We start from the raw sequence: 69,197 nt of genomic DNA, 5'->3' as shown, positions 1-69,197 counted from the left end.
CAGTTGAAGTCAGAATTATTAGCGCTCTAATAATATATCTAATTAACGTCCCCCAAATAAGCGCTTTCTAACTTTTTTGTTGTTAAAGACAGATATTTTTCAAGTGGACGTACTCCACTATGCAAAACCTGCATGGTGTTTGACACTGATGTGTGTCCGCAGTGCGTGTTGACAACCAGCCTATAAAAGAAAAAATCTAAACCCTCCTTTTTTTACAATCGTCATAAATTTAGAACCCTATACCGTGACCTTACAAGTTGTTGAAATTGTTTTAAATATATTATAAAAACGTTTTGACCACAGACACAACAATAATGATGTAGAGAAATGAAATTGTTGCAATTACTTTAACTTTTTTTTTTCCAGCTTATAAACTATACAACATTGACAACCAACCAGAATTCAGTCTGACATTAAGAGCTCACTCGTTTAAAACAGCAGATGCCATTGTGAAAAAGCTAAGTAATTGACTAAACGGTCTCTTCAAAAATGTTTTAAGGATAGTGAATATCTGGAAAACACTGTTCATTCCTTCAGAATGGACATTGAGAAATGTTAAGCGGCTATGCAAACTAGGCAAGCAAACAATGTTTAAATAATTATGTTAAACAATGTTATTATTTTAAAAAATAACAATAATTCCTTACATTTATATAGCGCTTTTCTAAACACTCAAAGCGCTTTACACATTGTGGAAAATCTCCTCGTACACCACCAGAGTGTAGCATCCACCTAGATGACGTGACAGCAGCCATATTGCGTCAGACTGCACACAACACACCAGCTGATTCTTAGAGGCCAGTGGGCAGAATGCCAGGGTTAGACCCCTACTCTTTTACGAAGGACATTCTGGGACTTTTAACACCCACAGAGAGTCAGGAGCACGGTTTAACATCTCATCAGAAACATTTAATTCAATAAATCAATCTGTTTTTGTTTGCACATGCAGTGTGTGGCTTTTTAAATCACAGACACACAAAAGTAATAATTCGTAAGTTTTTGTAAACATTTGTACAGTTAGCTAAAGCAATTAAATATAACATAAGAACTTTATGCATTGAGACTAATCTTTAACTGCATTGAGTTTCTCATGCAGATTGTATGCTATTTTAGAGTTTATAAACACTAATGGTTTAACAAATATTTTATAACATCAAAATTAATTATATTTGGTGTCCTTTGTGAATACATTTTTATTATGCAATGGACTAGGAGTTTAGCATGTTAGAAAAATATCATGACAATTGTTTTGGAGGTTGTAACTGCACCTGTGTATGCAGCCTTTTGAATAGAACAAACATATTAGCAGCATATATCCACAAAAGTGTAAAAAATAAAAACTGCTGTTTGAAGAGAATAAAGTATCTATAGAATAATGCAAAACTCTAATTTGTAGTATTTTTAATATTTTAAGTAGCAAAATTTTAATATGTTTAAAACAAAATAAAGTAATTTAGACATTCATTATTTTACAGACAAAGACCTACATATACTGTATATGGACTTTCCTACTGACAATGGACAACATTTTTACATCAAAATTAGAAATGTAAGTTCCTTTGTACAAACCTAGTCAAAAATACACCTTCAAAAAAGTTAAAATTTAAAAAGTTAAAATTTTGTTTTTTGCTCGTTTGGCAAAAATCTGTAAAAATGTCTGTACAACTACATTTAACATGTTTACTTAACCTAAATCTAAATGTTCATTACAAAGTAAAAAGGATTAGTTTTGTGAGCAAAACTTTGCAAACTCACCAGGATAGCCTCCAACTTCTTACTTTAAGTTGAGTTAATATCCGACCTCTTTACTTGAAAAAATAAAAGTTGCAGTATTTCCAACCATAACAACAATGACAAAAATAATAATAACACCAATAATAACATTAATGTCATTATTATTATTAACAAAAACAACAACAAAAAATGCTACTACCATAATGCGAACATAATTTGAAATTATTATTCATTTGTAATTTTAAGGACGCTTTATTGAACTACAACTCCCATCATGCACCTCATCATGCACCTTATACACACTGGTGTGTTTCTGGTTCCTCCTGATTAGACACACAACTGGAAGCTCATGATGAACTGATTTCTGGGACTATAAAGACACCTCATTCACACAGACTCTGCAAAGTCTTGTTTTTTCCTGTGAAGCATTACAACGTGGTTTTGCCTGTTTGTCCTGCCATGTTTTGATCCTTGTCTTGCTTACCGTTGTTATTGTTTAGCCTCTTGTCCTGTTTCTAATTCTGTATCATCAATGTTTTGTTAACATTTGTCTCTGTTTTATTATTTTTTATTTAATTTAAACTATGTTTGTTTGTTTCCTAAAGAGTTTTTTTGTTAACTTCAGACATTTTTAAAAAAGTTACAGTTAAACTTTTCAAAAGTTACATGAGACAAAGTACATGAGAAAAAACTAAAGGAAATAAGAATTATGTTTAATTTGTGTTCACCCTACCTCAAGCATTCCAGTTCTGCAGACAAAAAAATATTATGATGGCACAACTTAAAAGGTTTTGTTACAGAGTAGTTCACCTCTCGAGAAAACAAATGATGTTATGTTAACCCAACTAAATGTTTTTGTTTTACTGACAAATAATTTTAGGTCAGTGAAGCTGATGTTTGAACAAGAGTGAACAAGAAAAAATGAACAGAAATAAGGATTGGGTTTTTGTTGTTGTACTGGCTTAACATTTTTACAGTGTACTTGACCAAAGTATGTGTATTTTGCTATCTCTGACTAATAAATAAATAAATAAATAAATGAATAAATAAAATCTGAAATCTGATAATTGCTTAACTTTATACATTCTATGCGTATGAGTATCCTTAATTTTTAAAGAATCTCATCAAGCCCAGAAGCATTTTTCAACTTAATGTCTTTGAAAAATGTAAAGAAGCATCATATCAGGCCCATCTATTTCATTTTACTGAAAAATCTTTGGTATAACTATCTGTGGCGACACTCTTACACATAAAAAGCAACATTATGCCAGCCACCCCAAAACAGCCAAAAACTGTACTGCTATAGCAATTCTCTGACAACAACCTAACAACCATGTGATAGGGGGTGTACTCAGTGTAATTTAAAATGCTTCGGCTGTTGAACCACATCATGTATTTTTGAGACTTTTCAGAAAATATTCAGTTGTTCTAATTTCAAATATGCATTTTTTTTTCTTAAGGCTAGTGTCTATTTGAAAATGTATTTCAGTGATTTCTGAGAAGAGACTTTCCCCACATCAGCAGGCCATCTGCTCTACACATTTGTTGGATACTATTTAGTAGTCTGATTCATGTCTCTGTAGTGGTTAAATGTAAAATAAAATTAGTTTTAAATTTTCAAAATTATTAATTTTCAATAATAGATTTGATTTCAATGTTGTTTTACAGCTAAATGCGCCCCTATCGTGCATCATAAAATGTCATATTTTGGTTTTGGGGGTTTTCAACAATAGGCTGCTGATTTGCATGCATGGTCAAAAAAACACTTTCATTGTCTAATAATAAGCATTTATTTTTACCTAATTATCTCAAGGACTCCCATATGATTTATACAGTGATTAATTTTTTTCCCAAACCCCTCCTTTATGTGACGCTGTGGTGAATCATCTGTGGTGATTAGTCCGATGACCCAGACTGTTGTGATTGATTGACTGCGTTCAGCGCGAGATGGAGAAAAAAACCCCACCACAAGTTATAAAGTAGCACAGAGTATATGTGTGAGGCCAATGCAGGAATTCATTAAAGCAATGCAGTTAAACACCAGCAAAATACTCTATTCTTAACCACAACCCCAAGTAATAACAATGACACATTCAGTATTAACCCAAACAGTGGCAAAAGTTAAACTACTATGAAAACTGAACGAGCCACACATATGCAGAAACAGCTGATGGTGGTCATAGCAACAACAAATGACAGAGGATCGCGCCACCTCAGAAACACATTTAAATCAGGAAAGAGATGGTTTTGGAGGCAATATGTAAATAGTCCCAAAAAGATTTAACCTGAGAGATACATTACAAGCCGCGTGGAGCGATTACAAGTTACAACACAAAATTAAATACATATTTTACAAACTACAGAAAACGAGGAGGCAACCATTTTAATCACACTTACAGGTTTTGATCTGGCGAAACTGGTCCATATAAACTGTGTACAGACAAAATATTCACTTAAGGTCTGACAAAGTCCCATATATTAGTAGTCTTTGCTGACTCTTCCTTTAATAACAAACAGTCGACAAATCCTGCATAGTAGGGTAGGTTATTGTATATATCATCAAAAAATGACAGAAATAAACACAGCACATGGTATACGGTGGTATTACAGAGAAAAGGAACTCTAATTGTTTATTCTCTAAAGCCAAATCTCCATCTCTCAGTGATTGTCATCTTTGTGTCATGATTAATCCCATGATCCCCCGCACTCTGCTACTGTTTAAAGGGAAGGGTTCACGTTTTAAAAGATCCGGCCCTTCATATTTGGCGATGTCAATACGAGCAGGCAAAAGATTCACTTAGAGTTTTCATTCACTTAGAGCTGTGTTACACACTACATGGAAGGTCATTTTCGACAGATGTCCCGCGCCGCGGCGCGAGTGAATTTATGAATAGGAGTGAGGCGACGCAACTGACGCAGGTAGGTCACATGACCATGACAAAATGGCAGATGCAGTACGTCCAAATTCCATTCATACTGCTCACATTCAGACTGTGTAGAACATACTTTTCTAACAGTTCAGTAGTACATTTAAATTCAAATGCAGTACCTACTGGGTAGTTGGCGGTTTCGGAAGCAGCCTTGCTTCCTACCAACCTCTTCCTCAATGCAGTGAAGCCACAGTTATATAGTATCGTACTGACACCTAGTGGCCAAATGCCATTATACAATGTATGGCTCAAACAAATACAGACATTAACAGATATAACTTACGTTTTATATTAATGTGTAGTTATACTATACAGTAGTGTTTACTTTGGCTTTTATAGAGTTCATTTTGGTGTGATCTAAGATGCAGCGTAGAAAAACAGGTAGATTGCTGTTGGATTTTTTATTGTTCATCTGTGAACAAAATCTTCTGTTTTGTCATCACTATGATATTACAATACATGATGCAAGGAAATACTTAAAATATGTGTCTTCTATACAGTACTTTACTAATTCTGAATTAAAATGACCTATTTATACTATTTATAAATGGACTTACACATTAACATACTTACACGTTGTAAAATACTGTTAGAGAGCGGGGGAACTCTTTGTCATAAAAAAAAAACAATAATTCCCCAAGAGAACGGTTGCCTATATGAACTACCTAATACGTAGGCCTGCCACAAGTATTAAATGACTATCTTGATCTAACCAAATCAAAGCATGAAATACATTGTTTTTCAGACAATTAATTATCAAGCTAATTTAATATTCCTTACAGCCGTAGAGCACTAAAAACATTCACTAGATTTTCATTTTTACATAACTTTCTTAATTTTTACATAAGTAGGAACAAGCCTATTTATCACAATTTTGATATACAGTGTATCATTTACAGTAGTATGCCAAGTCCTATGTGTTACACTTGATATTGCAAATGGGTATTTCTTGTCATATTAATTTGCATTGTAGTTTCTTATGAGCCAATAGTTTATTAATAAAGCAAACCAGAAAATCTCATCAGTAAAATGCACACCATCTTAATAAAGAACTGAAATATACATGTATAACAATACATAGAAGACAGAATGTGAATTTTAGATTTATGAAATACCTAGAAACTGACCAGATTTTGCATCAAAAGATATTGGAAATAAATTAATGCTAACCAATAAATTAACAAGCTTGGGTTCGTTTTTAAATCAGTTTACACCTATGGAACATAAAGACCCATCTCGAAAATGTATCTCATATAACTAGCACATGACAAGAGATTTATAGTTCAGCAAGCTTAAAAAAGATTCAACGTAACTTGTTTCATGTGTCATGTACCAAACATGTTTTATTTTCATTTAAATTACACTTTTAAATCTTAATACAATCTCAGTATACACATTTTTCTAATTGAGAGAAAGTTATACTTGAAAAGACCAAATTAAATGATACAAAATGACTCTTTATGCATAATATACTAGAAGCTAGCAATGCCATTTGTTTTTTTTTAGGAACAATTTAAAAACAATTTAGAAAAATATCCTAATGGTTTACTTTTTTCCACTTTTGTCATTTCCATTTTGGCCAGGGCCAAATGTTTTATCTGACTGATTGTTTAACTGCCTCAAATGACCATATTTGGTGGTAGCCATATTTAACTTATGCATTGCTGGCAAAGCAAATGCAGTATATAAAACAGGAGCAGAAGTGGAGACATTTGCGCTTGGAAGACCAGCCAAGGTTGCGTTTGTGGTGAGATGGTCATTCATTGCTTTGAAAGGAGTATGCATGCAATAATTAGATTGGTGGACATAAGTATGCCATGCCTTTGTAGAATAAATATGTAAAATATTTCAAGGTTTGGGAAAGTTAATTTTATTTTAGAGTTTTACATAATTTAAATGGAAAACTATATGAAATATGTTTCAGGTTTATCATCACTATATGTGTTCACAATGTTTTTTTTTTTATAATTTCTTTAATATTTAAGTTTAATATCTTTGCATTGCAGGATTGGTGCAATTCAACAATACTTTGGAGACAGGGAAGGTGATGGATAGTTTTGTATTATTGAGGCATCTAGCTCACACATTCAAATAGAGTAAAAATATCAACAATCATTATATTTAAATGCAACATTATTTAGACCTAAACACACATTTAAAATAAAATGCTTAAGCATAAATTATTTTTACATTCTCTTTGCTATATCACTTTCATGCTATGTAATGCTATTAGCAACATTCATGCTTTCATGGACAACTGTGTAAAATCTACGTCTTTTTTTCTAAACTTTCTATTACAGAAGTACGGTAAGCCGCCACCATGAGTACTGACGCGGAGATGGCCGTTTATGGCAAGGCTGCCATTTACCTCCGTAAGCCTGAGAAGGAGAGAATTGAGGCTCAAAACAAACCATTTGATGCCAAAACCGCTTGTTATGTGGTTGATGACAAAGAGCTGTACGTCAAGGGAACAATCAAGAGCAGAGACGGTGGAAAAGTCACTGTTATTACACTTGACACTAAGGAGGTGATTTTTTTTATATTTTATAAAGATTAAATTAAATTAATTACACAGTCATGATGAATCTATTATTGACTGGATGAATTTTATAGGAGAGAGTTGCTAAGGAGGATGACGTCCACCCAATGAATCCTCCCAAGTTTGACAAGATTGAGGACATGGCCATGATGACCCATCTCAATGAACCCTCTGTGCTGTATAACCTCAAAGAGCGTTATGCAGCATGGATGATCTACGTAAGCTCTAAAACAACCTGCAGCAGCACTTAAAAACATTTACTCTGTGTGCTTGCTATCTAACCACTTCTCTCCTCATTTCAGACCTACTCTGGGCTGTTCTGCGCCACTGTGAACCCCTACAAGTGGCTCCCAGTGTATGACGCAGAAGTGGTTGCTGCCTACAGAGGCAAGAAGCGTATGGAGGCTCCACCCCACATCTTCTCTGTCTCTGACAATGCCTATCAGTTCATGTTGACTGGTGAGATCTCATTTACAAGATCTGACTTACACACAAGTTCACATTCATCATTTTAACAAAACAATTGCTAAAACATTATTACCTTTGCATTTACAGACAGAGAGAACCAGTCTGTCCTGATTACGTATGTATCTAATCTAATAGAGATGCTGAGCACAGGTTTAGTTTCCACTTGTGCAACTTCTACATGTCTTATCATTTTCTGTCTTCTTGTCTCTCATAAACCAGTGGAGAATCTGGTGCTGGAAAGACTGTGAACACCAAACGTGTCATTCAGTACTTTGCCACTGTTGCAGTTCAGGGCCCTGAAAAGAAGAAAGAGCAAGCTGCTGGCAAAATGCAGGTATGAGATAAAAAAAAAAAAAAAAAAAAATATATATATATATATATATATATATATATATATATATATATATATAGAAAATATTCTGAAAGCAGTGTTTAGAAATGAATTAGAAAATTTATGAAACCTTGGCGTACAACACAGGGCTCTCTAGAGGATCAGATCATTGCTGCCAACCCTCTGCTTGAGGCTTATGGTAATGCCAAGACTGTGAGAAATGACAACTCCTCTCGTTTTGTAAGTCACATCTTAGTCAGTTGTTTTTTTATAAATTGATTTAATTTTAATTTTAATTGTTGTTATTTTTCATTTGTTATTATGTTTAAAACAGGGTAAATTCATCAGAATCCATTTCGGCACGTCTGGAAAACTGGCCAGTGCTGACATTGAGACATGTAGGTGGACGTGATTTAATTTTGTTTTTGTCTGTCACTCTTCAGATGATTGTGACTCAAGTTGATTCTCTCAACAGATCTGCTGGAGAAATCTAGAGTGACATTCCAGCTTCCAGATGAGAGAGGCTACCACATCTTCTACCAGATGATGACCAACCACAAGCCTGAGCTGATTGGTAGATGCACATATTTTATTCAGTGCATGTAATTGTAAATGTAATATTGTAAAACTGCATAATAAATGTTCTGCTCTTATTTTACAGAAATGACGCTCATCACCACCAACCCCTATGACTTCCCCATGTGCAGTCAGGGTCAGATCACAGTGGCAAGCATTGATGATAAAGAGGAGCTGGTTGCTACTGATGTGAGTCAATGTTTGATTATTGATATATTCTATATAGATATGACAGATCGTAGGTCTCATTCTTCTCTGTAATCTTCAGACTGCTATCGACATTCTGGGCTTCAATGCTGAAGAGAAAATGGGCATCTACAAGTTTACTGGAGCTGTGCTTCATCATGGTAACATGAAGTTCAAGCAGAAGCAGCGTGAGGAGCAGGCAGAGCCTGATGGCACAGAGGGTGAGACTCAGTTGCACTAATGTGTGTCATCACATATGATGCTTTTGACCGATCATTGTTTCTATTTACAATTAACAATGGTTAAATTTTCAAGTCAAGAAAATAAATGAATGTATGGTAATTTTTAAATCACAGAGGCTGACAAAATCGCATACCTTCTGGGTTTGAACTCTGCTGATATGCTTAAGGCTTTGTGTTACCCCAGAGTCAAGGTCGGAAATGAGTTTGTGACCAAAGGACAGACTGTGCCACAGGTATGCAGTAACATTTTCTGCATGTCCATGTGTTTCACCAGAAACCCCATATTGAATCTGACTGGTTATTGTTAAAAGCAAATAATTCTGTTACAATTGTACCTGTGTCTTACTTGCAGGTGTACAACTCTGTTAGCGCCTTGTCCAAATCTATCTATGAGAGGATGTTCTTGTGGATGGTCATTCGTATCAACCAGATGTTGGACACAAAACAACAAAGAAATTTCTTCATTGGTGTGCTGGATATTGCTGGCTTTGAGATCTTTGATGTAAGAAGGATTCTTTCAATTCTTTGTACTTTAAACTGAGACATATTCAGTAGTCAGTAAATAATCCTGTTTCTTCTCTAGTTCAACAGCATGGAGCAGCTGTGCATCAACTTCACTAATGAGAAACTGCAACAGTTTTTCAACCACCACATGTTTGTGCTGGAACAAGAGGAGTACAAGAAGGAGGGCATTGTTTGGGAGTTCATTGACTTCGGCATGGACTTGGCCGCTTGCATTGAGCTCATTGAGAAGGTTTTTACTGGTTTATGTATTTGTTTCCATTGTCTATTCTCAGATTCATTCAATTCTTATTAACAAACAACCTTCTTTTATAAACAGCCCTTAGGTATCTTCTCCATCCTTGAAGAGGAGTGCATGTTCCCCAAGGCTACAGACACTTCCTTCAAGAACAAGCTGTATGATCAGCATCTTGGCAAGTGCAATGCTTTCCAGAAACCAAAGCCTGCCAAAGGCAAGGCTGAGGCCCACTTCTCCCTGGTCCACTATGCTGGAACTGTGGACTACAACATTTCTGGCTGGCTGGACAAGAACAAGGATCCACTGAACGAGTCTGTTGTGCAGCTTTACCAGAAGTCTTCTGTCAAACTGCTGGCTACTCTCTACCCACCTGTTGTTGAGGGTAATTAAGCAACATCAGTTTAACTTTGAGTCAAATTTACAATTCTTGTTAATTACAATACATGCTTTTATGTCCCGTTATATGAATAGAGACTGGCGGCGGAAAGAAGGGAGGAAAGAAGAAGGGTGGTTCCATGCAGACTGTGTCTTCCCAGTTCAGGGTAATTTTTATTTTTTTATTTTTGTTGGGACCAAATGTAAATACTGAAGCAACTGAAAACAGTGGCATGGATTTGCTTGACTCTGTGAAAATGTGAATAAAAATCTAAAGCTTTTCATGACTAAACAGGAGAATTTAGGCAAGCTCATGACCAACTTGAGGAGCACTCACCCTCACTTTGTGCGTTGTCTGATTCCCAATGAGTCCAAGACTCCAGGTAAAGAAATACATATCTTACAGATGTACTGACATAAACACAATGTTTAATGTTTTTTCCAAAATAATGTTAATAACTACCAAGCTCATGCTGTATAATTTTACAAATAGGTCTTATGGAGAACTTCCTGGTTATCCACCAGCTGAGGTGTAACGGTGTACTGGAGGGTATCAGAATCTGCAGAAAGGGTTTCCCCAGCAGAATCCTCTATGGTGACTTCAAGCAGAGGTAAATGGGACTTTATGAAAATGTAATTTACTGTAAGAGTCAATTTAAAAAGTTATAAACCACTGTCCAATTTTCCACAGATACAAGGTGCTGAATGCCAGTGTTATCCCAGAGGGACAGTTCATTGACAACAAGAAGGCCAGCGAGAAACTCCTGGGATCTATTGATGTTAATCATGATGAGTACAGATTTGGACACACAAAGGTTCATATTTGAATTTACAATAACATTTTCAGGGATTCAGTGATCAGTGTAACATAGCTTAGAAATACATTTTTGTTTCTCTTCTCTATTTACATGTATTCAGGTGTTCTTCAAAGCTGGTCTTCTGGGTACTCTTGAGGAGATGCGTGATGAGAAACTGGCTAGTCTGGTCACAATGACTCAGGCTCTCTGCCGTGCTTACCTGATGAGGAGAGAGTTTGTGAAGATGATGGAGAGGAGGTGAGGAATTGCAAAAAATATCTTATGAGTAGTGTGTAAACAGTAATAAAGTTATGATTATGATATTATCCCATTATTCACAGGGAGTCCATTTACACCATCCAATACAACATTCGCTCATTCATGAATGTCAAACACTGGCCATGGATGAAGGTTTATTACAAGATTAAGCCTCTGCTGAAGAGTGCTGAGACTGAGAAAGAGCTGGCAACCATGAAAGAGGACTTTGTCAAATGCAAAGAGGCTTTGGCCAAGGCTGAAGCCAAAAAGAAGGAGCTGGAAGAGAAGATGGTGGCACTGCTGCAAGAGAAAAATGATCTGCAGCTGGCAGTGGCTTCTGTGAGTATTCTTAATTTAATAAACTCAATCTCATCTTTATTCAAATTGGTTTGCAATAACAGAACAATGTGCTTTCTTAACAGGAATCAGAGAATCTCTCAGATGCTGAGGAGAGGTGTGAGGGTCTGATCAAGAGCAAAATCCAGCTTGAGGCTAAACTCAAAGAGACAACTGAGAGACTGGAGGATGAGGAAGAAATCAATGCTGAACTGACAGCCAAGAAGAGGAAACTGGAGGACGAGTGCTCTGAGCTGAAGAAAGACATTGATGACCTGGAGCTCACCTTGGCTAAAGTGGAAAAGGAGAAACATGCCACAGAGAATAAGGTTTTTTTTTTTTTTTAGACATAATCTGTCATCTTTTGATTATGCAAATAATAAATAAAACATTACTAAATATATTTGATACAAATAATCACACAGGTCAAGAACTTGACAGAGGAAATGGCAGCTCAAGATGAGAGCATTGGTAAGCTTACAAAGGAGAAGAAAGCCCTCCAAGAGGCACATCAGCAGACTCTGGATGATCTCCAGGCTGAGGAGGACAAAGTCAACACCCTGACCAAATCCAAGACAAAGCTTGAGCAGCAAGTTGATGATGTAAGTTGTTGTCATGGGGTTATTATTTTAGTATTTGTTCATACCACAAGAATAATGGTATGGAGTAAATATTAAAATAACAATGTATTAGACATATTGCTATTGATTTTTAATAGAATCATAAAAATTTAATAACAATTTGAGCACCTAATTTATGTCATGTCAACTTTACAAATAACTTAGCTGGAAGGTTCCCTTGAGCAAGAGAAGAAGCTCCGTATGGACCTGGAGAGAGCCAAGAGAAAGCTTGAAGGAGATTTGAAATTGGCACAAGAGTCCATCATGGACCTGGAGAATGACAAGCAGCAGTCTGAGGAGAAGCTGAAGAAGTAGGGATTCTTTGTAATTTCTATATAAGAGTGATTGTTAATTTGGTTTCAAATCATACATAATATTTTCCCATTTTACACACAGGAAAGACTTTGAAACAAGCCAGCTCCTCAGCAAGATTGAAGATGAACAATCTTTGGGTGCTCAGCTCCAGAAGAAGATTAAGGAGCTTCAGGTTTTTATTCATTTACATTTATTAAAAAATGTTAAAGGCAAAGCTAAAACAAAATCTAACATGGCTTTATTATTGTCTGAATCCATAGGCTCGCATTGAGGAACTGGAGGAAGAGATTGAGGCTGAGCGTGCTGCTCGTGCCAAGGTTGAGAAGCAGAGAGCCGATCTCTCCAGGGAACTTGAGGAGATCAGTGAGAGGCTTGAGGAGGCTGGAGGAGCCACTGCTGCTCAAATCGAGATGAATAAGAAGCGTGAAGCTGAATTCCAGAAGCTGCGTCGTGATCTTGAAGAGTCCACCCTTCAGCATGAAGCTACTGCTGCTGCCCTGCGCAAGAAGCAGGCAGACAGTGTGGCTGAGCTGGGAGAGCAAATCGACAACCTCCAGCGTGTCAAGCAAAAGCTTGAGAAAGAGAAGAGTGAATACAAAATGGAGATCGATGATCTCTCCAGCAACATGGAGGCTGTTGCCAAAGCAAAGGTTAAGATTTCATTGAGAAAAAAAATATCAAGGTAATATATCAAAAGTGGTTCATGATTCTTAAAACTTGATGACTTTGTTTTTTTGCAGGCTAACCTAGAGAAGATGTGCCGCACACTTGAGGACCAACTTAGTGAAATTAAGTCCAAGAATGATGAGAACATTCGCCAGATAAATGATCTCAGTGCCCAAAGAGCAAGACTTCAAACTGAAAATGGTAACTTTTTAAAAAACCTAAAACAAAACTATTACATTTTTACACTTTATTTCCGCCCCTAAACCCAGAAAAAGATTTTCAAATACATCATCAATGTCAAATACTGTCATGGCCCATTGACCTCTTTCTCAATACAAATATATTTTGTATTCATAGATGATATAGTTCAAATCTCCATTCTAATTGTGAAACAAATGTTTTTCCTATTATATTATTTAAATATTTTAAATGCACTTACATTGTTATTCTAAATTGAAACAGGTGAGTTTGGCCGTCAGCTGGAGGAAAAAGAGGCTCTGGTTTCTCAGCTCACAAGAGGAAAACAGGCTTTCACTCAGCAAATTGAGGAGCTTAAGAGGCAGATTGAAGAGGAGGTTAAGGTAATACAATATAAAATATAAGTGTATGTATATATATATATATATATATATATATATATATATATATATATATATATATATATATATATATATATATATATCCCACATTTACTATAGAGCCAGGTTAATAGTATGTGACTTTGCCTCCTAGGCTAAGAATGCACTGGCCCATGCTGTACAATCAGCCCGTCATGACTGCGACCTGCTCCGTGAGCAGTTTGAGGAAGAGCAGGAGGCAAAGGCTGAGCTGCAGCGGGGTATGTCAAAGGCCAACAGCGAGGTTGCCCAGTGGAGAACCAAATATGAAACTGATGCCATCCAGCGCACAGAAGAACTTGAAGAATCCAAGTATGAACTTCAAAAGAAACGAGATTTTTTTTAAATTTGGGTGACTGCATGCATTTTTATTGATGACCGTGAAATGTTTAACAGGAAGAAACTGGCTCAGCGTCTGCAAGAGGCAGAGGAACAAATTGAGGCAGTGAACTCCAAATGTGCATCTCTGGAGAAGACCAAACAGAGACTCCAGGGTGAAGTGGAGGACCTCATGATTGATGTGGAGAGAGCCAATGCTTTGGCTGCCAACCTTGACAAAAAGCAGAGGAACTTTGACAAGGTAAAATATGTAGTCATGTTGTGATGTGATGTTCTTTTTCAGAAAGTAGTATGAGCTTTCTTCTGGAGAATACAAGTTGAACAAACCTGATCATAATATATTTCCCACTAAAGGTCCTGGCAGAATGGAAGCAGAAATATGAGGAAGGTCAGGCAGAGCTGGAAGGTGCCCAGAAAGAAGCTCGTTCACTCAGCACTGAGCTGTTCAAGATGAAGAACTCCTATGAGGAGACTCTGGATCAGCTGGAGACCCTCAAGAGAGAGAACAAGAATCTGCAGCGTAAGAATCAAACAGTTAAAATAAAAAATCTGATGAATGAATGTTCTTTATGATAAAAATTTTATTTTTCATTCTACAGAGGAGATTTCAGATCTGACAGAGCAGTTAGGTGAGACTGGTAAGAGCATCCATGAGCTGGAGAAGTCCAAGAAGGCAGTGGAGACTGAGAAGGCAGAGATTCAGACTGCCCTGGAGGAGGCTGAAGTGAGTATATGGAGATGGAAATTTATATGGGGTTATCTCTAAAACATTTTATACTATAAATTATTTATCTTTGTCATAGGGCACTCTGGAGCATGAGGAGTCCAAGATTCTTCGTGTCCAGCTTGAGCTAAACCAGGTCAAGAGTGAGATTGACAGGAAGCTTGCAGAGAAGGATGAGGAGATAGAGCAGATCAAGAGGAACAGTCAGAGAGTCACTGAATCTATGCAGAGCACTCTGGACTCTGAAGTCAGAAGCAGGAATGATGCTCTGAGAATCAAGAAGAAGATGGAGGGAGATCTTAATGAGATGGAGATTCAGCTGAGCCATGCCAATCGCCAGGCTGCTGAGGCCCAGAAACAGCTCAGAAATGTTCAGGCACAACTCAAGGTATGACTTCTCTTAAGCTTTAGGTGCATTTTGTTTAAATTTGTTTAGTTAACATGAACATTGTACATTGGTAAAACATTTCTGTAAACGCACCAGAATTAGCCGGAAGTAATTTTTCAAGTGTATTCCCTGAGCAGAATGTTAAAAGTCATCCTAAAGCAAATGTAATTTAAATACATGTTAAAACAACTTTACAATTATAAATCACAACCCATAAAAATGAATAAAAATACAAAATGCCCCAGAGACTTACTCCCAAGCTATATGATAATGGATTTTAATCTTAACGTACTGTAACTAACGTAATTTTTAATTTAACCCTAAATACTTCATATGTTCCTATATCTCTTACAGTTGTTGTTAAAAATATTTAATTCTTGTGCAGCTTTCATTAAAAATGAGAACTAAATAAGCTTACTTTACCTAAGTGGTATAATACAGTCTCTTTTAGAATGATAAACAGTTGATCTAATATTCACTAACTGATCAAGAGAGGGATATGTTAAACCATTAATATTTTTATACATCAAGCAGGCATTTGCATACCTAATCACAATTTCCCCAACTTAGCAGATTATACCTTATCAATATTGAACAGTGATGGATTTATGCAGGTTTCTAATTAAGAACTTTAATTGTACATTTGTATAAAAACTCTGTATAAAAGACTTTGTATAAAAGTATACTCTAAAATGATTTTAGAGTCGCTAAACTCGTCTAAGACCAAGTTGTTAAACAGTACGTTTTATGGGAAATAACCATAGAATACTTTCCCAGAGATTGGTTGCGGCTGGAAGGGCATCCGCTATGTAAAAACGTGCTGATAAGTTGGTGGTTCATTGCGATGTGGCGACCCCGAATTAATAAAGGGACTAAGCCAAAAAGAAAATGAATGAATGAGTGAACCATAGAATACATTGACAAGTCTTATTTTGCTCTGATGACATATACTTTCTTATAAACCTAAAATTAAAGAGAATTAACTTCACCTGTATACAAATCTTTTTAACCTAAGCTTTAAAAGGTAATTTTGAAATAATCAGTATTCCAAGATATTTAAATTGAGACACTACCTGCAGCCTCATCCCTGACTCATAAGCATCTGTTTATTCATTAATACGATTTGACTTAAAAAAAAAAAACCTTGCAAACCGTTTTTGACACATTTAGTTGCAAGCAATTCTCATTTAGCTATGCTGACACATTTACCATAGAATTTGTAAGCTCATTTGTAACATTTGTGGAACTATTGCCGTGAACATAAACTACAGTATTATCTGCATACATCTGCATAATAATGTCAGGACAAGCAAAATTAATATAATGTATATAGATTGAAGAACTCCAGAAGAAGTACCTAAATCAGTTGATTTGTGATTTTGGACTCTGATACACTAAAGCCAATCTGACAGATATAATTCTATAAAACTAACTCTATGTTAAGAGAAAATAAAATTAGATAACTTAGACATCAGAATTTTATGATTAATAGTTTCAAAGACTTTCTTCAAATTAAGGAACACTGCTCCAACTACTCCACCTTTATCTAAAAGAGATTTATTACATTTCATAAAACAACTACTCTGTTGTGTTCAGGATGCCCAGCTGCACCTTGATGATGCCGTGAGAGGACAGGAAGACATGAAGGAGCAGGTGGCCATGGTGGAGCGCAGAAACACTCTGATGCAGTCTGAGATTGAGGAGCTGAGAGCTGCTCTGGAGCAGACAGAGAGAGGACGCAAAGTGGCTGAACAAGAGTTGGTGGATGCCAGTGAGCGTGTTGGGCTGCTGCACTCTCAGGTAAAAGAATAATAGCTTTGTTTTTTGTTTTCTTTTGTACAATGTCATTAAGATAGCTGAAAGCATCTTCCAATACATTTATATTGTTGCTTTCCATGTTGTAGAACACAAGTCTTCTGAACACCAAGAAGAAGCTTGAGGCTGACCTTGTTCAGATCCAGAGTGAAGTTGAAGACACTGTACAGGAAGCCAGAAATGCAGAGGAGAAGGCCAAGAAGGCCATCACTGACGTGAGCAACAGAACATGCTAAATGCTTAGTGTATTTAAAAAAATAATGAGATGCTAATGGAGATTTGTGTTCATGTAAAAGGCTGCAATGATGGCAGAGGAGCTGAAGAAGGAGCAGGACACCAGTGCTCACCTTGAGAGGATGAAGAAGAATCTGGAGATCACAGTCAAGGACCTGCAGCACCGTCTGGATGAGGCTGAGAATCTGGCCATGAAGGGAGGAAAGAAACAACTCCAGAAACTGGAGTCCAGAGTAAGCAGGATTTTATTCTCATGTTAATCATTATCATGTAAATAGAGTGTTGTGTTGGAATACTACTGAAAAATCAGATTCCTATTTAAGTCAGATTTGTTCAATAATGTGTTTTATTTAGGTTCGTGAGCTTGAGACTGAAATTGAGGCAGAGCAAAGGCGTGGAGCTGATGCTGTTAAAGGCGTCCGCAAATATGAGAGGAGAGTCAAGGAGCTCACCTACCAGGTAAAGACATCAGAGCAAAAAATTTGATCAAATGAATATAAAATAAAGTTTGGCAAAAGTTTAAATTACATTAATCTATGTTTCTTTATGCAGACTGAGGAGGACAAGAAGAATGTCAACAGGCTGCAGGATCTGGTTGATAAGCTTCAGCTGAAGGTCAAGGCTTACAAGAGACAGTCTGAAGAAGCTGTGAGTTCCTCATTTGAGAACTTTACATAAACACCTGTAAACTTCCAAGATGTTCTTTTACTAATACAGTTGTATGTGACTTTGCAGGAAGAACAAGCCAACTCTCACCTGTCCAAGTTGAGGAAGGTGCAGCATGAGCTGGAGGAGGCTGAGGAGCGTGCTGATATAGCTGAGTCCCAGGTCAACAAGCTCAGAGCCAAGAGCCGTGACGCTGGAAAGGTGATTATAAAAAATTAGGATGTACAACTTAGTGTTTTAAGTTTTTACAGTATGGTGACATTTATACCACATCATCGTCTTACAATATTTATTTTTATTTTTAAGGGCAAGGAGTCTGCTGAGTAAACGACGTTCAACAACTGTGACAATGTAAAAATCAAATAAACATTTCTGACTATTATACCTTGTTCTTGCTTTTTATTTTATCATATTTGTATGTACATGTGTATATTAACAACAATTAATAATATTACAATTGTGTAAATGTAAATAATTTATGTATATATATTTTTTATTCACAACAGCAACATTGCAACCAAGAGCTACCAACCTCACTTTTATGTAGCAGATTATTTGTTAGTGATGATTTGAGTGCCACTAACACTTAAATGCATCATAGTATTTGCCATCTGTATTAGAAGTTTATATTAGTTTACAGCCAATTAATTTACAAACCAAGGTTTGTTTTATCTTATTTACAGTAGCTTGCTAATGTCTGTGACTGCACTGTACACTAAAAAAATAACTGGTACTGTAAATATTTAATTACAGTATTTATTAGTCGCTTTGAGAATGACTGTTAAAACACTCTATTGTACATCTGGCCAGGAGCAGCCTGTTTCTACACTTATTTTGCTATGCATTATACTTATTCATTATACTTATACTTATTCAAAGGGTTAGTGATTATTATTATTATTAGTTTCATGACAAAACAAAATACTGAGACTGATGCAGAGGACAGCAAATATGAATATTAAAGTCCCCAACAATTAAAGTACAGTCAAATTTGCAAGTATTACTCCCTAAAATTTATGTGAACTCAGCAATTAGTTTTGTATTTGGTTGTGCTGGGCAATAGACCACTGTCACCACTAGAGTCACTCTAAAAAACGTTGAGTTCATATATATATATATATATATATATATATATATATATATATATATATATATATATATATACATATTACATACATATATATATATATATATATATATATATATATATATATATATACATATATATATAAAATTATATATATATATATATATATATATATATATATATATATATATATATATATATATTTTTTTTTTTTTAACCCTATGTGGCGGAAGCTTTCATAGTTGGGTAAATTTAGAAAGTAGTGAATGGGAAAATAGGCCTACAATAAGTCTTTTTTTATTTTTTTTTTTACAATTCTGTTAGCTAAAATAATAATAATAAAAAACTCCACTATGGTAACAAATTTCCTGTCCTGTCTATTTTAAATCACCTGGCACAAGCAGTACACAGCAAAGATATAATAAAATATGTGATATAATGCATACATAACTACATATAAAAGTACATATATTTAAAAAAAAAAAATCTAAATATTAAACACTTTCAAGGATTTATGATGCTGATAACTGTTAAACAGTCATGTGAAAAGGGTCCATCCTCCACCCCTGCCAGAAATTAAATTTACAAAAGCTAAAATTAGGAGTCAGTTCAGAGAAAGTACTACTATCACTACTATAAATTGCCAATTTGTAGGGTTTTTTAAAATAAACGACACGGTTCCCAATGATCTTGAGTATTACAGCTACGCATCTTAACTAAAACATTAAAACATGACAGTGTCACAATTAGACATTATTCTTATATCATTCTAAATAAAAATGATTTTTATATCTCCATTATATGGAAAGTTACGAACACAAATATATTTTGCATACTTTATTCTCATTAATCAATATTATTTACCTGCCATCTGCGACTTTTAGTAGTTGTAAGTTAGGTATAGCACGTGTGTCTCCAAGTGAGGAACTTCTTATAACGTTACTGTCCTCGCCTGGACATTGTCAGTAAGTTGGATTTATTTTTTAAATACTGAATAAACGAGTATAAAAATATTGGACACGAGTATTACAGAGATGGCAGTATTTCATGGTTCTGATGTGTGGCATTAAAAAACGGAAGTAAATTATTAAATAGCAAAATGATATGTTTTCCACTGGAACTCGCCAGCCACCTCATCTAAAGAGCGCAAACTTAAGTTAGTTCTAGCGTTGATGTCCGTGAGAGAAGTAACGCTGTCTTATTTACGTTTTTGAAGAGGGAAGACCATTTGCTGTCGGGGGCCTTAACCTGGGTGGCTAGTTGTCTGCGGATATAGATTAAACCCAGAAGCCTGGAATACAGAAACTGTGGTAGTCTGATAGCCAGACAGGAAGGGCCAACTTTACCCCGCCCTCCAAAAAATCTTAAAAATATCAAGTAAGTCAATAATTTTCCCGAATACCTCACCGTTTTAAATGAACATCAATTCTTCATTTAGGTAGGTTTGTGGGCCGCGTGCATATCGCGTCTCTGAAAGCGCGTGGAAAGCGAGAGGCGGTTCCTTCGGCATTTTCGTTGCTTTTTTGTTGTTGCTAGGCGACCATCAATTAGCTGCTTTCTCAGAGGATGACAAATAAAAAAAACATTGCTGCAGTTCTGATATAAGCCAAGGAGCTTAGACCTTTTAGCTAAGATGAAAATTGTGGTGTTTGGGTGTTCAATGTTTGAGGTAGTTAGTTTACCGAAATGTGCATATTTTATACTAAGAACCTGATCAGTCAGCTTTTGTCATGCGACTCGCGGTCACGCTGTGTGCTTGCGGCATTCTGAAGATGATTAAACTGTAGGCACCGTGACACTAATAACCATGTTTTTTGTGTGTGTACCGTGGCTTTACTATACTGTAATGTTCATAGTACTAACGTTATAGTAACTGTATGTAGCTGAGCTAATAAGTATAAAATATACCAATGCAAATTATTAGTGAACTTCATCAAAACTTTACTTTTAATTACTTTTGTTTTATATTTTCTTTTCTTAATCATAATGTTTTGTATATAGTTTTGATAGAGATGTTTTTTATGCGGAACCATGTTGGCAAATGTTTATGGAGAGCACATATTAGTGGCGCACACAGCAACTCATGCGGTGTGTGGGCAGGCAGCGCCATCTTCAGTGTTGAATTCGCCGCTGGCTGAGATGGTTGCATGTTCTCTCGCTCTGCTAACGCGAGCCTGGTAAGGATTTTCAAGCGAGTTCACTGAGTTATTTTATGTGACAGTGAATGTATAAACGTGATAAAACTATGATGTATCGAAGATGAATGTAAATAATCACATTTTGAGTGCTTAAAGTGACTTTCCTTTCTAATTGGCAGAGTGGAAAAAGAGAGAGACATTTCAGCATATTATTGTGCTCTCTGTGTTTTTACAGGTATGTTTATTATGTTTTCTTAAGTGATGTTTGAAATCTAATTATACAAGTTGTGTAAAATGAGGTCTGTTTGCAAAGCAATATAATTTTGCGTATATTCATGTATTTTATAGTGTTAAATGTTTATTTGTGTATCTTTTCTGATATTTGACACTATTTTTCATTCTATTGCTCACTAATGTAGTGACCAGTGAAACATTATATTCCTTTTACAACTTATCTGATTATACTATAATGTTTATTCTTTACTACTAATTTTTGTGGTCTATTTATTTGTATTTATTTTCTTTTACCTATTGTTTTTGTCAATTTGTTGGCTATTATTAATGCAACGAGTGTTGAATTCGCCGCTGGCTGAGATGGTTGCATGTTCTCTCGCTCTGCTAACGCGAGCCTGAGTGGAAAAAGAGAGAGACATTTCAGCATATTATTGTGCTCTCTGTGTTTTTACAGAATAAACCAAACTTGAGACCTCCAACGCCGCTGTTGTCTTATTGGGAAAAAACACACACAACCAGAGTAAAACTGCTACATTAAAATGGTGCCGTGACCTACTGGATCAACAGAGTCAGCTGCAGCCGACCACCGGAGTTGTTCTACATGTTCGTGGCGTTCGTGTGCTGTAAGTGGAGGCTGAAGATTCCGTTTCACCACTGTTCCAGTAGCTGCTTCGTAAAAGAGACTGAAAAGACAAAGACTATTCTGCGGTTTGATACTGATGAACTTTTGGTTTCTCCTCATCTAATTTATTTCACATTTTCTGAGGTTAGTTATCCTTTGTGCTTATTTTGCTGTAAAATCATACCATGGCTGGGGTAAGAAAAGACTCTGAGTTTATGACACCATACCTTGGGAGGGGTAGAGGGCTGTTTGGTGTGGAAATCCCTACCGCTGGTAAACCTAGAGCGTTAATTTATAGTCCTCAATCACACAATACTCCAACAAACGAACCTGTTGGTCCGACTGCCTCTACTCCTAATAATGCCGATGATAATGTTGCACAGCAGTTACGTGACCTTATTGGTGAATTAGGCAGTCAAATAGGTGATTCCATTGTCAACCGCCTGTTAGTTAGCCAAACTCCAGTTGCCACTTCTAACCCAGTCACTGTTAATCGTGTTGTCCCTGAATCCACTAGTGCAGGCCATAGTCTCGCTAATGTCAGTCTAATTGTTAAACCAGACATCAGAGAACCTCCTATGTTTAGAGGTGATGATTCAGACAAATGCACGATTCAGGAATGGATAGAGCTGATGGAATTGTATCTCCACAAAGCAGATTGCTCTAACAAAGATCAGGTAGATGAGATACTGAGCCATCTGCTAGGCAGGGCTAAAAATATTGTTAAAGTTAAACTGAAGTGCAACCCTGATGAAGCCATCTCCCCTGAAACCATCTATGATGTGTTAAGACGTTATTTTAGTGAACATCCTGGATCCTGTCAACCCCTAGCTGACTTTTATGCGACACAACCCAAAGCAAATGAGTGCCCTGTTGACTACTGGGTTAGGTTAAATACAGCTGCTGAGTTAGCAGACAGTCACTTGCAGAAACAAGGCGCGAGGATAAAAAACATGAGTTCTGAGATTTCTATGATGTTCATTAGGAATTGCCCAGACCCAGGCCTTTCTAGTGTCTTTAGGTGTAAACCTATAAGTAAATGGACTATCACTGAAATCCAGGAAGCCATAGATGAGCACCACAGAGATGTTCAGTCTAAGACATTGCCTGTCACTCATGTAGTTAAGTCTGTTCATGTTGCTACAGCCAAAGTATTGTCCAGTCCACACACTGTTCCTGGTGGTGAGAGCTTAAATGCAGCTGCTCCAGCTTTTGTCCCTGATAGTCCACTCAAGGCTGCAGAATCGCCATCTTCAGAAGCTGGCATTTTGGAGCGTGTTTTAAACATGCTAGAAAGGGTGCTGGAGCGTACTAGCCAACCTGCTCCTGCCTCACAACCAAGAGTAACGCAGTGGCGCAATACATCTCCATGTAGAGTCTGTGGTGACAGAAATCATTCAACCCGTTCACACTGTATGAGAGAAAAGAGATGCTTATCATGCCTAGAAACTGGACATCAACAAAAGCAGTGTCACAAAGTTGTCAGCCCAGCTGGACCTCCTGCTTCGGATTCATATGTTCAGGGAAACTGATGCACTCACATTTTGGAGGGGACTATGTGAGTGTACAGCATCACACCCTCGCTATGGATGATAATTTCTCTGTTTATGATGAGTGTCGCAAATCTGCCTCCAGTGATATTGTTTTTTTTCAGAACATCACCAAGCTAGAGAAGTCAGATAGTCTGTTCTATACACCAGTGTTATTGAATGATAAAGTTTCAGTTCAAGCTTTGCTAGATAGCGGATCCATGGCTTGCACGATTAATGGAGAAACTGAACGAAAGTTGTTGAGTGAAGGTATGCCTGCACAAGTTGATCAGTCATACATGGACATCCTTCTCGTTGGCTGTGGTGGTGTTAAAGTCAAACCAAGTGGAGTGTACCAGCTAAAGATGGATGTGTATGGCAAACAGCTAAGTGTGCCCACGTTAGTTGTGCCTGATCAAAAAGACCAGTTGATTCTGGGTACTAATGTTATTAAGTTCTTACTCACCCAGCTCAAACAAGACTCTAATTATTGGAATGTTGTGAACCACCCTGTGCTGTCTGGAGAACCTGAAATTGAGCAGTTCCTGAACATGCTGTCGGGCATTAACAGATGGGAGGGTAACAAAATCCCTGACATTGTGGGCACTGCTAAATTGACCCAAGCTGTCACTCTTTTGCCCAAACAGGAACATCTTGTGTGGGGTAAGCTACCACAGACTGCTCCAGTTTCCTTAGGTAGTGCTATTATGATTGAACCTACAAAGACACTGACCCACAAAAAAAGTGTCATGGTGGGAAGAGTTATAGCGTCCATGTCTGGAGATAGATGGGTCCCAGTTAAGATCATAAATCTTCTTGATAAGCCTATTACGCTGAAAAGGAACTCCAAAATTGCCGATGTGTTCCCTGTTGTGGCAGTGGAGGACCTTTGTGTGCCTAATGATCATGATGATGAAATGGTGAGTGTGCACTGCCAGAAGACTGTTGGTGATATTGTTGATGAGGAAGATCGCCCAGTCTCCAAATTTCATGAGAGCATGCAAAAACTTAACCTTGGAGACCTGGATATTGACTCGTGCGAAGTATCGACTTATTGGAAGAATGAGTTAGTGCAGCTCATTAAAAGACATGAGGAAGTGTTTTCGAAGCATAAATTGGATTGTGGGAAAGCCAAGGAGTTTGTCCACCGAATTCATTTGTCAGATGATCGTCCTTTCAGACTTCCATACCGCCGTGTCCCTCCTGCTCAGTATCTAAAGCTGAGAACTGTGCTCTCTGAGATGGAAGAACAGGAGATAATACGCAAGTCGTATAGTGAGTGGGCTTCACCACTTGTGCTAGTATGGAAGAAGACTGGAGATCTTAGGGTGTGTGTGGATTACCGCTGGCTGAACACACGAACTGTTAAGGATGCCCACCCCCTGCCTCATCAGGCAGACTGCTTGGCAGCTTTGGGAGGCAATGCCATCTTCAGTGCAATGGACTTGACCTCTGGGTTTTATAACATCGTTGTATCCGAGGAAGACAGAAAGTTCACTGCCTTTACAACTCCCATGGGCCTCTTTGAATTTAATCGTTTGCCACAAGGGCTCTGTAACAGTCCCGCCAGCTTCATGAGACTCATGACCAACATCTTCGGAGATCAGAATTTTCTCACACTGCTGTGCTATCTCGATGATCTTTTGGTGTATGCCCCAAATGAAGAGGAGGCCATTAAACGGCTTGAGCTTGTGTTTACTAGGCTGAAGGCACACGGACTGAAATTGGCCCCTAAGAAGTGCCATTTGTTAAGACGTAGTGTGAAGTTTCTAGGTCATATCATTGATGAGACTGGAGTGGCAACAGATCCGGATAAGGTCAGTGCCATATCGGCTGTGTCTGAAGCAGACCTCATGATGTCAGATGGAGTAACACCCTCACAAAAAAAGATCAAGTCATTTCTAGGAATGGTGATGTATTATCAGAAGTTTATTCCTAACTGTTCCAGTGTAGCTAAGCCCCTGTTCAACTTGACAGCAGCACCTAAAGGGAGGAAAACATCTCAAAAGGGTGAAATAAATTTTAAGAAATTAAACCCTGGTGACTGGACAAGTGAACATAGTGAGGCTTTTCAGAATTTAAAGTCATCTTTGCTACATTCTGTTGTGCTGGCACACCCCGATTTCAGCAGACCATTCATTTTATGCACCGATGCGTCCTTGGATGGTTTAGGGGCTGTACTTTCCCAAGTACCAGAAGGTGAAAATAAGGCACGCCCAATCGCCTTTGCCAGCAAAGCCCTCACCAAGGCACAAACTAAGTACCCTGCCCATCGTCTGGAATTTCTAGCTTTAAAGTGGTCCGTCTGTGACAAGTTCAGTCACTGGCTGAAAGGACACGACTTTACTGTCTGGACAGACAACAATCCTTTAACGTACATATTAACAAAGCCCAAACTAGACGCATGCGAGCAGAGGTGGGTGTCTAAGCTGGCCCCCTATAGCTTTAACATTCAATACATACCTGGAAGCAAAAATGTGGTCGCTGATGCGTTAAGTAGACAGCCCTTCGTCCATCAGAGGGTTGGTCAAAGACTGATATCTGAACCATACAGTGTTCTGTTAAATGAGGCAGAAAAAGTTAAAGAAGACACTGTTCAGGATGCCTTTAGGTTAAGTGCGAACATCTGCACTGTTGAACACCTAGCCTGTAGGCCACTAGAACACTGTTCTCTTACTTGTACTGAAGTATCAGCAGTTCTTGATGTCCATACTCAATGGGAAACGGGAGCATCTGATAGGGCGATCCAATGGCTCTCTCAAGGTACTCACCAGTTGTTGACTCCAGGTCCCAGTCCACTGCCTGTGTTCTCACTAAGTGAGTTGCGACAGAAGCAGCAAGATGATAAGATCCTCTCAAGAGTTTTGTTTTACGTGAGTAGAGCAAAGAAGCCTTCTAGGCGTGAGAGAGCTGGTGAGACATTTGAGGTTCTCAAAACCCTTAAACAGTGGGAGAAGCTTAAAATGCTTGATGGAGTGTTGTACAGGGTGACAAAAGATGCCCTGACAGGGAAAAAGAGGTGGCAGTATGTGGTTCCAGCTTCCCTTGTCAGTCAGGCTCTTTTGGGGATCCACAATGAGGCTGGACATCAAGGTCAGGGTAGGACTTTATCCCTTGCGAGACAGAGGTTCTTCTGGACAAGTTTGGAGCATGATGTGCGTGAACATGTTAAATGTTGTAAACGGTGTGTCGTGAGCAAAACACCCGAACCTGAAGGAAGAGCCCCTCTGGAAAGCATTAAGACATCATGCCCACTGGAGTTAGTATGCATAGATTTTTGGAGTGCTGAGGATTGCAGTGGTCGCAGTGTGGATGTCCTGGTCATAACTGACCATTTTACCAAAATGGCCTGTGCTTTTCCCTGTAAAAGTCAATCTTCAAAGCAAGTAGCGAGGATTCTTTGGGATAAGTTTTTCTGTATTTATGGCTTCCCTGAGAGGATCCATTCGGATCAGGGTGCCAACTTCGAGAGCCAACTCATACGTGAACTACTGGAAGTCGCTGGTGTGAAAAAGTCTAGAACAACTGCTTATCACCCCATGGGCAATGGCCATGTTGAACGTTTTAATAGGACCCTGGGTAGCATGATTAGGTCATTACCTCCAAGGAACAAGCAAAAGTGGCCGCAAATGTTGCAAACTCTGACCTTTGCCTATAACTGCACAGCCCACGAGTCAACTGGCTATGCGCCTTTTTATCTAATGTATGGCAGAATTCCTAAGCTTCCAGTGGATGTGATGTTCAGTAGCATAGAAAGAGACTGTGCCATTGCTGATTATGATACTTATGTGAAACGTCTAAGGGATGACTTGAAAGAAGCTTTGTCTCTTGCTCAAATGAATTCTGAAGCCAGTCAAAAACGGCAAGCGGACTTGTACAACAAGAAGACAAAAGGATGCAGGATTGAAGTTGGTGACCAGGTTTTGTTGGCGAACAAAGGTGAACGGGGACGGAGAAAACTAGCTGACAAGTGGGACTCCACACCTTATGTCGTTGTTGATCTTAACCCTCAGTGTCACACATACCGCATCCGTAACACCCATAATGGGTTAGAGAAGACAGTTCATAGAAACCTGCTTCTTCAAGCTAACTTCTTGCCAATTGAGACTGAAGGAGTTGAACCCTCATTCAGTGATGACTGTGAACTAGATGATTGTAGCAGTGCATTGAGTGGCGCTCTAACACCATCGTCTGCTTGTAGTCATGCAGATCGTACTGCTAGTTGGGTTGCAGAGACATTAGTCCCAGATGATGTCCCAGACAGTGTACCTATTGACACAGAGAGTGTTCTGTCATTGGTAGTGAACCCCGAAGCTTCTAGGACTTGTCTTTCTATAGTGCAGTCTGACACCTTAAGTTGTGAAGATGTCATGGTTCATTCTGAAGTGACAAAAACTCATTCAGAGACAGACTCACTGGTATCAAACAGAGCTTTGACTAGGGGTGCAAATACCTCTGAATCTGTTGTTTTGTCTTCCAGTAGAGTTACACTTCCAGTTAGGACTAGGGTCGGAAGACTTGTGAAGCCTGTAAATAGGTTAATTCAAAACATGACTCAGAATGTGAGAATGACAAGTTCAGTCAGTGAGTTTGCGAAATCTTTATTGTCATAAGTCCTGATAATCATAGGATAAAATCCTTTTTCTTGTAGAATCTTATCTTTTGAGTCAATTTCTCACAGTGTGTGGAATTCTGAGTTTTCAAGTCACTGTCTTGTTGAGGTCAATATGATGGTGTTTTGGGCACCATTATAGCAAGTGCGTCTTAGTAGGCCTGATCAACCTGTTTGGACCACTTACCCTGTTAGGTGGGAAGCATATATGCTGCTGTGACTTGCGTATTAAATGACAGTTGAGTTTCTCAGATAAATACTAGTTAAATTAATTTTTTTTTCCTAATTGAATGCTTACTTTGAGGTGCAAGTTTTGTGAAGTTCAGAGGGGAGTATGTAGCTGAGCTAATAAGTATAAAATATACCAATGCAAATTATTAGTGAACTTCATCAAAACTTTACTTTTAATTACTTTTGTTTTATATTTTCTTTTCTTAATCATAATGTTTTGTATATAGTTTTGATAGAGATGTTTTTTATGCGGAACCATGTTGGCAAATGTTTATGGAGAGCACATATTAGTGGCGCACACAGCAACTCATGCGGTGTGTGGGCAGGCAGCGCCATCTTCAGTGTTGAATTCGCCGCTGGCTGAGATGGTTGCATGTTCTCTCGCTCTGCTAACGCGAGCCTGGTAAGGATTTTCAAGCGAGTTCACTGAGTTATTTTATGTGACAGTGAATGTATAAACGTGATAAAACTATGATGTATCGAAGATGAATGTAAATAATCACATTTTGAGTGCTTAAAGTGACTTTCCTTTCTAATTGGCAGAGTGGAAAAAGAGAGAGACATTTCAGCATATTATTGTGCTCTCTGTGTTTTTACAGGTATGTTTATTATGTTTTCTTAAGTGATGTTTGAAATCTAATTATACAAGTTGTGTAAAATGAGGTCTGTTTGCAAAGCAATATAATTTTGCGTATATTCATGTATTTTATAGTGTTAAATGTTTATTTGTGTATCTTTTCTGATATTTGACACTATTTTTCATTCTATTGCTCACTAATGTAGTGACCAGTGAAACATTATATTCCTTTTACAACTTATCTGATTATACTATAATGTTTATTCTTTACTACTAATTTTTGTGGTCTATTTATTTGTATTTATTTTCTTTTACCTATTGTTTTTGTCAATTTGTTGGCTATTATTAATGCAACGAGTGTTGAATTCGCCGCTGGCTGAGATGGTTGCATGTTCTCTCGCTCTGCTAACGCGAGCCTGAGTGGAAAAAGAGAGAGACATTTCAGCATATTATTGTGCTCTCTGTGTTTTTACAGAATAAACCAAACTTGAGACCTCCAACGCCGCTGTTGTCTTATTGGGAAAAAACACACACAACCAGAGTAAAACTGCTACATGTAGTAACAGTTAACCATGACTCTATAGTAACCATGTTTTTGTAGTTTTTTTTATTAATATTAATTAATATTATTTTTTTTATTAATTAAAGTTTTTAGTAATGCTGTAGTATTGTAAAACTGTAGAACCTTGATGCTTGTAATCAAGGTTTTTTTTTGTTTTGTTTTTTTTTGGTGCATGATATTACTACAGTAATACTTAGGCATGGGACGTCGATAACCCTTTCAAGGTATTCCAATGTTTGGAAAGTCAAGGTAACTTTATCGTTTTGATATGTGTGCAATTTTTTTAAAGATTTATTCAAAGATACCATCTTAAATTGTAAACAATTTGGTGTTTTTGAAACTTATAAAGACAGTAGAGGTCAATGAATCATTCTCATTATTTAGCCTGACATGTTTACTGTTCAAAAATGTTTTAAATGTTTCTCAAAACAAAATATATTGTCTTCAAAGGGGAGAAAAATAAGTTTTTTACTCAGACATTTAAAAATAAGCTATTACAAAGCAGTAATCACAATACAGTGAAACCTTGATATTTTTATTTAAGGTTATCCATACCGTCAGAATATTATACCGGCCAATATCTAAATACTACAGTAGTAGGCCTATAATATAATATAATATAATATAATATAATATAATATAATACATGACTGTATTAATCATGTTTTTTATTTATTTTTTTTTTTATTTTTTTGGTGTGTACTCTGTTTTTTAAAAGCCATGGTTACTGAAAATGGTTCAAATGAGACAGACAAGCCAGCCAGGTGAAGGTAGAGGTGGAAGTCGCAAACCAAAATTTTGACCAATCAGATTCTTATTGGTTGCAACAGTGGTTCTTTTGTCAAGCAACATCTGTTGTATAATAAAGGTGATGCAGCATATTGACTTACTGGAGTCAAAAGATGTATACACATAGACAGGTTCGAAAACAGATGGCATAGACTACCAGCAACAACGGCACCATCTTGTTCTCTAGTTTAATTAAAATTGTAACCAAAAACTAACAATAGAAGTTAAACTGGACAGTGTAACTACAAGACAAGCATTGGTAAAGGATGTTCAGCAGCTGTCACCACATCAAACCCAAGATTTCATGAGCTAACATATCTATCTTTAAGCGAACACTGGCACTATCACAGAAGGAGGATAGAGGCCAAAACTGTGAGTGAATAGTAAACAGTTTATTGACAGTGGTGGTAAATGTAGATAAACTAACCAAACAAGAGTCTATTGCAGATTGGAGTTGAAGTAGTGGATTGGATGGTATGGAGGGACCGGAGGATGTCATTGAGTGACTGGAAGATAATACGGAGGGACTGGAGGATGTATGGAACCAGACACCAGTTCTTGGAAGGAGCAGGAAACAGACACCATACGAGATTAGGAGAGAATCACACTAGGAATGAGAGAGATGAGGTACACTGAAGGGAAACAGGATAGGTAAGTAATACTCTGAATTAGCTAGATTGCACTTATGTGAGCGTTAGTCTTTCTGTCTGTCAAAGAGGCTGGGAACTGAATAAGCGGAGGGGCTGGGTTATATGGGGCTGGCGTAAATGGCTGCGGATAATGTGTAGGTGAGGGTTATCAGAATGACTGGGGTGACTGTGAGCGGGTAGAACCTTGTCTAGCTGTAACATGTATCTTGCCAAGATCAAGAACCTGCTCCATTCTTTACTGGTTTTCCTCACATTATTCCATTCAATTTGAGTTTTTTGTATAGCGCTTTTTTACAAAAAATATTGTTTCATAGAAGCTTTACAAAAGGTGCACATTATTGCATTATTATCACGTTCACAATATCACACTATCACAAGTTAAAATGACAATCCAATTCAAGTTGTTATTAAATACAGACACAATTAACCTGGAAAACACTTTATTTTGATGGTCCCCCTTTAGATGGTCTGCTGAAGTTACTTTTCAAGTTCTTATCTGCTTCCTCTCATCTGAATAGTATCTGTAGATTGTCTTTTTAATGTTCTTAGGCAATCATTACAATGTCTACAAAATTAAAACATTTATTAAACTTTCTGTAAGCTAAGTGTTACCTTTAACTGCAATTTTATTGCATATAGCATGTATTTGTGAATTAAAGTAGAAGTGAAGCACTGTCAAGTTTGTATTATTTTGTACAATAGTTTTCACTTTAATTAAAATATATTAAACAAACTCGATTAATGTAACCAATCAGAAGAAAACGACATGTTTTACTATAGATTTTAGCACAAGAACATTGTAACATTGCTATGTCTGATGTCAGGGGAGTGGTTCTGTTCCCTCAGCTGAACAGATACAGTGGAAGTAATGGACTAAACTGAGTAGGCAGCCTAATTTAACACAATGATATATGATACTCAATTATATATTTCAACAAAACCTGATGACATGTCTTTTGTGAGATTCTCAACATGGTTTGGTATGCATGTGTATTGTTCAAGTTGCTCATTTAAAAAAAAAAAAGCAATTCAATGGGAAAATTAGTGTTTTGATATCTGTCTGAAATATGTGATTGCACAGCATGGATACCCGCAGGCTGTAATGGTTACTCCTTTACGCTCTGCTTTCAGTGCCTTAAGTAGTTTGTTAAATAACCATTTGGTTGCATGTTACCACACAAGTGTGAGTTCTGATACTGCCTAACTTTTAGTTTCGAAATATGAAAGTGAAAAACATTGTATTAATTATTCTAAAGATCACTCCAAAACAAATGTATTTTGTAGTAAGCACAGATTTATTTGAAAAGCAATTGTTAAACAAATTCTACAAAACAGTCATATTATATGACTTCAGTAGAGCCTTCCTTTGAGTTAAAGAGTTCATTCTTCCTTAGCCTAAAATAAGAAAAAAATCATATCATGTAAATCATGTAAATAATCAGTGTATATTCAAGAATTCATTTTTCTTCTGAGTAAATGTACAGAATCTAGTAATATGCAACTGACCTTTCCAGCGTCACGGCTCTTGGCTCTGAGCTTGTTGACCTGGGATTCAGAAATGTCAGCGCGCTCCTCAGCCTCCTCCAGCTCATGCTGCACCTTCCTCAACTTGGACAGGTGAGAGTTGGCTTGTTCCTCCTGCAAAGTCACATTCAACTGTATCAGTAAAAGAACATCTTGAAAGTTCACAGGTGTCTAAGTTCTCAAAAGAGGAACTCACAGCTTCTTCAGACTGTCTCTTGTAAGCCTTGACCTTCAGCTGAAGCTTATCAACCAGATCCTGCAGCCTGTTGATGTTCTTCTTGTCCTCCTCAGTCTGCATAAAGCGAACATAAATTATTTTATATTCATTTGATAAAAATTTGTGCTCTGATGTCTTTACCTGGTAGGTGAGCTCCTTGACTCTCCTCTCATATTTGCGGACGCCTTTAACAGCATCAGCTCCACGTCTCTGCTCTGCATCGATTTCGCTCTCAAGCTCACGAACCTAATGGAGATACTTTGCTGAACCTTACCCAAATATGTTGCTTTCCTGAATTTTCTCAAAAAAGGTGTTCAACTTGACATACTATTTAGATATTAATGATTAACACGGGAAACAAATCCTGCTTACTCTGGACTCCAGTTTCTGGAGTTGTTTCTTTCCTCCCTTCATGGCCAGATTCTCAGCTTCATCCAGACGGTGCTGCAGGTCTTTCACTGTGATCTCCAGATTCTTCTTCATCCTCTCAAGGTGAGCACTGGTGTCCTGCTCCTTCTTCAGCTCCTCTGCCATCATTGCAGCCTTTTGCAAACATACAGAAATGCATTTGTTTCACATTTTTAAGTTTATCCGTTCTTTGTGGTATATTTGCTATGTTTTGTTGCTCACATCAGTGATGGCCTTCTTGGCCTTCTCCTCAGCATTTCTGGCTTCCTGTACAGTGTCTTCAACTTCACTTTGGATCTGAACAAGGTCAGACTCAAGCTTCTTCTTCGTGTTCAGAAGACTTGTGTTCTACAACATGTAAAGCAACAATAAAAGTCTTGAAAAATGCTTTCAGTTATCTTAATGTCCAAAAACATAAACATTGTTCTTTTACCTGAGAGTGCAAAAGTCCAACACGCTCACTGGCATCCACCAGCTCTTGTTCAGCCACTTTGCGTCCTCTCTCTGTCTGCTCCAGAGCAGCTCTCAGCTCTTCGATCTCAGACTGCATCAGAGTGTTTCTGCGCTCCACCATGGCCACCTGCTCCTTCATGTCTTCCTGTGCTCTCACAGCATCATCAAGGTGCAGCTGGGCATCCTGAACACAACAACATCTTTGTAAGCAAATTTTTATCTGGTTTCAGTTGACTTTTACTTAACATAGTTTAGCTTAAACAAACACATATATGTGCCCCAATGACACAACAAAGTCATACCTTGAGTTGTGACTGAACATTCCTGAGCTGTTTCTGGGCCTCAGCAGCCTGGCGGTTGGCATGGCTCAGCTGAATCTCCATTTCATTAAGGTCTCCCTCCATCTTCTTCTTGATTCTGAGAGCATCATTCCTGCTTCTGACTTCAGAGTCCAGAGTGCTCTGCATGGCTTCAGTAACTCTCTGACTGTTCCTCTTGATCTGCTCTATCTCCTCATCCTTCTCTGCAAGCTTCCTGTCAATCTCACCCTTGACCTGGTTTAGCTCAAGCTGGACACGAAGAATCTTGGACTCCTCATGCTCCAGGGTGCCCTATGTCAAATAAAAACAACATTTGCATTTTTAGGGGGAAAAAAGCAGTAAGACATATTAAAACAAACATAAAAATTCCTAGAAACAATTCTAAATCTCCATATACTCACTTCAGCCTCTTCTAGGGCGGTCTGAATCTCTGCCTTCTCAGTCTCCACTGTCTTCTTGGCCTTTTCCAGCTCATGGATGCTCTTACCAGTCTCACCTATCTGCTCTGTCAGATCTGAAATCTCCTCTGTAAAAAGAAAAATCATCCTCTGTATCATAAAGAACATTCATTCATCACATATTTTTATTCTTAATGTTTGATTCTTACGCTGCAGATTCTTGTTCTCTCTCTTGAGGGTCTCCAGCTGATCCAGAGTCTCCTCATAGGAGTTCTTCATCTTGAACAGCTCAGTGCTGAGTGAACGAGCTTCTTTCTGGGCACCTTCCAGCTCTGCCTGACCTTCCTCATATTTCTGTTTCCATTCTGCCAGGACCTTTAGGGTGGAATATATCACTATGAGGTTTGTTCAACGTGTATTCTCTAGAATAAAGCTCATACTACTTTCTGAAAAAGAACATCACATCACAACATGACTACATATTTTACCTTGTCAAAGTTTCTCTGCTTTTTGTCAAGGTTGGCAGCCAAAGAATTGGCTCTCTCCACATCAATCATGAGGTCCTCCACTTCACCCTGGAGTCTCTGTTTGGTCTTCTCCAGAGATGCACATTTGGAGTTCACTGCCTCAATTTGTTCCTCTGCCTCTTGCAGACGCTGAGCCAGTTTCTTCCTGTTAAATATTTCATCGTCATCAATAAAAATGCATGCAGTCACCCAAAGTAAAACCACACAGTTCTTTTAAAGTTCATACTTGGATTCTTCAAGTTCTTCTGTGCGCTGGATGGCATCAGTTTCATATTTGGTTCTCCACTGAGCAACCTCACTGTTTGCCTTTGACATTCCCCGCTGCAGCTCAGCCTTTGCTTCCTGCTCCTCCTCAAACTGCTCACGAAGCAGGTCGCAGTCATGACGGGCTGATTGTACAGCATGGGCCAGTGCGTTCTTAGCCTAGGAAACAAGTCAGATACTATTAACCCGACTCTATAGTAAATGTGGTATATATATATATATATATATATATATATATATATATATATATATATATATATATATATATATATATAATTATTATTATTATTATTACCTTGACCTCCTCTTCAATCTGCCTCTTAAGCTCCTCAATTTGCTGAGTGAAAGCCTGTTTTCCTCTTGTGAGCTGAGAAACCAGAGCTTCTTTCTCCTCCAGCTGACGGCCAAACTCACCTTTTCAGATATTTTTTAGGTTATATTTTTGATTAAAAAATAATTTGTTTTTGTAAGTTGTAACAAACATTCTTTGGAAGTAAGATTTTATCAGTTTACTTTTCAAAAATTGTTTACACACTAATAAGACCTTTTCAAACTGCTGAATAATCACAATACATAATTATTCTTGATTATTATTGATTCATTGTTTACTAAATATTGTAAAAAAAAAAATTTAAAAATCATTAGTTACCATTCTCAGTTTGAAGTCTTGCTCTTTGAGCACTGAGATCATTTATCTGGCGAAGGTTCTCATCACTCTTGGACTTTATTTCACTTAGTTGATCCTCAAGTGTGCGACACATCTTCTCAAGATTGGCCTGCAAAAAAACATTTAGTCATTTAATATGTTATAAATTTCAAGATGTGCATTTTTTAAATACTTATTTTCTGATATTGTAATCTTTTTCTGGTAAAGAATTTGCTAACAATTTAAACATGACTAAAAACATTTATCTCTTAAATCAATTATAACTGTATAACAGAATGTTTACTGACGCAACAAAACATATTTTTATTTTAAAAGAAAAAATCAACAATTACATTTTATGTTTGTAACTTCATTGTATTCATTTAATCACAATTTATCAGCTTAAATGGCTGTGTGCGTAAGAAGATACAAGATTAAACAACTCAGGCAATCATGGTTGCAAATTGTAAAAATGGTTCTTAATTGGCCTGAAACTAAGAATGCCATTTTAGCCAATAATTTACGTCTTATGAAAATTAGGTGCACCCCTATTCCTAAGATATAAAATTCCCAACCTTTGCTTTGGCGACAGCCTCCATATTGCTGGAGAGATCATCGATCTCCATTTTGTATTCACTCTTCTCTTTCTCAAGCTTCTGCTTGACACGCTGGAGGTTGTCGATTTGCTCTCCCAGCTCAGCCACACTGTCTGCCTGCTTCTTGCGCAGGGCAGCAGCAGTAGCTTCATGCTGAAGGGTGGACTCTTCAAGATCACGACGCAGCTTCTGGAATTCAGCTTCACGCTTCTTATTCATCTCGATTTGAGCAGCAGTGGCTCCTCCAGCCTCCTCAAGCCTCTCACTGATCTCCTCAAGTTCCCTGGAGAGATCTGCTCTCTGCTTCTCAACCTTGGCACGAGCAGCACGCTCAGCCTCAATCTCTTCCTCCAGTTCCTCAATGCGAGCCTATGGATTCAGACAATTAATGAAGCCTTGTTAGTCTTTGTTTCACCTTTGCCTGCCTTTAACATTTTTTTACTAAATGTAAATAAATAAAAACCTGAAGCTCCTTGATCTTTTTCTGGAGCTGAGCACCCAAGGATTGTTCATCTTCAATCTTGCTGAGCAGCTGGCTTGTTTCAAAGTCTTTCCTGTGGGTGATCAAGTATCAATAGTTTGTACACAGCAAGTTTGTGGAATGTTTTGTTAAAGTATTTATATATTTTTTACTTTTTAATTTTCTCTTCAGACTGCTGCTTGTCATTTTCCAGGTCCATGATAGACTCTTGGGCCAATTTTAGATCTCCTTCAAGCTTTCTCTTAGCTCTCTCCAGGTCCATACGGAGCTTCTTTTCTTGTTCAAGGGAACCCTCAAGCTACATGACAATGATGTTTATAACATATTTAATTCAATATATTCAAAAGCAAAAATTATAAATCAATTCTAGACATATTTAACATAGAGCTCACATCATCAACTTGCTGCTCAAGCTTTGTCTTGGATTTGGTCAGGGTGTTGACTTTGTCCTCCTCAGCCTGAAGATCATCCAGAGTCTGCTGATGTGCCTCTTGGAGGGCTTTCTTCTCCTTTGTAAGCTTGGCAATGCTCTCATCCTGAGATGCCATTTCCTCTGTCAAGTTCTTAACCTGTGTGATTTGATTTCAAATACGCTTAGTTATTTTACAATATATACTGTATATATAAGTCAAAGAGCCTTTGTCTCCAACCTTATTCTCAGTGGCATGTTTCTCCTTTTCCACTTTAGCCAAGGTGAGCTCCAGGTCATCAATGTCTTTCTTCAGCTCAGAGCACTCGTCCTCCAGTTTTCTCTTCTTGGCTGTCAGTTCAGCATTGATTTCTTCCTCATCCTCCAGTCTCTCAGTTGTCTCTTTGAGTTTAGCCTCAAGCTGGATTTTGCTCTTGATCAGACCCTCACACCTCTCCTCAGCATCTGAGAGATTTTCAGCTTCCTGTTAGGAAAACACATTGTTATATCATTGCAAACTAATTTTAATGGAGATGAGATTGAGTTTATTAAATTAAGAATACTCACAGAAGCCACTGCCAGCTGCAGATCATTTTTCTCTTGCAGCAGTGCCACCATCTTCTCTTCCAGCTCCTTCTTTTTAGCTTCAGCCTTGACAAGATCTTCTTTGCATTTGACAAAGTCCTCTTTCATGTTTGCCAGTTCTTTCTCAGTCTCAGCACTCTTCAGCAGAGGCTTAATCTTGTAGTAAACCTTCATCCATGGCCAGTGTTTGACATTCATGAATGAGCGGATGTTGTACTGGATGGTGTAAATGGACTCCCTGTGAATAGTTCATCATTAAATGCCATAATTATTACTTTTTACCATTCACACAATTATAACTCATGCTTTCCCTCACCTCCTCTCCATCATCTTCACAAACTCTCTCCTCATCAGGTAAGCACGGCAGAGAGCCTGAGTCATTGTGACCAGACTAGCCAGTTTCTCATCACGCATCTCCTCAAGAGTACCCAGCAGACCAGCTTTGAAGAACACCTGAATTCATGTAAATAGAGAAAAGGAAAAGAAATTGATGCCTAATGTAAACTACACTGATCACTGAATCTCTTAAAACTGTAAATTAAAATATGAACCTTTGTGTGTCCAAATCTGTACTCATCATGATTAACGTCGATGGATCCCAGGAGTTTCTCACTGGCCTTCTTGTTGTCAATGAACTGTCCCTCTGGGATAACACTGGCATTCAACACCTTGTATCTGTTGAACATTTATGAAAATTGTTAAGATCTTGTAATTAAGTAATTCCTAAAGTTAATTATGCTTTCAGAAGGTCCCATTTACCTCTGCTTGAAGTCGGCATAAAGAATTCTGCTTGGGAAACCCTTTCTACAGATTCTGATACCCTCCAGTACACCGTTACACCTCAGCTGGTGGATAACTAGGAAGTTCTCCATAAGACCTATAAGTAACAGCATGATGTTATCAACACCGTCGTTACATTTTGTATTTATGTCAGTACATCTGTAAGCCCTTTATTTTTTTACCTGGAGTCTTGGACTCATTGGGAATCAGACAACGCACAAAATGAGGGTGAGTGCTCCTCAAGTTGGTCATTAGCTTGCCCAAGTTCTCCTGTTTAGTCATAGAAAGTTTCAGTTTTGTATATGCATTTCTGTTTTTATGTATTATCACCTAGAGTTAGCTCAGTGTTTACAGTGTATTCAGCATTATCCACAGAAAATTGAAATACCCTGAACTGAGAAGACACAGTCTGCATGGAACCACCCTTCTTCTTGCCTCCCTTCTTTGAAGTGTCTATACATATAAAAATACAAACGATCACAATATAATAACAAGGGGGAATTTTAAGTATGGTTAAATTGATGTACATGATCATATTAGCACTTTATTTACCCTCAACGACGGGTGGGTAGAGAGTAGCCAACAGTTTGACAGAAGACTTCTGGTACAGCTGCACAACAGACTCGTTCAGTGGATCCTTGTTCTTGTCCAGCCAGCCAGAAACGTTGTAGTCCACAGTTCCAGCATAGTGGACCAGGGAGAAGTGAGCCTCAGCCTTGCCTTTTTGAGGCCTTGGTTTCTGGAAAGCATTGCACTTGCCAAGATGCTGATCATACAGCTTGTTCTTGAAGGAAGTGTCTGTAGCCTTGGGGAACATGCACTCCTCTTCAAGGATGGAGAAGATTCCCATAGGCTGTTTATAAAAGAAGGTTGTTTGTTAATAAGAATTGAATGAATCTGAGAATAGACAATGGAAACAAATACATAAACCAGTAAAAACCTTCTCAATGAGCTCAATGCAAGCGGCCAAGTCCATGCCGAAGTCAATGAACTCCCAAACAATGCCCTCCTTCTTGTACTCCTCTTGTTCCAGCACAAACATGTGGTGGTTGAAAAACTGTTGCAGTTTCTCATTAGTGAAGTTGATGCACAGCTGCTCCATGCTGTTGAACTAGAGAAGGAAACAGGATTATTTACTGACTACTGAATATGACTCAGTTTGAAGTAAAAAGAAATGAAAGAATCCTTCTTACATCAAAGATCTCAAAACCAGCAATATCCAGCACACCAATGAAGAAATTTCTTTGTTGTTTTGTGTCCAACATCTGGTTGATACGAATGACCATCCACAAGAACATCCTCTCATAGATAGATTTGGACAAGGCGCTAACAGAGTTGTACACCTGCAAGTAAAAGAGGTAAAATTAAAAATCATTACTTTTTACAATACCTAGTCATTTTCACTCACTATGTCTTGTTAAACACATGAACATACGAAAAATGTTACTACACACCTGTGGCACAGTCTGTCCTTTGGTCACAAACTCATTTCCGACCTTGACTCTGGGGTAGCACAAAGCCTTCAGCATTTCAGCAGAGTTCAAACCCAGAAGGTAAGAGATTTTGTCAGCCTCTGCAATTCAAACATTACAAAAATATCAATCCTTTTCTTGCCTTGAATAATCAACTATTTTTGCTTATAAACAGAAACAATGATCTGCATGTGATGACACACATTAGTGCAAGTGGGTCTCACCCTCTGTGCCATCAGGCTCTGCCTGCTCCTCACGCTGCTTCTGCTTGAACTTCATGTTACCATGATGAAGCACAGCTCCAGTGAACTTGTAGATGCCCATTTTCTCTTCACCAGTGAAGCCCAGAATGTCAATAGCAGTCTGGAGATTACAGAGAAGAATGAGACCTACGATCTGTCATATCTATATAGAATATATCAATAATCAAACATTGACTCACATCAGTTGCAACCAGCTCCTCTTTATCATCAATGCTTGCCACTGTGATCTGACCTTGACTGCACATGGGGAAGTCATAGGGGTTGGTGGTGATGAGCGTCATTTCTGTAAAATAAGAGCAGAACATTTATTATGCAGTTTTACAATATTACATTTACAATTACATGCACTGAATAAAATATGTGCATCTACCAATCAGCTCAGGCTTGTGGTTGGTCATCATCTGGTAGAAGATGTGGTAGCCTCTCTCATCTGGAAGCTGGAATGTCACTCTAGATTTCTCCAGCAGATCTGTTGAGAGAATCAACTTGAGTCACAATCATCTGAAGAGTGACAGACAAAGATAAATTAAATCACGTCCACCTACATGTCTCAATGTCAGCACTGGCCAGTTTTCCAGTTGTACCGAAATGAATTCTGATGAATTTACCCTGTTTTAAACACAATACCAAGTTAAATACTAGAAAAAACGACAATAATTGTCCTATTGTACTTCATGCATGTAAAACCTGAACTTACAAAACGAGAGGAGTTGTCATTTCTCACAGTCTTGGCATTACCATAAGCCTCAAGCAGAGGGTTGGCAGCAATGATCTGATCCTCAAGAGAGCCCTGTGTTGTATGAATGGGTTTCATTAATTTTGCATTACAACACTTTTTGCAGGGATATCACAAATTCAGTAGTGTATGTGTTTTTTTTTTTTTGTTTTTTTTTTAGTTTTATATGTATTTAAGATAAGTATAATTTAATTAGTATATTTTTTTATTGCATACCTGCATTTTGCCTGGAGTCTGCTCTTTCTTCTTGTCACCGCCCTGAACTGCAACGGTGGCAAAGTACTGAATGACACGTTTGGTGTTCACAGTCTTTCCAGCACCAGATTCTCCACTGGTTTATGAGAGACAAGAAGACAGAAAATGATAATACATGTAGAATTTGCACGAGAGGAAAATAAACCTGTTCTCAGCATCTCTATTAGATTAGATACATACGTAATCAGGACAGACTGGTTCTCTCTGTCTGTAAATGCAAAGGTAATAATGTTTTAGCAATTGTTTTGTTAAAATGATGAATGTGAACTTGTGTGTAAGTCAGATCTTGTAAATGAGATCTCACCAGTCAACATGAACTGATAGGCGTTGTCAGAGACAGAGAAGATGTGGGGTGGAGCCTCCATACGCTTTTTGCCTCTGTAGGCAGCAACCACTTCTGCGTCATACACTGGGAGCCACTTGTAGGGGTTTACAGTGGCGCAGAACAGTCCAGAGTAGGTCTGAAATGAGGAGAGAAGTGGTCAGATGGCAAACACACAGACTAAATGTCTTGAAGTGCTGTTGTAGGTTGTTTCAGAACTTACGTAGATCATCCATGCTGCATAACGCTCTTTGAGGTTATACAGCACAGAGGGTTCATTGAGATGGGTCATCATGGCCATGTCCTCAATCTTGTCAAACTTGGGAGGATTCATTGGGTGGACATCTTCCTCCTTAGCAACTCTCTCCTATAAAAGTCATCCAGTCAATAATAGATTTATTAAGTCTGTGTTATTGCAATTAATTGAAATTCATCTAATTTACATGAAATGTAAAAATTCACCTCCTTAGTGTCAAGTGTAATAACGGTGACTTTGCCACCGTCTCTGCTCTTGATTGTTCCCTTGACGTACAGCTCTTTGTCATCAACCACATAGCAAGCAGATTTGGCATCAAATGGTTTGTTCTGAGCCTCAATTCTTTCCTTCTCAGGCTTACGGAGGTAAATGGCAGCCTTGCCATAAACGGCCATCTCCGCGTCCGTACTCATGGTGGCGGCTTGGTGGAAATTGGACAAAGAAATTGCAGTAACTTTAACTAAAAAAAAATTACTTTAGCACAAAACTCTACAGACCTACTGCATATTAGCAGCAAATATCAAACTAATTGCTTTTTTACAAGATAAAATTGACAACAAGAATATTGATGTGACATGAATCTAAATATTTGTAAAAAATGTGTTGCGCATGCATAATTATATAAATAACAGTATGCTGTAAATCTGTTAACATAGACAAACACTTTTGCAAATTATGTTAAAAGTTTGCTTTTACCTATGGAGTTTTAACACACAGAACTCTTATCCAAAACATCAAAAGTATCCACTTGTCATATGAATGCAAAACAAGCCCAATTTGAGCAATGCAAGAGAAATTCACCAACCTTCCTTTGTCTTAAGGTCAGATGAAATTGATTCCGCCCTGCAAAAGCAATCACATATATGTGATGCTTTTTGAACCACAAGAAAAGTTATATTGATGCTATGTTACCGCTATGAGTCTGCAACCACTAATATAACTGCAGAGCAACTTACCACCCGCTGGATCTTCTTTAGTCTCTGATAGGGTTGATCATGCTCTCCCTTATGCTTATATTGAGTTGAACTTGCACACCAAGCAGACACTAAATATGGATTGGCATCACAGTTTTAATTACTGTATATAGAAGCTATCCATCCTCAGTGAGGAAAGTATTCAATAGCATATTAGAAATCAATAAGTAAATAACAACAAGGTAGAAGCTGTCAATAAAGTAATGCTTAACTATGAAAAAATGTTGGAAAAATTACTTTAAATTATTATATTATTAGTACTGGTATTCATATTGTTAATATTAATTGGGATCTATGCATGCCGGCTAAATATACAAATATGAATTAAAATATAAATATATTAGGAGGGTGTATAGCTGAAGTTTTAAAATTGTAATGATTTATCATATTTTGCTACACAAAAACTGCTAAATCTATATACATGCATCAATCCTTTTTATAATATATTACATTTAATATAATTGTATCATATCTCTGTTGGGTTAAATTTGTAACAAGCTCAACACCATATATTGCGTATTAGCTTTGTAGCATTTCTATTTATGTACCATGCAAGCAGATGCTTAATGTGATGTGATAGCCAGATGATGAGGAACTGACTCTAATCCTAATGCTTGGACTGAAGTGATCACTTGGTGAACTAGTGAGGTGCATGGCTTATTTGTCAGTAAATACTAGTTGACTTTTTCTTTGAAATAGTATGCTGTGGTATACTTGAATTACAGAAATGTCTAACTATACCTTGTACTTTGTTATCTTTAACAGTTTCATTCTTTATATTTAGCAATCTATGTTAATTTAAAGAAAACTTAAATGTATACTTGTAATATAAAAAATATAAAACTAACCTACTAAGTTTATTTCTTATGTAAAGTAAAACAAAATTTAAAGTATTTATGGGTATACCTCCAATTTTACTTACTGTACAATGCAAACAATCATTTCTGCTGGAAGTTTAATGCAATTACACTTTATTAAACAATAGGGTGTACCACTCACTCTTTCAGTTATTCAGTTATTTGAGTCCCTTTTTAATGAGGGGCCACTACAACGGAATGAACAACCAATTACTCTGGCACGTTTCTTGCCACAATCCAGCCCTGAGAGTGCACTAGCTCATACAACCCCCAGTGCAGAGAAACACCCCACACTTTCCTATTCATCACTACACTTACAAAATGATTTAGATTATACAAGTGTACTATTAGTATACATTTTAAAACTAAAAATAAGAAAGTATACTTTCTGTCAACTTTTTATATATCTAACTTGTACTTCCCTTACAAAAATGTGTTCAAGTGTATACTAGTAGTATAGTTCTTTTAAACTAAATATTTATACTAATAATAAACTGAAAAAGTACAGTAGTGTGAAAAAGTGTTTGCCCTCTTACTAATTTCTTATTTTTTGCGTGTTTGTCATATTATAATGTTTCAGATCATAAAACAAATGTCAATATTAGTCAAAGATAACACAAGTAAACACATGCAGTTTTAAACAAATGTTTTGATTATTTAGAAAAAGCAAAAAAAAAAAAAAAAAAAAAAAGACAGGCCTGATTGCCACACCTGCTCGCAATTCTCTTAAATATTACCAGACTGACAAAGGGAAGTAGACCAAAATTTCCTCAAAAGCTTAACATCATTCAGAGATCCAAAGAAATTCAAAAACAAATGAGGAAGAAAATAATTGAGATCTACCAGTCTGGTAAAGGTTATAAAGCCATTTCTAAAGCTTTAGGACTTCAGCGAACCACCGTGAGAGTCATTATTTATAAATGGCAAAAACATGGAAAATTGGAGAACATTCCTAGGACTGGCTGGTCAACTAAAATCACCCCAAGAACACAGCAAAAACACATCAAAGAAGTCAAAAAAGATCCCACAACTATATCCAAAGAATTGCAGGCCTCACTTGTTTCAGTTAAGGCAGGGGTGTCCAAACTTTGTCCTGGAGGGCCACCTAATTAGGGTTGGAACTAAACTTTGCACACTGCTTGAAATGCTTTTCTTACTCAGATTTTTTGTCTTGTTTCTAGTGCAAATATCTAAAAGTTCTTAAATCAAGAAGCATTTTCTAGACAAGCAAAACATATTGTCTTGTTTTAAGAAATAATATGCCAAAATGAAGTGAGTTTTTTCTTAAATCAAGCTAAATAATCTGCCAATGGAGTAAGCAAAATAATCTTATCAAAAATCGAAAAACAAGATTATTTCTAGGGCACAGTCTTGGAGGGCACCTTGCTCTGCCCGCGCTGCATCCGCCTCCGTCCTTACCACCCTTGATGGTGGAGCTGCCAGGGGGTATGAGGTGATCCCGCCGGTGGAGCGCGCCATTGCGGTCAATCTCTGTCCGCGTGGCGCCCCTACTTGGCGCGGTCCGCCCTGTCTCCCGTCCAAAGCCTGTAGGTTATCTGCCTCCCTCGGAGCTAGAGCTTACAAGGCTGCGGGCCAGGCTGCTTCCGCCTTGCACGCAATGGCCACCTACCAGCGGTACGCAGGCGCTGGCCGAGCTGCACGAGGGTGGCTCTAACCCAGGCTTGTTACACGAGCTGCGCACCGCGACCGACTATGCTCCCCGGACTACTAAGTCCGCTGCGTGTGCGCTGGGGAAGACAATGTCCACACTTGTAATCCAGGAACGCCACCTCTGGCTAAACCTGGCTGATATGCGCGATGTTGACAAAATTCGCTTTCTTGACTCGCCCATATGCCAGGCTGGCCTGTCCGGCGACACCGGCGGTGAAATTACCCAGGAGTTCAAGGCGGTGAAGGAGCAGTCAGATGCGATGGGCAATGTCATCTATCGGCGGGACCGTAAGCCCGCTCCGTCCGCCGAGCCGTCCACCTCCGCTGCTCCTAGTCGAGTACGTCGAAATCCAACAGCTCCTCCTGCCCTGGGCGCCGCTAAGTCTGGTAAATGGACTGCGAAGCGTCCCTGAGACAGGCCATCCAGAGAAGAGGAATTCTGCTCTTTCCTCGCTGGAGGGCAGGGCCCATATTCCAACGGTACTTTTCAGTGCCACCAAAAATTTAATGAAAGAGCACCTTTCCCCTTCCCCGGATGTGACAGCTCAAGCCCTGCCAGTCTGGGACGCCCCCAAGCCCCCTCTTCGGAGTCAGGGTGTGGAGCCAGAGCGAATCGCTCTCCTCCAGCTCTTCTGTGGGACCCTCGCGCTCCCCGGATCAGCACACCCGCTCCGCGCTGCTTCACCACTGGTACGTGAGCGGTTGTAGCAATGACGCCATTAGCGAGGGCTTCACCTGCCTGGTAAGCACGGGCCAGCCCCTCGCGGTGACTCATACGCACAATCAGACTCGCTACGAGATTCAGTTCTCGAAACGGCCTCACAAGTTCACGGGCGTGTATTTCATCAGGGTCAACCCCCTGTCCGCCCCTGTCTTGCGAGAGGAGATTGCTGCCCTCCTGGCAAAGGGTGCAGTCGAGCCAGTTTCTCCAGCCGAGATGGAGAGCGGGTTTTACAGCCCGTACTTCATCGTACCCAAAAAGAGAGGTGGGTCATGGCCAATCCTAGATCTGCGCGTTTTGAACCGCTGTCTTCACAAGCTGCCATTCAGAATGCTTATGCAGAAGCGCATCCTCCGATGCGTTCGTCTTCAGGATTGGTTTGCAGCCATAAACCTGAAGGACGCGTATTTTCATGTCTCCATTCTTCCGCGCCACCGCCAGTTTCTGCGGTTTGCGTTCGAAGGTCTAGCGTGGCAGTACAAGGTCCTCCCCTTCGGGCTCTCTCTGTCTCCGTAGGTCTTCACCAAACTCGCGGAGGGTGCCTTAGCGCCCCATCGGCTTGCGGGCATCCGCATACTCAATTATCTCGACGACTGGCTGATTTTAGCCCACTCGCGGGAGCAATTGACTATGCACAGAGCCGAGGTGCTCCGGCATCTTCTGGAGTTGCAGGTCAACCAAGAAAAGAGCAAACTCGCCCCGGTGCAGAGGATCTCTTTTCTCGGGATGGAGCTGGACTCGGTCACCATGGTAGCGCGCCTCTCAGGAGAACACGCTCGCCTGTTGCTGAACTGTCTGAGGGAGCTCGACAGCAAAATAGTGGTCCCACTGAAATACTTTCAGAGGCTCCTGGGGCATATGGCTTCCGCTGCGGCCGTCACGCCGCTCGGACTGCTCCATATGAGACCACTTCAGCAATGGCTTCTAGATCGAGTTCCCAGACTGTACTGTGTCGCCGCACCCTCAGCCCCTGGAATGACCCCTCGGTTCTGCAGGCCGGTGTGCCTCTGGGACAGGCGTCCAGTCATGTTGTTGTTTCAACAGATGCTTCCAACATGGGCTCGGGAGCCGTATGTCGCAGGCATGCAGCTGCGGGCCTGTGGAAAGGTGCCCAGCTGCATTGGCATATCAATCGCCTAGAGCTGTTGGCAGTGTTCCTTGCTCTCCACCACTTTTTTCCGGTGCTGGAGCAGCAACACGTGCTGGTCAGGACGGACAGTACAGCGGCGGCAGCGTATATCAACCGCATGGGGGGTACGTGCTCTCGCCGCATGTCTCAGCTTGCCCGCCGTCTGCTCCTCTGGAGTCACCCGCGGCTGAACATTCACATCCCAGGTATGCTCAACCGTGCAGCTGATGCGCTCTCACTGCAGCAAATTCACTCTGGAGAATGGAGACTCCACCCCGAGTCTGTTCAGCTGATATGGCCGCGATTCGGGGAGGCCCAGATCGATCTGTTTGCCTCCCACAGCTGGCCTCGGGGCACACGCAAGTATGCGTTTCCCCCAGTTAGTCTACTCGCGCAGCTACAGTATTGTGCATGGTCAGGGATGACGAGGAGCAGGTTCTGCTAGTTGCGCCCCTCTGGCCCAACCGGACCTGGATATCAGAGCTCTCCCTCCTCGTGACGGCCCTCCCCTGGCAGATGCCTTTGAGAGAGGACCTACTTTCTCAGGGACAGGGCACCATCTGGCACCCTCGCCCGATCTCTGGAACCTCCCCGTGTGGTCCCTAGACGCGAGGAAGACTTAGGTAACCTGCCGTCTACGGTGGTTGATACCATCACTCAGGCTGGAGCCCCCTCCACTAGGCGCACCTATGCCCTGAAGTGAGGAGGAGTCTATTCACTGAATGTTGTGTCTCTCGCAGAGAAGGCCCCCGAACTTGCCAGATCAGTGTTGTGCTGTCTTTCCTTCAAGAGAAGCTGGAGAGCAGGCTGTTGCCCTCCACTCTCAAGGTTTACGTTGCCGCCATCTCCGCTTATCACGACGCGGTAGCTGGCGGCACCGAGGGAAAGCATAACCTCATCATCCGGTTCCTCAGAGGCGCTAGGCGAATTAATCCAACTCGCCCCCCTCTCATGCCCTCTTGGGATCTCGCCCTCGTTCTCACGAGCCTGCGTTCAGATCCCTTCGAGCCACTCGATTCAGTATCCTTAAGATTTCTGTCCCTGAAGACAGCTCTGACCTGGAGGCATTTTCGGTCAGTGACTCGTGCCTGGAATTCGGGCCGGATTTTTCTCACGTTATCCTGAGACCCCGCCCATGTTATGTGCCCAAGGTTCCTACCACTCCCTTTAGAGATCAGGTAGTAACCCTGCAAGCGCTGCCCCCGGAGGAGGCAGACCCAGCTCTTTCCTTACTCTGTCCAGTTCGCGCTCTGCGCATTTATGTGGACCGTACTCAGTACTTTAGATCCTCTGAGCAGCTCTTTGTCTGTTATGGCGGTCTGCATCAGGGAAGTGCCATGACCAAACAAAGATTATCCCACTGGATTGTGGGGGCCATTTCTTGTGCTTATTTGAGCAGAGGTCAGCCGCGCTCCTCGGGAGTGCGTGCGCACTCCACTCAGAGCGTTGCATCCTCTTGGGCGCGTGCACGCGGTGCCTCTTTAACAGACATCTGTAGAGCTGCAGGCTGGGCGACACCCAACATATTTGCAAGGTTTTACAATCTGTGAGTGGAGCCGGTTTCCTCAAGGGTATTAGGTAACCCTTGGTGATTGAGGAAACAACTCGGTGGGGTGTTGTAATACGCTTGCGGTGCCCTTTTTTCCTTAACACGGAGAGATGTGCACCTTCCTGTCTGTCAGTAAAGTTCCCCGTTCGGTGAGCCCTGCAGATTCCTCCAAGGCCCCCAGCACTGACTCAGCGGAGGAGTCACTTGCTGGCCCACTACGTTAGGTCTGCCCGCTGGTCAGCCCGCGTTTTTGGGTATAGGTGCCGGCTATGTGCGATCCCCTCTGGCGATCCCATATGCTTTTCCGCCTTCCCTATCCGCTAACCACCTTCTTATGCGCACTCCCCCTTCTTAGGGTTAGTCCATATGAATTCCATTTTGTCTCCCTCATTGGGTGCGGATGGTCTCCTCAGCGTTCTCCCTACTGGGATTGCTTGCTTCCCAACGTACTGTCGTAATTCCTAGAATTATCTAGACGGTAGCGACTCCCCAAAAAATATACCTATTCCGTAAAACTTCTTTTGAAGTGGGGATAAGTTAGGGCCAAGGGCACGTTGGAGGACCGCGCCTTCCATAATTTGGGTACGTCACGCTTGCTTGACTGCACTCTCATCGGAGGCGTTGGTAAGATTTATTTATAGGTCCAGTGATGAGTAAAAAAGCATCTTAATAATCCACAAGCCGGAGGGCGAAAATGAGTCCTGAAGCACCACGTGAACACTTATAAAAGCAAGCAATGATCCCACGACAAGCATCAACACAGACATCCTACAGCCGCGTATACACAGCCAGGTTTAAAAACCGCGTTAGCCAGCACACCAAACGATAACGGCGCAAGTAAATGGGAAAGTAGCCCTTACTGAGACCACCTGCACCAAAAACCAGCAATACGACCAACAAGGCAGCGACCGACACTCCAAAGAAAGTGTTTACTTACTTATGGAAGACGGAGGAAACAGCCCGCTTCGTGGTGGCGAGAGCTCGCGTTTGGCAGGTAAGACAGCTTGACTGAAAGGAGTTATCCGGTCAAAATGCAGGAAAAACGTTGTGTTAAAAGGTAATAAAACCAGGCAAGAAATAAAACAAAATAAAACTTAAAAAGTAAGTCAAGGTAGTAATAAAAATCAGTCCGGGGAGCAGCGGCAGTCAGACACGCCAGCGTTCACTCAACCGGAAATCCAGAGCAACAGAACAAACACAAGCTTCAGTCATTATGGCGTTTTCCATGGTCTCCCATACGTGGATTTTAACATCAAATCCACTTATAGCACTGGAGTTCCCCAACTGAAGGGGTCGTTCGAGGTTACAGAAGTAACCCTTCGTTTCCCGAGGAGGGGAACGGAGGTACTATACTCAGTCGCCATAATGACGGTCCCTTAGCTGTTTAAAAAGTCTATTTAGCTTAAAAGGATGGTGTTTGCTAGCGCCAGGTGTGCTTATTTGCTGGGAAAATTGGCAATGAAGCATACCTGCGCAAGCTTACGCTGCCAATTCATTGTTTTCATTGGCCCGTTCAATACTCTTTCAGACAAGCGTTTTCTGAACCAAAACCTCCCATACATGGATTTTAACATCAAATACACTTATAGCACTTCCGTTCCCCTCCTCGGGGAATGAAGGGTTACTTCTATAACCTCGAACGTTCTCCTTCATGGGAACTATAACATGCGTCTGAAACAGACTACAGGAGATTGCTAGATGACAAATCACTCTGAACAGAAAGAAAAGAGGCCAATAAATTGCCAAATGAGTTGACAGAAATCGGCTACACAGGTGTCAGTGATAAGTCATTAAGGAAGTATATCATCTGGCGTCTGCGAAGCGAGCATCAGATTCTTTGCTTCAGATCTCTCACTAGAGACTGAAGAGCTCCTGATCTGCAACCTGATGCAACGAAATAACTAGCTTCTTCACCAGTGCGGGCGAAGATGCAACAGCTGTGGTCAAACTGGGGGAGCCCCTGGGCGTTTCACTGATGTATTGGAGCAGTTTTCTCTAAAAGAACAGATACCCTAAGAGAGCAACATGGCCGAGCACCTCATCTGCGTTTTTGGATGCAGTGGTTTCCTAGCCCCGGATGACAGGCACAAATATTGCATCACATGTCTGGGGGTCCAGCATGTTGAGGCGGTGCTTGCGGACAGTTCTTGCCCTCATTGCGAGGGGTTGACTGTTGTGCAGTTAAGGTCGCGGCGTACTATAGCATTAGGGTGCGCCACCCCTGTTGCTCTCCGCAAGTCAGTTAAGGGCAGGCCAAAGGATTACAGTGGGAGCTTGTTCGTTGCATTCGGGTCCGCGGACCTCTCACTCCTCATCAATGCACTGTCCAAGCATTGAGTGAGGGTGCAAGGTGCCTCCCCCTGGAGAGGTCCACCTAAACTCCTGTCCAAAGGATGCAGGTTGTCTGAGTCTCTCACAGCCAGAGCCTACTCTGCTGTGGGCCAGGCTGCTTCCACCCTGCATGCAATGGCTACCTATCAATGGTGCCAAGTGGAGAAGTTGGCCGAGATGCAAGAAGGTGGTTCTTCCCAAGGCTTAATGCACAAGTTCTGCACAGGGACTGATTTAGCTCTCATGACAACCAAATTGGCCGCCCGTGCCCTGGGGAAGACAATGGCAGTCCCGTGCTCGCCCTTATGTTGCAAGAGGTGATTACTGTTATCCTGTTAAAGTATGCAATTGAGCCGGTCCCTCCAGCCGAGATGAAATGCAGGTTTTACAGCTCGTGCTTCATCTTTCCCAGAAGAAGCAAGGGCTCAAGACCAATCCTAGATCTGGGCAAATTAAACCATTATTTACACAAAATTTCATTAAGGATGCTCATGCAAAAACGCATACTCCAGTGCGTCCATCCTCAGGATTTGTTTGCAGCTCTAGACCTGAAAGACACATATTTACGTGTAGTACAAAGTACTCCTCTTCGGCCTCTCTCTGTCTCTGTTGGTTTTCACGAATTTCGCAGACGGTGCCCTAGCGCCTTTATGACTTGCAGGCATACGCATACTCGATTCATTCATGAAGACAGCTCTCCTGATCACATTGGCATTATTCAAGAGAGTCTGGGATTTGGAGGCATCAGCTACTTATGCCTGGAATTCAGGCCGGCTTACATCATCCGGAGAGCCCAGCCTGGCTATGTGCCCAAGGTTCCTACCATCCCATTTAGAGATCAGGTGGTGAACCTGCAAGTGCTGCCCATGGAGGAGGCAGACCCAGCCCAATCACTGCTTTGTCCCGTTCATGCTTTGCGCCTTTACGTGGAACAAACACAAAACTTAAGATCTTGTGAACAGCTCTTTATCCGTTATGGTGTTCCGCAGAAGAGAAGTGCCGTATCAAAACAGGTTGGCCCACTGAATAGTTTATGCAATTGCCCTTGCTTACCAATGCCTGGGTGAGCCGTGTCCCCTGAATGTGAGAGTATACTCTACTAGAAGTGTTTCTTGTCTTGGGCATTAGCACCCGGCACCTATCTCACAGATGTATGTATTGCTGCAGGTTGGGCAAGAACTAACAAATTCGTGAGATTTAATCATTTTTGACTGGAATCAATTTCCTCCAGATTACAGGGTAATCCCAGTCAATCAAAAGGAAATTAAGCTCAGTGTCAAAAACGCTTGCTGTACCATGCTCCCTAACTCGGAGACACGTGCACTTTTTCTATTCTGCTATTAAGTTCCCATCTGGCGAACCATAGAGAATCCCTCCGAAGCCTCCAGCACCAGACTCAACGGAGAAGCCAGGTGCTGGCTCAGTGTGATGTCTGGTATGCCAACTTAGTCTACCCACATGCTGAGGTTCAGTGGTAGCTTTACGTAATCCCCCATGGCAACCCTATAGGCTTTTTCGGCCAAAGTGTGTTCTTCCTGACCAAGCAGACCCGTGTCTTCCCTACCCATTAACCAGCTTATCATATGTAGTCCCCGAATAGGGAATGGAGATGTGCGTCTTCACTGCCACAGCATCTGAGTCTCCAGCTGTTAGCTGAGTGATCGCCTCTTCAGCAGGCAAAAATTCTAATGCTCGCTTCTCAGCTGATATATTCTGCTAATGACTAATCACTGACAGCTGTGGAGCTGAGCTACGATAATTCATTTGGCGTTCATTGGCCCGTTTTTTTACTCTTCAGAGTAATTGGTCGTCTAGCAATCTCCTATAGTCTGTTCCAGATGCTCGTCTACATTCCTTATTTGTGGAATGTGGGTTACTTATGTAACCAGCACGTTTTCATGGAATATCTAATGATTTTATACTTTGTGCAAGGTATTGCACTATTTGATGCTACTCGGCAGCAGAGAGATCCTTTTCGTTCCCATATTTCCTAAAATTTGTTGCCTGCTTAATATGGGGAACATCCTTTTCAATCGATCCTTCATCAATCCTGGGTAACCAAAAACAGGCAAAGAGGTGGGGTGTTGGCAGAGCTAGAAATGCCTGGTTGCATTTTCCTTACATAATTTTTCCTTTGGGTGAAATTTCTCAACAATTATTTTAACACAAGTCATTCATGTTTACGCAACATTTGCTTGGTTGTATACTGTATTAATAATGTGTTTACACAGTTTTATTGCATTAAGCTACATTAAATATTATTTTTATGACGTTTACAAGAGGAAAAATAATGACTTTCAGATATTTAAAATGTAGTCTGCTAGGCTATTTATGAAAATATTTTAGACAAATCTTTTATAGCCTAAAGTTAATCAGTTGGTTGGATACAGGAGTGCATTAAAGTTCCTAAATAAATATATTTAAGAATACAATAATATAATTACTGGAAAAAAGGAGGCCAGATTTGAATGGTCTGTGAGTACAATTACATGCGCAGCATGCCATACAATTTGATAAGAAATAACCCCAACAAATTTGAAAGGGATGGTTCACCTAAAAGTGAAAATTTACTCACTGTTTACTCACACACAAATACAGAATCACCCACAATGTTATGCACAAATGTTGATACAACACCAGTCTCCTTTACAACTGTTTCAATGGTACCCGGAGGAAGCAGTTAGAAACACTTTAAGAACAGAGACGACACCTGAGCCAAACAACAGGGCTTTCTATCAAAGAACTGGGTGTAGGTAGTCGCTGTAGGTAGTGCTGTCGCCTCACATCAAAAAGGTCGCTGATTCGAGCCTCGGCTCAGTTGGCGTTTTTGTGTGGATTTTGCATGTTCTCCCTGTGTTTGCGTGGGTATCCTCCGGGTGCTCCAGGTTTCCCCCACAGTCCAAAGACATGCGGTACAGGTAAATTGGGTAGGATAAATTGGTCGTAGTGTATGAGTGTGTGTGTGAATGTTTCCCAGAGATGGGTTACAGCTGGAAGGGCATCCGCTGCATAAAAACTTACTGGATAAGTTGGCGGTTCATTCCGCTGTGGCAACCCCAGATTAATAAAGGGACTAAGCTGATAAGAAAATGAATGAATGAATGAATGAATTGGCTTTTTCAACTGAAAGGAAGGGTTTCCTTCACTTTGGCGGCCATACTGAGTGTTGTACATTGTACTGTTGTACATAATAATGCCAGTCTTTGTATATCTATAGTCTTTGCTATGTATCCAGAGAGTTCAGAGTCAGTCAGGTGAAAAACATTCAGCAAAACAACACTAAGTTAGCAACATGAATAAACTTGAGGGTCAAGAAACAGAGCTGGTATATTCACTAGCAGATGTATTTACACCTATACTATCGCTTGCTTGGAGATTTTAAGGACTTGGAGTCCACTCCAGACGATAAGCACATCTGCACCGTACTATACCTGATAAAGTTCTAAACTTTGTTCAAATAAGTGTCTGTCTGCAGCAAATAGAAAGCAATGTGGTGTGCCATGGTGTGCCAAGACTGCCTTTTATGAAACTTTTAATCTCTCACAGCCGCCATTGTTGTTTTTAGGAGTCCTCTCAAGCCGTGTGACACATTTACAACCTCTACTAGTGGTTTTTTTTTTTTTTTTTTTTTGCAGAGATCTAATGGGGAGTGCTATAACAAGAACCATTGCTTTTGCTTCAGCATTTTTAGTACCCAGGACACAGACTTGAGTTTTTGGTGATGAAGTGGGCTATTTGTCATAAGTTTAGTTATAGGCTTTGGGGACACATATTTATTGTGCGCCACTCAAGTATATTCTCACAAAACTCAAGCTAGATGCATGTGAACAGCGGTGGCTAGGAAAGCTGTCACAATTAGATTTTTGCATTCAGTACATTCCCAGACTGAAAAAAAGTAGTGGCAGGTGCATTAAACAGACAACCATTTGTGACTTAGGGAATTCTCCATCAATTGACTAGAAGCTTTACAATGTTTTGCTTCATGAGTACAAAGCTGTTGCTTTTAAGTGAGTGCAGGATATGTTTTATTTTTTGTGTGAACATCCAGATGTTAAAAATGTGTTGGGAACCAACTTCATTCTAAAAATGGCAATACTTGTCACTGGGTTAATAACTGCTTCTTTCTTACCAAGTTGCTTCTAGTGTGTTTGGTATCCACTATTTTTTGACCAAAGTAATATTAGTATTATTAGTGGTTTTGAACCTCTGACTTTGTTTATATTTGTTCATGTACTGTACAGTAGTTTACTCAACTGGGGTGTACAGAACAGAATTATCACTAAAAGTATAAGTGACTATGTAATGTAACTGCTTTGTGAGTGTTGCTATTGTATTTATTATGTATTGTAAATAAAAGACATTTATTGACTAAATTAATATTGAATAAACTATTTGTGAATCCGTCTACCCCCTCCTCACTTACAGTTTGTGTTGCAGTGCTACCGTACTTCAGTTATTCTGCGTGTATTCAGTATTTATACTAAACCGGCTAAATCATAGAAATGATTGCAGTAAGTTTAATTTTTAATAAACAGGCATACGGTTATACAGCCTTCCAGTTCTAAGATTTTCACTGGAGCTGTTGATGTTGCTGTCATGCATTTATTTTAAACAAAGTTGTTTAAAGATCACTCCAAGACATATGCATTTTCCTCTAAAAACATATTTATTTAAAAGTATCTCTTCTGAACAGTCATATTATATGACTTCAGTGGAGCTTCTATTCGGGTTTAAGAGTTCTTAAACCCTTCACTCTTCTTTGGCCTAGAACAAAAAAAAAAAGCACAACAATAAAACTTGTAAATATATGTACAATAAAAATGCACATATACTCAATCACAAGCTGAATGCTATATTTTCCTTTTCAGTAAAAGTATAGAATCTTGTAATAAGACAACTGACCTTTCCAGCGTCACGGCTTTTGGCTCTGAGCTTGTTGACCTGGGACTCAGAAATGTCAGCGCGCTCCTCAGCCTCCTCCAGCTCATGCTGCACCTTCCTCAACTTGGACAGGTGAGAGTTGGCTTGTTCCTCCTGCAAAGTCGTATACAATTGTATGAACATCTTGAACAAAACATCACAGGTGTTTATGTAAAGTTCTCAAAAGAGGAACTCACAGCTTCTTCAGACTGCCTCTTGTAAGCCTTGACCTTCAGCTGAAGCTTATCAACCAGATCCTGCAGTCTGTTGATGTTCTTCTTGTCCTCTTCAGTCTGCATACAGCAAACATAGATTAATGTAATTTAAACTTTTAACATTCTTTAATTTTATGTTAATTTGATAGCAACTTTTACTCAGATGTCTTTACCTGGTAGGTGAGCTCCTTGACTCTCCTCTCATATTTGCGGACGCCTTTAACAGCATCAGCTCCACGTCTCTGCTCTGCCTCAACTTCACTCTCAAGCTCACGAACCTAAATAGGTAACATTATTAAACTTACTTTTCTCAACATATGTGTTGACTTTCCAAAATATTCTAGGATGTTCCAAAATTACATACTATTTATATAATAATGATAGATAATGACACAAGATTAAAATCCTGCTTACTCTAGACTCCAGTTTCTGGAGTTGTTTCTTTCCTCCCTTCATGGCCAGATTCTCAGCCTCATCCAGACGGTGCTGCAGGTCCTTCACTGTGATTTCCAGATTCTTCTTCATCCTCTCAAGGTGAGCACTGGTGTCCTGCTCCTTCTTCAGCTCCTCTGCCATCATTGCAGCCTTTTGAAAGTATACAGAAACTTATTAGATTCATATTTTATAAGTGTACCAGTCCTTGGTGCTATATTTGACAATTTCTGTTGCTCACATCAGTGATGGCCTTCTTGGCCTTCTCCTCTGCATTTCTGGCTTCCTGTACAGTGTCTTCAACTTCACCCTGGATCTGAACAAGGTCACTCTCAAGCTTCTTCTTGGTGTTTAAAAGACTTGTGTTCTACAACATAGAAGCAACAATATGAATGTGTATAAGGAAGCTCAAAATTACCTTACTTTCAATGTAAACATAATGAGCTTTTACCTGAGAGTGCAGCAGTCCAACACGCTCACTGGCGTCCACCAGCTCTTGTTCAGCCACTTTGCGTCCTCTCTCTGTCTGCTCCAGAGCAGCTCTCAGCTCTTCAATCTCAGACTGCATCAGAGTGTTTCTGCGCTCCACCATGGCCACCTGCTCCTTCATGTCTTCCTGTCCTCTCACGGCATCATCAAGGTGCAGCTGGGCATCCTGAACATAACAACATCTTTACAAAAGGCTTTCTGTGTGCTTTGTGTAAGCACATAGCTTAAAATTGACAAACATATTAATACACCTAAAGCTAAGGAGAAGTCATACTTTGAGTTGTGCCTGAACATTTCTGAGCTGTTTCTGGGCCTCAGCTGCCTGGCGATTGGCATGGCTCAGCTGAATCTCCATCTCATTAAGGTCTCCCTCCATCTTCTTCTTGATTCTGAGAGCATCATTCCTGCTTCTGACTTCAGAGTCCAGAGTGCTCTGCATGGCTTCAGTAACTCTCTGACTGTTCCTCTTGATCTGCTCTATCTCCTCATCCTTCTCTGCCAGCTTCCTGTCAATCTCACCCTTGACCTGGTTTAGCTCAAGCTGGACACGAAGAATCTTGGACTCCTCATGCTCCAGGGTGCCCTATGTCAAATAAAAACAACATTTTCATTTTTAGGGGAAAAAAAGCAGTAAGACATATTAAAACAAACATAAAAAGTCCTAGAAACAATTCTAAATCTCCATATACTCACTTCAGCCTCTTCTAGGGCGGTCTGAATCTCTGCCTTCTCAGTCTCCACTGTCTTCTTGGCCTTTTCCAGCTCATGGATGCTCTTACCAGTCTCACCTATCTGCTCTGTCAGATCTGAAATCTCCTCTGTAAAATGAAAAATCATCCTCTGTATCATAAAGAACATTCATTTATCACACATGTTTATTCTTAATATTTGATTCTTACGCTGCAGATTCTTGTTCTCTCTCTTGAGGGTCTCCAGCTGATCCAGAGTCTCCTCATAGGAGTTCTTCATCTTGAACAGCTCAGTGCTGAGTGAACGAGCTTCTTTCTGGGCACCTTCCAGCTCTGCCTGACCTTCTTCATATTTCTGTTTCCATTCTGCCAGGACCTTTTGGGTGGAATATATCACGATGAGGTTTGTTCAACGTGTATTCTCTAGAATAAAGCTCATACTACTTTCTGAAAAAGAACATCACATCACAACATGACTACATATTTTACCTTGTCAAAGTTCCTCTGCTTTTTGTCAAGGTTGGCAGCCAAAGCATTGGCTCTCTCCACATCAATCATGAGGTCCTCCACTTCACCCTGGAGTCTCTGTTTGGTCTTCTCCAGAGATGCACATTTGGAGTTCACTGCCTCAATTTGTTCCTCTGCCTCTTGCAGACGCTGAGCCAGCTTCTTCCTATTAAATATTTTATAGTTATCAATAAAAAATGCATGCAGTCACCCGAATAAAATCACACAGTTCTTCTAAAGTTCATACTTGGATTCTTCAAGTTCTTCTGTGCGCTGGATGGCATCAGTTTCATATTTGGTTCTCCACTGAGCAACCTCACTGTTGGCCTTTGACATTCCTCGCTGGAGCTCAGCCTTTGCCTCCTGCTCTTCCTCAAACTGCTCACGGAGCAGGTCGCAGTCATGACGGGCTGATTGTACAGCATGGGCCAGTGCGTTCTTAGCCTAGAAGACAAAGTCACATACTATTAGCTTTGCTCCATAGTAAGTGGAAATTATGTGGGATATATATACAGTTGAAGTCAGAATTATTAGCCCCCCTTTGAATTTTTGTTGCTTTTTTTAATATTTCCCATATTATATTTAACAGAGCAAGGAAATTTTCACAGGATGTCTAATAATGTGTTTTCTTCTAGAGAAAGTCCAGATTATTAACTTCTGGGGGTTGATAATTCTGACTTCAACTGTATATATTTATTTATTTATATTTATTTATTTATTTTTTTATCATTATTATTGTATTACCTTAACCTCCTCTTCAATCTGCCTCTTAAGCTCCTCAATTTGCTGGGTGAAAGCCTGTTTTCCTCTTGTGAGCTGAGAAACCAGAGCCTCCTTTTCCTCCAGCTGACGACCAAACTCACCTTTTGAGATAATTTTTTTTTTATATCAGATTTTTGTTTCTATCAGTAATGTCAGCATAATTGGAGTATTTCTTATTGTTAGAAATGAGAAAGCCAGTCCCTTCTCTTCTCCCAATCATGCCAGGAGTGTTGATAAATGCTAAAGTTTTTAGACAGAGCAGCCAGATTGAATCCATGTCTCAGTCAAGGCCAGTATGTGAAGATGGAATTTTGATGCAAAGAAATAGTTCATAAATAATTTAATTATTTACCATTTTCAGTTTGAAGTCTTGCTCTTTGAGCACTGAGATCATTTATCTGACGAAGATTTTCATCATTCTTGGACTTAATTTCACTAAGTTGGTCCTCAACTGTGCGGCACATCTTCTCAAGATTGGCCTACCAAAAAACAAAGTCATTTGATTGTTAGGAATCTTCACTAAACTACATAAATTTACTTGAAAATCTATTAGAAACAATTCTCAAACCTTTGCTTTGGCAACAGCCTCCATGTTGCTGGAGAGATCATCAATCTCCATTTTGTATTCACTCTTCTCTTTCTCTAGCTTCTGCTTGACACGCTGGAGGTTGTCAATTTGCTCTCCCAGCTCGGCCACACTGTCTGCCTGCTTCTTGCGCAGGGCAGCAGCAGTAGCTTCATGCTGAAGGGTGGACTCTTCAAGATCACGACGCAGCTTCTGGAATTCAGCTTCACGCTTCTTATTCATCTCGATCTGAGCAGCAGTGGCTCCTCCAGCCTCCTCAAGCCTCTCACTGATCTCCTCAAGTTCCCTGGAGAGATCGGCTCTCTGCTTCTCAACCTTGGCACGAGCAGCACGCTCAGCCTCAATCTCTTCCTCCAGTTCCTCAATGCGAGCCTATGGATTCAGATAATTAATTAAGCTATGTTAGTCTTTGTTACATCTTTGCCTTTAGCCTTGTTTAATAAGTTTAAATGAAAAACCTGCAGCTCTTTAATCTTCTTCTGGAGCTGAGCACCCAAAGATTGTTCATCTTCAATCTTGCTGAGCAGCTGAGCAGTTTCAAAGTCTTTCCTGTGGGTGATCAAGTATCAATGGTTTGTACACAGCAAATTCATGAATTTTTTTGTTAAAATATTTCTTGTTTTATTTACTTTTTAATTTTCTCTTCAGACTGCTGCTTGTCATTCTCCAGGTCCATAATAGACTCTTGGGCCAATTTCAGGTCTCCTTCAAGCTTTCTCTTAGCTCTCTCCAGGTCCATACGGAGCTTCTTTTCTTGTTCAAGGGAACCCTCAAGCTGTGGGACAATGATATTTAAAATATGTTTGAAGTAAAAAAGGTAAATAATTTACTGCCATGTTTAATGAAGAGCTCACATCATCAACTTGCTGCTCAAGCTTTGTCTTGGATTTGGTCAGGGTGTTGACTTTGTCCTCCTCAGCCTGAAGATCATCCAGAGTCTGCTGATGTGCCTCTTGGAGGGCTTTCTTCTCCTTGGTAAGCTTGGCAATGCTCTCATCTTGAGATGCCATTTCCTCTGTCAAGTTCTTGACCTGTGTGATTTGATTTCAAATATGCTTAGTTTTTTTATTACTATATATATTGTAATAAGTATATATATATATATATATATATATATATATATATATATATATATATATATATATATATATATATATATATATATATATATATACACCAACTATTTATTACATATATCAACAGTTTACAAATAATTCTAAAAAAGAAGTAAAAAAAAAAATAGCCTCTAACCTTATTCTCAGTGGCATGTTTCTCCTTTTCCACTTTAGCCAAGGTGAGCTCCAGGTCATCAATGTCTTTCTTCAGCTCAGAGCACTCGTCCTCCAGTTTCCTCTTCTTGGCTGTCAGTTCAGCATTGATTTCTTCCTCATCCTCCAGTCTCTCGGTTGTCTCTTTGAGTTTAGCCTCAAGCTGGATTTTGCTCTTGATCAGACCCTCACACCTCTCCTCAGCATCTGAGAGATTTTCTGCTTCCTATTAGGAAAACACATCATTCAATCATAACAAACCAATTTTAATGGAGATGAGATTTTATTAAATTAAGAATACTCACAGAAGCCACTGCCAGCTGCAGATCATTTTTCTCTTGCAGCAGTGCCACCATCTTCTCTTCCAGCTCCTTCTTTTTGGCTTCAGCCTTGACAAGATCTTCTTTGCATTTGACAAAGTCCTCTTTCATGGTTGCCAACTCTTTCTCGGTCTCAGCACTCTTCAGCAGAGGCTTAATCTTGTAGTAAACCTTCATCCATGGCCAGTGTTTGACATTCATGAATGAGCGGATGTTGTACTGGATGGTGTAAATGGACTCCCTGTGAATAGTTCATCATTAAATGCCATAATCATTACTTTTTACCATTCACACAATTATAACTCATGCTTTTCCCTCACCTCCTCTCCATCATCTTCACAAACTCTCTCCTCATCAGATAAGCACGGCAGAGAGCCTGGGTCATTGTGACTAGAGTTGCCAGTTTCTCATCACGCATCTCCTCAAGAGTACCCAGCAGACCAGCTTTGAAGAACACCTGAATTCATTTAAATAGAGAAAAGGAAAATAAATTGATGTTTAATCTAAGTTACACTGATCACTGAATATCATAAAACTGTAAATTCAAAAATGAACCTTTGTGTGTCCAAATCTGTACTCATCATGATTAACATCAATAGATCCCAGGAGTTTCTCACTGGCCTTCTTGTTGTCAATGAACTGTCCCTCTGGGATAACACTGGCATTCAACACCTTGTATCTGTTGAAAATGTATTAAATACTTTATAAATTTTAATTAAATTACTCTTACAGTAAATAAATTACATGTTTATATAAAGTCCCATTTACCTCTGCTTGAAGTCACCATAGAGGATTCTGCTGGGGAAACCCTTTCTGCAGATTCTGATACCCTCCAGTACACCGTTACACCTCAGCTGGTGGATAACCAGGAAGTTCTCCATAAGACCTAATTGTAAAATTATACAGCATGAGCTTGGTAATTATTAACATTATTTTGGAAAAAAACATTAAACATTGTGTTTATGTCAGTACCCCTGTAGGCCATTTATTTTATTACCTGGAGTCTTGGACTCGTTGGGAATCAGACAACGCACAAAGTGAGGGTGAGTGCTCCTCAAGTTGGTCATAAGCTTGCCCAAGTTCTCCTGTTTAGTCATGAAAAGTTTCTGATTTGTATTCACATTTTTAATTTTTTATTTATCATTTCCCTTACCTAAAATAAAACAAGGTCATATACAGTGCCTACTTTAAGTTGTTTCTTTATTGATATAGAATTAATATACCCTGAACTGAGAAGACACAGTCTGCATGGAACCACCCTTCTTCTTGCCTCCCTTCTTTCCGCCGCCAGTCTCTATTCATATAAAAATACATAGGATTACATAATGTAATAACAAGGGGAAATCTAAGTTTGGTTAAGTTTATGTAAATTATCATATCAAAACTTTTTTTACCCTCAACAACAGGTGGGTAGAGAGTAGCCAGCAGTTTGACAGAAGACTTCTGGTACAGCTGCACAACAGACTCGTTCAGTGGATCCTTGTTCTTGTCCAGCCAGCCATTAACGTTGTAGTCCACAGTTCCAGCATAGTGGACCAGGGAGAAGTGAGCCTCAGCCTTGCCTTTTTGAGGCCTTGGTTTCTGGAAAGCATTGCACTTGCCAAGATGCTGATCATACAGCTTGTTCTTGAAGGAAACATCTGTAGCCTTGGGGAACATGCACTCCTCTTCAAGGATGGAGAAGATTCCCATAGGCTGTTTATAAAAGAAGATTGTTTGTTAATAAGAATTAAATGAATCTGAGAATAGACAATGGAAACAAATGCATAAAGCAGTAAAAACCTTCTCAATGAGCTCAATGCAAGCGGCCAAGTCCATGCCGAAGTCAATGAACTCCCAAACAATGCCCTCCTTCTTGTACTCCTCTTGTTCCAGCACAAACATGTGGTGGTTGAAAAACTGTTGCAGTTTCTCATTAGTGAAGTTGATGCACAGCTGCTCCATGCTGTTGAACTAGAGAAGAAACAGGATTATTTACTGACTACTGAATATGACTCAGTTTGAAGTAAAAAGAAATGAAAGAATCCTTCTTACATCAAAGATCTCAAAGCCAGCAATATCCAGCACACCAATGAAGAAATTTCTTTGTTGTTTTGTGTCCAACATCTGGTTGATACGAATGACCATCCACAAGAACATCTTCTCATAGATAGATTTGGACAAGGCGCTAACAGAGTTGTACACCTGTAAGTAAAAGAGGTAAAATTTTATTAAACATTTTTGCTTTTTACAATTACTAGTCAAATTTACTAATGATATTCTAATTAAACTCATGGACCAGCTAAAAATGTTACTACTTACCTGTGGCACAGTCTGGCCTTTGGTCACAAACTCATTTCCGACCTTGACTCTGGGGTAGCACAAAGCCTTCAGCAATTCAGCAGAGTTCAAACCCAATAGGTAAGAGATTTTGTCAGCCTCTGCAATTGAAACATTACAAAACTCTTAATCATTTTCTTGCCTTGAAAATTCAACTATTTTTGCTTATAAACAGAAACAATGATCTGCATGTGATGACACACATTAGTGCAACTGAGTCTCACCCTCTGTGCCATCAGGCTCTGCCTGCTCCTCACGCTGCTTCTGCTTGAACTTCATGTTACCATGATGAAGCACAGCTCCAGTGAACTTGTAGATGCCCATTTTCTCTTCACCAGTGAAGCCCAGAATGTCAATAGCACTCTGGAGATTACAGAGAAGAATGAGACCTACGATTTGTCATATCTACATAGAATATATCAATAATCAAACATTGACTCACATCAGTAGCCATCAGCTCCTCTTTATCATCAATGCTTGCCACTGTGATCTGACCCTGACTGCACATGGGGAAGTCATAGGGGTTGGTGGTGATGAGCGTCATTTCTGTAAAATAAGAGCAGAACATTTATTATGCAGTTTTACAATATTACATTTACAATTACATGCACTGAATAAAATATGTGCATCTACCAATCAGCTCAGGCTTGTGGTTGGTCATCATCTGGTAGAAGATGTGGTAGCCTCTCTCATCTGGAAGCTGGAATGTCACTCTAGATTTCTCCAGCAGATCTGTTGAGAGAATCAACTTGAGTCACAATCATCTGAAGAGTGACAGACAAAGACAAAGTTAAATCACGTCCACCTACATGTCTCAATGTCAGCACTGGCCAGTTTTCCAGTTGTGCCGAAATGAATTCTGATGAATTTACCCTATTTTAAAAACAACACCAAGTTAAATACTAGCAAAAATGACAATAATTGTCCTATTGTACTTCATGCATGTAAAACCTGAACTTACAAAACGAGAGGAGTTGTCATTTCTCACAGTCTTGGCATTACCATAAGCCTCAAGCAGAGGGTTGGCAGCAATGATCTGATCCTCAAGAGAGCCCTGTTTGAAGGGATTTTATCAGTTTTGTATTACAACACTTTTTGTAGGGATATCACAAAATCAGTAGAGTATACAGTATGTAGATAAGTGTAATGCATTAGATAAGTTTTTTTTATTGCATACCTGCATTTTGCCTGGAGCTTGCTCTTTCTTCTTGTCACCGCCCTGAACTGCAACGGTGGCAAAGTACTGAATGACACGTTTGGTGTTCACAGTCTTTCCAGCACCGGATTCTCCACTGGTTTATGAGAGACAAGAAGACAGAAAATGATAAGAAATGTAGAAGTTGCACAAGTTGAAACTAAACCTGTGCTCAGCATCTCTATTAGATTAGATACATACGTAATCAGGACAGACTGGTTCTCTCTGTCTGTAAATGCAAAGGTAATAATGTTTTAGCAATTGTTTTGTTAAAATGATGAATGTGAACTTGTGTGTAATTCAGATCTTGTAAATGAGATCTCACCAGTCAGCATGAACTGATAGGCATTGTCAGAGACAGAGAAGATGTGGGGTGGAGCCTCCATACGCTTCTTGCCTCTGTAGGCAGCAACCACTTCTGCGTCATACACTGGGAGCCACTTGTAGGGGTTCACAGTTGCGCAGAACAGCCCAGAGTAGGTCTGAAATGAGGAAAGAAGTGGTCAGAGGCAAGCTGTTGCGGTTAACAACGAAAATTGGGTGTTGTTTGCTTTTGATGGCCCTTTCCTGTTTTTTTTTCTCCCATTCTTGTTTCTTATTACTGTGCTATCTCTATGGGCCTGTTTACACTGGGTCACTTCATGCATTTTCTCTGGATGGATAACTATCTGATTTCCGAAAAAGGATCCATTTACATTTGACCGCATAAATGTGTCTCCAGTCAACGGATATGATTTCAATCTTCAACACTAAATGTTATCTAACAGTATATACAGATTTATCTAGGTTATGTTAACTAAATCATCAGATACACCACATTGTATTTTATTAATATTACAGAAGCTTAAGTGTATCGGAGGCCAGCTAGTAAGTGCTGTGCAGGTAAACCTCACTTCTCTGACCTCTAAAGGTGCTCTAGCGACAGATGCCATGGTCTTTAGTCTCCTTGGTAGAACACCAGACAGGAGGGTCGTCGGTTCGAAACCAGCTCGGAGCGAGTTGGGTGGCGTAGGACTGGTGGGGTTACATTGGTGCTGTGATCCGGATGGGAGCAAGGTTTAGGTGGGTGAGCGTAATGGAGGCCAGCTAGTAAGTGCTGTGCAGGTAAACCTCATTCCTCTGACATCTAAAGGTGCTCTAGCGACAGATGCCATGGTCTTTAGTCTCCTTGGTAGAACACCAGACAGGAGGGTCGTCGGTTCGAAACCAGCTCGGAGCGAGTTGGGTGGCGTAGGACTGGTGGGGTTACATTGGTGCTGTGATCCGGATGGGAGCAAGGTTTAGGTGGGTGAGCGTAATGGAGGCCAGCTAGTAAGTGCTGTGCAGGTAAACCTCATTCCTCTGACATCTAAAGGTGCTCTAGCAACAGATGCTAGAGGCCATGGTCTTTAGCCTCCTTGTTAGAGCTACCACTCCCATGCGAAAGGTCGCCGGTTCGATACCAGCTCGGAGCAGGTTGGATGGCGTAAGACCGGCGGGGTTAAATAAGCTGTATATCCTACTTAGAGTTTAAATTATTTTATAGGCTGTACGGCATGGTGGCTCAGTGGTTAACACTGTCACCTCACAACATCAGACTTATATCCATCTCAATTGCATTTTGGAGGGCATTTACACCTGCCCATATCATGATCCGATAGCTATTTGATCAGAAAAAGCACGCAAAGTGACCAAGTGTAAACAGCCCCCATGAGCGTGTGTGTGGTCTTGCCTTTACTAGGTGAATGCATCTGTTTGTTGTAAAGTGGCTGATTGGTAGAAGCTAAAAGATGCCAACAAGGAAGAGAAGGAGCAACAGCTTTTATTGGCCAGCCAACCAAGAATTTATTAATTTTTTTGATTTGCTTGTATTTTTGTCTCTTTAGTTTTATTTTAGTTGCCTTTTATTTGTTAATTTGTTTTTTTTGGTGATCAAGTGTACATACTGTATGTGTTGAGTGAGTGAATAAACCTGTTTGGAATGTCTAAAACACTTGCTCATCCTTTTATGTTATATAGTCTCTCTACTGCCTATTTAATCAGAGGTTGTAACACAAGCACACAGACTAAATGTCTTGAAGTGCTGTTGTAGGTTGTTTCAGAACTTACATAGATCATCCATGCTGCATAACGCTCTTTGAGGTTATACAGCACAGAGGGTTCATTGAGATGGGTCATCATGGCCATGTCCTCAATCTTGTCATACTTGGGAGGATTCATTGGGTGGACGTCATCCTCCTTAACAACTCTCTCCTATAAAAGTCATCCAGTCAGTAATAGTTTTATAAAGGCTTTGTAATTTTGATTCATTTATGCAAAGGGTAAAAATTCACCTCCTTAGTGTCAAGCGTAATAACGGTGACTTTGCCACCGTCTTTGCTCTTGATTGTTCCCTTGACGTACAGCTCTTTGTCATCAACCACATAACAAGCAGATTTGGCATCAAACGGTTTGTTCTGAGCCTCAATTCTCTCCTTCTCAGGCTTGCGGAGGTAAATGGCAGCCTTGCCGTAAACGGCCATCTCCGCGTCCGTACTCATGGTGGCGGCTTGGTGGAAATCAGATAGAGAAAATGCAGTGAATTTAATCACCAAAATTATTTAGCCACAAAACACAAGACAGACCTCTACAGTACTCCTGCCTATAGTTTGCAAATATCAAGCAAAACTGCTTTTTCACATTATAGCATTAACAACAACAATATTGATAGGACATGATTCTAAAAAACAAAAGCAAAATCTGGTGCTTCTTAAAACATTACATGATAAATCTGTTAACATACACAACTACTTTTCTAAATCATGTTAAATTGAGTTAATTGAGTTTTAACACACATCCAAACAAAAATCCACCTGTCTTACAAATACAAAACAAGACAATTTGAGCAATGCAAGAGAAATTCACCTACCTTCTCTTGTCTTGAGACCAGATGAAATTTATTCCACCCTGTAAAACAATCACATAAGTTGTGTGATAACTGATGTTTTTTATATTACAAGAAAATGGAAACCTGTGTTCTGCTTCACTTCAGGTTTGAACATAACTGCAAAGCAACTTACCACCAGCTGGATCTCCTCTAGTGTCTGATAGGGTTGATCATGCTCTCCCCTACATTTATATTAAGATGAACTTGCACAGCAAGCAGACACTAAATATGGACTGGCATCATAGTTTTATTACACTATAAAAAAAAGCTGTCCATCTACAGTGAGGAAGGCATTCAACAGTCTATTAGAAATACTTAATAAATAAATAAAAACAAGAAAGAAGCTGCTGTTAAATTAATTCTTAACTACAAAAACATGAATAAAAATATTACTATACATTTTTATGTTATTAGTAGTAGTTTGTCTATTATTAATAAAAATTGGCATTTATCCATGCAGTTTATATAGAAAAATATAAATAGATATATCTAAGTTTTAAAATGGTTATCATTCATCATATTAAGTTGAATTGCTGCACCAAGAAATGCAAGATATAAACATACATAATTCCTCTATTTACATTTGATTTAAATGTACCATATATGTCTTGGGTTAAATTTGTAACAAGCTCAACACCATATATTGTATATTAACTTTGTAGCCTTTCTATTTATGTACCATGCAAGCAGATGATTTATATGATATGATTGCCAAATTAAAAGGAACTGGCTGTAATCATAATGCTGAGACTGTAGTACCCTTACTAAAATAAGTTTTTTCAAGTATACTATTTATTTACATACTTTAAACTTACAATAAGAAGGCACTCAGTCTGCTTTTTATGTACTTCTCTAAAATGTACTTCCCTCACAAAAATAAGTTTTAATTAAGTGTACTATTAATATACTTCTTTAAAAAAAAAGTTATAATAATAATATAAATAATTGTAAACAAATGATGGTAACTCATAACTTTCTGTTTTAGGTGTAGTTTTATGTGCTAAATTGGAGCAACTTAAAACATACTCAGTTAATGCCAAATCACAATTTTACTTCTTAGCCTTTGCCCTTATATGCCTACCCCTCTATTTGTGCATTCATGTGAGGGGTAGGGGTGTCCCAATTCTCTTTTGCCTGGAGGCTTAAAAGGTAAAGGGAAGGGTCATATACTGTAGCTTTTCAGATGAAGATGTTTTAGGACTATTTTACAAAAAATGGGTATGAGATTTTTCCCTGACTAAAAAGAAAAAATAAGTTTTTACAACAAATAATTGGATTTATTGCAGTCATAACAATGTTAATGTGTTACGGTCATGATCTTCAAAGAAGCATTTAGAAAAAAATTGGCAGCTAGTTTTAAGAGAACGAAATCACTTAATTTTGACGGATTATTATTCTACAAAGAAAACACAAATTTTTACTTGCCAATAAAATGCCTTTTAATTTAGGATTTTTACATATTTGCACTAGAAACAAGACTTTTTTTTTTGCAGTGAACG

The 69,197-nt window shown here is 39.5% G+C and overlaps 3 protein-coding genes across 5 annotated transcripts; 1 reads left to right on the top strand and 2 right to left on the bottom strand.

Annotated features, from left to right (window-relative positions):
- Positions 1–6,378: 6,378 nt before the first annotated feature.
- myhz1.3 (myosin, heavy polypeptide 1.3, skeletal muscle) lies at positions 6,379–18,298 on the top strand. 2 transcript variants are annotated; one of them, XM_087253595.1, is made up of 41 exons: positions 6,379–6,411; positions 6,671–6,708; positions 6,965–7,191; positions 7,278–7,421; positions 7,506–7,662; positions 7,759–7,786; positions 7,891–8,005; positions 8,150–8,242; positions 8,337–8,400; positions 8,478–8,576; positions 8,664–8,767; positions 8,847–8,985; positions 9,121–9,239; positions 9,359–9,508; positions 9,590–9,760; positions 9,848–10,148; positions 10,238–10,308; positions 10,437–10,524; positions 10,635–10,752; positions 10,833–10,956; positions 11,060–11,196; positions 11,280–11,535; positions 11,619–11,861; positions 11,958–12,134; positions 12,318–12,463; positions 12,549–12,639; positions 12,728–13,117; positions 13,208–13,334; positions 13,596–13,714; positions 13,866–14,062; positions 14,147–14,330; positions 14,444–14,609; positions 14,689–14,813; positions 14,893–15,201; positions 16,798–17,001; positions 17,106–17,231; positions 17,313–17,483; positions 17,605–17,709; positions 17,803–17,898; positions 17,986–18,117; positions 18,223–18,298. In XM_087253595.1, the coding sequence occupies exons 3-41, from the start codon at positions 6,985–6,987 to the stop codon at positions 18,241–18,243; spliced, it is 5,814 nt and encodes a 1,937-aa protein (XP_087109721.1). In that variant the 5' UTR covers positions 6,379–6,411; positions 6,671–6,708; positions 6,965–6,984; the 3' UTR covers positions 18,244–18,298. The 2 variants fall into 2 exon arrangements, with proteins under 2 accessions (XP_087109721.1, XP_087109722.1); XM_087253596.1 differs by lacking the exon at positions 6,671–6,708.
- A 13,923-nt stretch (positions 18,299–32,221) lies between these two features.
- Positions 32,222–42,904, bottom strand: myha (myosin, heavy chain a). Its single transcript, XM_087253597.1, has 41 exons — positions 42,816–42,904; positions 42,665–42,702; positions 42,066–42,280; positions 41,827–41,970; positions 41,586–41,742; positions 41,462–41,489; positions 41,243–41,357; positions 40,988–41,080; positions 40,836–40,899; positions 40,661–40,759; positions 40,470–40,573; positions 40,252–40,390; positions 40,010–40,128; positions 39,749–39,898; positions 39,496–39,666; positions 39,108–39,408; positions 38,944–39,008; positions 38,738–38,825; positions 38,535–38,652; positions 38,327–38,450; positions 38,092–38,228; positions 37,758–38,013; positions 37,432–37,674; positions 37,174–37,350; positions 36,934–37,079; positions 36,764–36,854; positions 36,280–36,669; positions 35,708–35,834; positions 35,354–35,472; positions 35,021–35,217; positions 34,756–34,939; positions 34,477–34,642; positions 34,271–34,395; positions 33,852–34,160; positions 33,530–33,733; positions 33,319–33,444; positions 33,061–33,231; positions 32,830–32,934; positions 32,668–32,763; positions 32,454–32,585; positions 32,222–32,342 (listed from the first exon to the last, which is right to left on the bottom strand). The coding sequence occupies exons 3-41, from the start codon at positions 42,270–42,272 to the stop codon at positions 32,328–32,330; spliced, it is 5,802 nt and encodes a 1,933-aa protein (XP_087109723.1). The 5' UTR covers positions 42,273–42,280; positions 42,665–42,702; positions 42,816–42,904; the 3' UTR covers positions 32,222–32,327.
- A 12,832-nt stretch (positions 42,905–55,736) lies between these two features.
- myhc4 (myosin heavy chain 4) lies at positions 55,737–67,860 on the bottom strand. 2 transcript variants are annotated; one of them, XM_087251353.1, is made up of 41 exons: positions 67,832–67,860; positions 67,681–67,718; positions 67,106–67,320; positions 66,882–67,025; positions 65,119–65,275; positions 64,995–65,022; positions 64,776–64,890; positions 64,560–64,652; positions 64,408–64,471; positions 64,232–64,330; positions 64,041–64,144; positions 63,823–63,961; positions 63,581–63,699; positions 63,314–63,463; positions 63,062–63,232; positions 62,674–62,974; positions 62,503–62,573; positions 62,277–62,364; positions 62,048–62,165; positions 61,835–61,958; positions 61,600–61,736; positions 61,265–61,520; positions 60,943–61,185; positions 60,546–60,722; positions 60,321–60,466; positions 60,150–60,240; positions 59,674–60,063; positions 59,458–59,584; positions 59,088–59,206; positions 58,591–58,787; positions 58,326–58,509; positions 58,047–58,212; positions 57,841–57,965; positions 57,422–57,730; positions 57,110–57,313; positions 56,900–57,025; positions 56,641–56,811; positions 56,400–56,504; positions 56,209–56,304; positions 55,994–56,125; positions 55,737–55,855 (listed from the first exon to the last, which is right to left on the bottom strand). In XM_087251353.1, exons 3-41 carry the CDS (start codon positions 67,310–67,312, stop codon positions 55,841–55,843), a joined length of 5,808 nt encoding a protein of 1,935 aa, XP_087107479.1. In that variant the 5' UTR covers positions 67,313–67,320; positions 67,681–67,718; positions 67,832–67,860; the 3' UTR covers positions 55,737–55,840.
- Positions 67,861–69,197: the final 1,337 nt, after the last annotated feature.

This window comes from Danio rerio, chromosome 5 (genome assembly GCF_052040795.2).
Source record: "Danio rerio strain M-AB ecotype USA chromosome 5, GRCz13ab, whole genome shotgun sequence".
Classification (NCBI taxonomy): Eukaryota; Metazoa; Chordata; class Actinopteri; order Cypriniformes; family Danionidae; genus Danio; species Danio rerio.
The sequence above is the reverse complement of the archived record's forward strand: the minus strand, read 5'-3'. Positions and strand labels throughout refer to the sequence as shown.

Excerpts from the sequence above, each read along its gene's own strand:
- myhz1.3 (XM_087253596.1), top strand. The coding sequence starts at position 6,985 with ATGAGTACTGACGCGGAGATGGCCGTTTATGGCAAGGCTGCCATTTAC. Across the intron at positions 11,862-11,957 it reads AACATGCCACAGAGAATAAG|GTCAAGAACTTGACAGAGGA; the intron begins GTTTTTTTTTTT and ends ATAATCACACAG. Across the intron at positions 14,063-14,146 it reads GAAGAACTTGAAGAATCCAA|GAAGAAACTGGCTCAGCGTC; the intron begins GTATGAACTTCA and ends AATGTTTAACAG.
- myha (XM_087253597.1), bottom strand. The coding sequence starts at position 42,272 with ATGAGTACGGACGCGGAGATGGCCGTTTATGGCAAGGCTGCCATTTAC. Across the intron at positions 37,675-37,757 it reads TGCAGCTGGCAGTGGCTTCT|GAAGCTGAAAATCTCTCAGA; the intron begins GTGAGTATTCTT and ends TTTTCCTAACAG. Across the intron at positions 34,161-34,270 it reads CCGCCCTAGAAGAGGCTGAA|GGCACCCTGGAGCATGAGGA; the intron begins GTGAGTATATGG and ends TATTTGACATAG.
- myhc4 (XM_087251353.1), bottom strand. The coding sequence starts at position 67,312 with ATGAGTACGGACGCGGAGATGGCCGTTTACGGCAAGGCTGCCATTTAC. Across the intron at positions 67,026-67,105 it reads TTACGCTTGACACTAAGGAG|GAGAGAGTTGTTAAGGAGGA; the intron begins GTGAATTTTTAC and ends TGACTTTTATAG. Across the intron at positions 61,959-62,047 it reads TATGGTGACTTCAAGCAGAG|ATACAAGGTGTTGAATGCCA; the intron begins GTAAATGGGACT and ends CATTTTCAACAG.